The 72089-nt window shown below is 35.0% G+C and overlaps 1 long non-coding RNA gene across 1 annotated transcript; it reads left to right on the top strand.

Moving 5' to 3' along the window:
• The first annotated feature begins 18343 nt into the window (after positions 1–18343).
• Positions 18344–45689, top strand: LOC108640650. The gene is made up of 3 exons (XR_001921334.1): positions 18344–18364; positions 44272–44326; positions 45455–45689. It is a non-coding gene; the product is annotated as an uncharacterized LOC108640650 (long non-coding RNA).
• Positions 45690–72089: the final 26400 nt, after the last annotated feature.

Consider the following 72089-nt stretch of genomic DNA (forward strand, 5'->3'; position numbering starts at 1 on the left):
ATTTTAAAGTCCAGATGGAAAACATACCTTTTTGATAATTTTTTATACAAACCAGTCCAGAAAAAGTTTTTCTGATACACTTAAGATATACTCTTACAAATGTGACATTTTAAACTCAGTTTTCAGGGCTAGAAAGGCCACATACAGGCCTCAAGTATTTGAATAGCCTTTGTAGTGGAACTGAATTGCCAGAATAAGGTCAAGAAGCACAAACGTCAAGTTTTCTGTTTCTTCAAAATCACATTTGATAACAGACATTATAGGCCAAGGAAATTATCACAAATTTTTCTTTAAAAGAGAAAGTAAAGTACTTCATTGCAAACCTGAAGAAAAAAATAAGGCAATAAGAACAATTCCAGATTATATTCAGTTCTGAAACTTTCTTGCCTAAGTATTAAGTGGATCTATTCCCTTAACTTGATTTTGTACCAGATATTATAATGATATGTGGATTTCTTCTCCTTCTTGTCCTTTAGAATTAACTCCTCCTTTTAATGTCAAGTCAGTTGATCAGTATGATAAAATTAAATGCTCAGGGATTACTTAGCAGCAACCAGGTGCTGTTACTGATCCTCTTCTGGATCCGCTTCTTCGGAAATCTTTAACTGGGCAAGCACTGTACATATACCTTCAAAGTATAAAACAATTGTTTCTTGTCTCAGACAGACAAAGGGCAGCTGGGGTTTAGCTGTCAGGATAGGAACCTGCACATTCACCAGCCCCGAGGTAGCACCCAGAGAGTCACGGCTGGACAGGCAGGATGGATCAGAAGGGTCAGGATCAGGCTCTGTGCCTTGGCAAGGCACCCTCCACCTTGCAGAGCTGCATTTGCTGACAGCTCTATTCACACTTATGGCTGGTGCAATAACATTGAACCATAGAGTCAGTTAGAGTTGTGTGCATTGGGGATTGAGTAATTTACAAAGGATCCGAGTCAATTACATTTCAATTACATCACATGAAACTGAGGTGGATAGAATTCAGATACTTATCCCTGAATAGAACTTACTCATTACTCTCAAATGTCTGAAATATGTGGAACTGTCTGTTAAATGAGTATACTTTGCTTCTTTACATAAGTAAGTGAGTATACCTAAAAGCATTCTGAATATTTTATTTGCTGATGTTCCTAGAAAAAGATCATTGTTGTGTTCTGTTAATGGCAGATATAGTTGTGGATAAGATTTCACAGTTTCAGAGAGGATAATGGGAATAACTTTGTCACTGACAAATGTAAAAAGTTTAAATTGGTTTTTGGAGTGTAGTCTAACTTCTTTGTATTTTCATGTTATTCATAACCTATTTATGAGATAAAGTTTGTATTCCAGTGATGCCAAACTTCTATATGTATGAAATCTAGTAGGAATAACATTTAAATTGAAATCAATTTCAAAAAAGGGAAATAAGAACAGATATTTTATAATTCACTTAAATTCAGTTTCATACTTTTCTTCACATATTTAATCATTGAAACAAACCATTGAATTTATAAAAATGCAATATGTCTCATGGTCAGATTGTTTTTCTATGATTTTCTAAAATTTTGGGACTTAAGACACTTTTACGGGAAGAAGTAAGCTCATATAATGAGACAAGCTTTGTTATTTTCAAACTTGTTATTTCCATGTCTACTGGTATGCCTAATAAAAAATCAGGAATATTAACTAGCTAAAAAACCTAATTTTACTTATTATATGAATAGCAACTCCTGGCTGTTTTCTCATGCCTGTGATAACCACTACTAGAAGATGTGTGGCAAATCTTAAAGCCACTTTGAAAAAGGGCAAGAAAGACAATTCAGGGAGTTACAATCCAGCCTACTTCACTTCAGTCCCTAGGAAACACATGGTACAAGTCCTCTTCCTAAATATTTCTGGGCTTGTGAAAAAGAAGAAAGTGATTGGGAGTGACCAACCTTGATTTATCAAGGGTAAGAGCAGCAGATGTTTTCTACCTTGGCAACAGCAGAACTTTTGTCACAGTCTTGCACAGCATCCTTGTATTTGAGTTTAGTCATTACAATCGAGATGACACTAGGTGGAAAAGGAGTACATGTACCTCTAAATATAATGAAACTAGCTAGATTGTCAGGCTCAAGAAACAGTGGTTAATTTTTTATACTTCACACTAAATATTGTTACAAGTGCAGTTCCTCTCTCCTGCAGAGTAGAAAAGGCCTATCCTGTATGTGTATCCTGTTTATCTGTGACCTGGAGGAGACAGAACATGCTGTCAACAAGTTTGCAGATGATGTCAGACTGGGCAGGAAAAAGGTGCACTTGACGTGCTGGACGGCAAGAAGGCATTTCAGAGGCTCTTAAACTTGGTTCAGAAATAGTCCAGCAGAAACTTTAAGTAATTCAATAGGTGCAAAGTACTACACAAGGAGCAGACTAACTGCTCTGCATGAACATGGTCTAGGGACTGGCTGAAGCATGGACAACAGCTTAAGGGAAGCTATTAAGTGATATCTGGAATGCTGTGACCAGCTCTGTGCTGCTCAGTGTCAGAAAGATGCTGATAAACTTGAAAGAATTTAGGAAAGGGTCACCAAGATGATCAGAGGAGGAAGCACACAAGCTGTGTGATGACAGACTGAGGGAACTGGGATTATTAGTATGGAGACAAGAAAGATTTGTGAGGAACACTTCATATCTAAATTCCAGCACCAAGAGGAGGTTGCCACATGAACGCATAGCCAGACTTTTTACTGAAGTTGTACAGCATGCAAACAAGACAGAACTGTTCACACACTAAAAATTGAAACGGGAATTTCCAACTGGATATAGAGAAAAAAGAAAAAAGCAAACAAACTGATGAGACAACTAAGGGGTAATTAAACACTGAAATAAGACATTCAACAAGGTTGTGGAATCTTCTTCTTGGAAGGTTTTCAATGTCCAGCTAGACAAAAGCCTGAGTAACCTGTTCTGAATTCAATTGAAAGAGTGCTTTCAAAATCTGACTAGACATCATGGGGTTCCTTCCAACCTGAATAATCTTACAGTTCTGTGGAAATATTGCAATCCAGTGAACAATAATAAATTGAAAACTTAGCATGTAAAGGAAACATATTCCATCTCTATAGCTCATTTAAGTTTATTATCTGTTTTGAAATGTGCAGTCATTTTTGTTCCTATAGACATCAAAACCTCTCAGCAAAATCTTTAACAGTTCTCCCATTATTACATTATCTTCCTCTTTGTTGTCCTTAACATCTTCATTGTTCCCACTAAATCTATTTGAAACACAATGGCTAGGTTCATTTTTGCCATTTTTCAAACTATTAAGCATGCAACCATGAATTCTGCCACTGATCCTCTTCCTTTTTATAATGTTCATGTTAGTTTCAGACACTTTTAGAATTAAATACATCTTTTAACTAAAACTTCAAAATGGTCAGATAATAGGAGAAATTAAATTACAATCTATGCCTTCTTCTATTAGTGTGAAAAAAAAACACCAAACCAAAACCACGACAAACAACCATGTATACCTGGTAAGAACAATCTTCCAATCTCAACATCGGTAAAGGTAAGAGGGAAAGAGAAGAAGACGGAGAGAGAGTTAGAGAGCTTTGCCCTTGCAGAAGAATTACCTAACACCTTTGTAAATGAGATAACTGAGACTAAAAGTTGAAAGGTCTTTGTGGCCCTATAAAATTACAAACAGCATTTACCAGATGGCTTTACAACACATTTTAATAAAAATGTATATAAATTACTCTGGCAACTCTTAAGTAGCATATAAAAGGTCTCTGTACAAGATACTTCCTCCTCATTAGACTTTAATCTGTCCCAGATTTAACTAATAAGTACTGGAGAAACTAAATCCACAAAAATGTTCCTTAAAAAGGTGAATAGTTATGCTTCATGATGACCTTTATAAATAGTGAAAACAAGTTAAGAAATTGATTTCTGATCAGTGCGCTATACTTTTAAAAAATAATTTCCACTTATTTGGGGCTGAAGGATTGAAGAAGGTCTTTATCTCTCATAGGATCAAAATCTTATCCCAACCATCTCCTGAGGTCAAAGCCAGCTATTTTCTGATAAGTGGAATATATATCTATATTTTTTGTACTTTCTGTTACCAAATATTAACAAATTTCTACTACCGAGAACTGCAACGTATATGAAATAGATATTAGAACAGAGACTGCACACTATCAAAAAAAGATATATTCCTATTGATCTAATTTTTCTCCATCAATATTTCTAGTCTGTTCTGAATGAGGTGAGCACATACATGATCAAGAATGTATGCCAAACAATAATTCCTTTAAGGTAGTTAAAAATTAAAATAATTTTAACTTAGGAAAAAAAATCACAAACACCCTCCCCCCCAAATTAACAACAACATTAAAACAATGCCTCATGTGTCACCAAACAAACCCCAACTTTTGCCTTAGATAAATTTTGATCGTTAGGGTTTTTTTTTTGTTTTTAATGTTCAGTATACTTCGGAAACGCTTATTCTGTTTAAATATGATGAACCTAGTATTATTTCCTTCTCAGTAATATCAAGGTGGTTTACCTAATATAAACCACCCTCTAAAGTGTTAGTTGGGTCCCTGATATTTGGTGTGCTAACCTTCCCAAATAGAATACTTCAAAATACCACTTTGTAATTACATCTTATGTTTATTTTTGTCTTTCCCTTTAAGTTTGTTTGATTAATTGTCCTCTCCCTTCCCTTTCCCTTCCCTCCACTCACCTCTCTTTTTTCTTTTCCCTCCCCCCCTCCTCTTCTTTCCCCTCAGAAACTAACAAAAAAGATGTTCTTTCAACCAGTTGTTAAGCCAAAAGACATTTTTAGTATTTCTTTCATGCTCCCGTTTTCAGCTTCTGTGTTAGTTTTGTAACACCAACAAATGCAAAATTGTTAAACTTGCAGCTTTCTCATTTGTAATGAGTAGAACAATAACAGATAAAAATAGCCACTTCATGACATGTACACTGTGGTCATAACTCAAAGAGCCCTAAATTACATGAATATTCTGAAGGATTTTAGTAAGCTCAGTCAGCACTCTGTACTAATGTTTGTGAAGGAGCAAGATTCAGGATGAGAACGATTTCAGGAGTGGAAAAAATGTACAGTGATTGAAAGGACTTTATGATACGGACTTTACAGTTCTTATATGTTTATAAATATACACATTGTATATTTCCCCAGGATTTGTATCTCCCGGCCATGCCCAGGCATGCTCACTTCCCTGCTTCCCTGCTTCCCTCTCTGATTGGCCGGAGAAGCTGCAGAGAGGAGAGAGCCACCATACGCCCTTTCCTTCCCCAGCTCCTCCCACGTTCCTCCCTCTTTTGCCTGTGTCCCTATCCCGATTTGTTCCCCCGTTTGTCTGTGTCATGCTCCATCCCATGTTCTAGCCCTTTCCCCGCCTGAACTGATAAAAAATCCTGTGCACGCCTCAATAAAGTATTCCATCTGCACCCCTACCTCGTCTCCAGACTTGTCTGTGCTGTGTCACCGCCCCATCCCCCTCGGACCGTGGCAAATATTCTTGTGTTAAGGATCAAAACAAATTAATCTGGTTTAAAAGTTAAACACAAATATTTACATTATTGTGTGGATTCCTCCATTAAGACATCATAAAAATACTTGGCCTTTCACCTGAGATTTTCTGTGCTTCCCAATCAGTCTTCCTCTAAATGTATAGCTTATACAAAAACCTTAAACAGTCTGTTATTCTGCCCTTTTGCATCTTGTTGGTAATTACCCATATAAATAACCACTCAAAACTAGCAATATTGTTTCTGATCTTACTCATACGATGAACAAGTTCTATTTTGAGGGTACCAACACAGAACTTATAACTAAGATACACATGTTTGAAGAAGCTACAACTGATTAAGTGCTCTGAGCATTGAAAAAATGCAAGAAAATAACATTTTTGCTATGCTAATACGTTTTGGAATGGATTTGAATCTTTATACAGCAGACTATTTTCAGAAAAATATGGAAGACATTTGGGACAGGAAGAGCTGACATTCACAATTTCTTGGTAATAAATAAGGAACTGTCAAAGGCAATAACTCAGAAAAGGTTTCAGGATAGAGTGAAAAAAAAATCTCTACTAGTAGAGTATAATCCTGAAAAAAATTATAGTGCAATTCTTATGTGTGTGTATACATAATACACACATGCACATACATCCATAATACACAACAATACATAATCTGATACAGAATGTCAGGCTGAATGCTATGGTCTACTTTAGGATAAGCTATTGCACTTGGCTGATACTTCTTGCTGAGCCGGATAAGAAAGGTGGATATTAGGTTGGAATATTGCAGTTATGAGACCGATACTGCTGAGAATGCGTCTTACACATAATGAATTTGCTCCTCCACAGAGAGGCCAAAGCAAAATAAAAGAGACAGAGATGGATGGAGAAGGAATTTATTGTTCATGGAAAAGAAACTTGTCCATTAAAGTTCATTTACTTCTACTTCTACTTGAAACTCTTAGTGAAGTTACTTAGGTCTGATCCTGGTCACTAATCTCTAGGAAAAAAATTATTCTTTTCTATCACAGATGTGATGCTGTACAACCAAAGCTTAACTTGGGGTTTACCTTACCTTACCAACACAGCAAAGACTTGTCAGAAAGGAAAAATAGGAGACTATTCATCAAATTCTGTAATGGTAATGGTTCCATGGAATAACTCACAGCACCATTTTAAAGCAGTAAAATTTAAAAAATGTAAATGTATAAAAATGTAAATGTATAACATTATGTCAGACTCAGAGAAATAATAAGAATTTTGGCATTATGCTTCAGGTCTGAAATCCCATCCTTTTCTTTGGTGTGTGGTAACACTGGCTGGAGAAAAAATAGTCCAGAGACAAATAGTCCAGTGGAGGACAAAATTGGTGCAGTGAAGAGGACAATCACAGGGAGAAAGACTGATTCTGTGTTATGATGATGAACAAGAAAAGCATAAAATTTCTCACAGCACAAATCAAGGTGCAGAATTTATTGTAACGTTAATCATGAATAAGATTTCTGTAATACTTTTACAAAAACTATTTTTAAATTACATTTTTAAAGGGGATATGCACTTTCATTCTTCAGTATGCATGTCAGTTTCTTAATGATCTGGACTTGGAAGACCATCTTATTTCCTAGCTTCTGATCACAGGCATGTTTATCATTGTTTAATTGCTATTTTTTGTGATCCCGCAAAAACAACAAGCAATGATTTTTGACAGACTATTCACCTAATTCGACTTACCGTATGATCTATTACAACTACAACTGCTTCCTCATCTTTTTCTTAGATATTGAGAAATGATCAAATACAACTATTAAAATATTTAAAGGCAAACAGAAGTTCTTTATCTTTCCATTTTTTCTCATATATGAGCATATATAGGACCATGAAATAAAAATATTCGCATTTCTGAACACTTTTGATTTGCACTTTCTGTAATATTTTCATAAGTTACAGTCAATAATTTTTGTTTCAATCAAACTTTATACAGAACTCAGAACAGAAGAAAGTCCCTTTTGTATACAGAAGATATTATAAGGGACTCATTAGTTTCTAAACACAATATTTCAAATGCATAAGCTATTTCAGCAAGTCAACTTCTAGTATTATGTATTTAATTAAATTTTAGGAAAAATAGTGAGTGATTACATGGTGTCTGGAGTTCTTCAGGTAGCACTTGCCACAGAAAAAACAATGCCATATTGCATTGTTTCTTTTGATGAATGCATTCAGTAGTAAATTCATCTATCATGAAGTCAGAGTGGTTTCCAGTGAGCACATGTTCTGATTTTGTGTTTCATGACTTAAAATAGTTTTGTTTTGCAACACAACAGTAGTTTTCTTCATTTTAAGCTATGAACATATAAAATACTTCCGTCAGAGCTGAGATGCCTTTAGAAATATTACATTCGTAAATTATTCTATAACATTTATAAACTTAATCATATCTCCTTTGGCAGTCCCCAGAAAAGTGTCACCAAATTCCCAGACTTTCAATAGTCTGTTGACTATAGTTTCAATGGCTAAAATATATAACCATCTGTATTGATCAATACTGTTTGTTTAATTAACCAATTAAACTAAAATTAATGTTAAAATAAAAATGCTATTAAAAATCAAATAGATGCCTTAATGAAATTTAAATGCTGGAAGAAATAAATAATAATTTTAGTGGAACAACAAAACCTAATATCTGCCCTAAAAATGTAATGTGTTAGGCATTATTCATATATGCCCCCAGATCCACTGTGTCTTTTCTAAATTGATTTGTGGTTTGTTTTTTTTATTTATGGAACGCTACCAATATCTTAGGCTCTTAAGAAGATATTGATAAACACATGACAAAGCTATTGGTTAAAAGGTGTTTGGTTTGGTTTGTTTTTTATATAAATTATTTAGCTAATGGTTGTGAGTCACCTTGCCCATCACTAAAACAATAAAATATCTGTTTATAAATATTATAAATCAATTGTATGTGCAAAAAATTCTTCCTCTTACTTTGAAAATTGGCTACATCCAGCTCAGTTTATCTTCCATAATGTTTACTTAACTTTAGAATTTACAATCTGCAGCATGTATCAGTGAAATTTTATGTGTTTTGTTGTTTTTTGTTTTGTTTTATTTTTTTTTAAAGAAGACTAAAACCTGAAGTAATCTGCAAGTAGATCAGAGAGAGGACTTTGTGTACATAAGTAGGATGATAAAAGTCATGTAAGTACCAGTAAAAAACATAGAAGTAGCAGACCAGTGAGTAAAAGGGCATGTGAGAAAAGGCATCAAGGGAGTAAAGTTAAACAGATTTGTCTTGAACCAGAGAACAATAAAAAGTAGGAGAGAAATAAAAGGAAAAGATCCCCACAGAAACCTAACACAAATACTTGGAGCTGTGAAACTGGCAGGAGGAGGGAAAATAGCAAGAAAGCATGTCTAAAAAGAATTGTTTGTAATGGATGTACTTGAATGTGTAGATGGCAACAAGTAAAGTGTAATTAATAGCAATTTTTTTGGCAATTCTAGTGTGTTATGAACTTTCAAGTAAGTGAAATACATTATTAAAAAAAAATTTAAAAACCCCACAGTAAAGACACTGGAAGTTGTCTTCTAGGCAAAGACACATTGGTTTATGACTTTTTTCTTTAGAATGTGGTTCATATGTGTGTAGTCTCAGAGAAATCTCAAATTTCTATTGTAAGTATGATTTTTTTTTGGGGGGGGGAAGAGTGGAGAACAGCAAGACTGGAGCATATCCCTGGTAATTACTTAGGATACATTAATTCAAATTCTCTTAAAACTTTATCAAAAATGACTGAAGCATCAACCTACATTTCTAGTACATATGCAAGGGATGAACAGCAATTATCATGTGCTCTTGAAGAGATGTTAGTTTACCAAACTCTTTAAATGTACATTTAGTCACATTTTAGTCAGTAAGAATACTTAAATAGCTATATAATTCAAATTACTGAGACTTAAAATTACACATGTGCTTAAGTGCATAGGTTAATTGAGGCTGTAGGACTAAATTAATTCCCTAGGAACCCCTATTCAGGGAACTAATGTGGTAAAATATTACTAATTACTTTGAACTTCTGTAACCTGGTGGACTCTTGAGGTACATTGTAATCTTCATTAGATAGATGAGAAATGTCTTTTATCTGAGTAAATATCAACTACTTGATTGATCAAGATCACATCATAAATTTGTAACTGTAACCTCATAAAATCACATCATCCCCATTCCAGATGTTAAAATTTGCAGCTACTTCTTATATGTTCTCATGTGGAATTAAAAGGAATGTCTTGTGGCTTTCGCGCTTTTAGATGAGAATACAACAATCATCACAAAGTGATATACTGTAAGACACAATTTATTTACCCTCATGTTTATTTTTGTTGAACATGAGTTTTATGGATGAAGTTGTTTTGAAAATTCTGGCTGCGCAACAGCCCCAGCATAGAGGATGGTTTCTTCATGCATGTGTCTATCTTACATGATCTAGAGTAACAGGGCTTTACAACACACTGTGGTGTGTTGACCTCAACCAGCAGTTAAACACCCACCCAGCCTCTCTCTCACATCCCTCTCCCATAGGATAAGGAAAAATATGGAAGGCAATGATAGAGGTAATTGCCGCGGTCCGAGGAGGGAATGGGGCTGTGGCACAGCAAGGGTCTGGGACACAATGTGGGGTGCAGGTAAAATCCTTTATTCCAACGCGCATGCGGTTTCTTATCAGGTCGGGAGGGGAAAGGGCCAGAAGATGGGGCAGAGCATGAGACTGAGACAGACAAGCAGGGGGACAAACCAAGATAGGGACACAGGCAAAAGGGGGAGGAGCGCAGGAGGGACCGGGGGAGGAAAGGGCGAATAGGGGCTGTCTCCTCTCTGCAGCTTCTCAGCCAATCAGCAGAGAAACAAGGGAGAAGGGAAATGATCAAGTCAGGACATGCCCAGGAGATACAAATTCTGGGGAAACATACAATGTGTATATACATAACTGTAAAGTCTGCATCACAAAGTCCGTTCAATTGCTGTACATATTTTTCCATTTCTGGAATTGTTCCCATTTTAATTCTTGGTCCTCGACAGGTAATGATAGTTTAATAAGGAAAGCAAAGCCTGTATGGACAAGTCAAGAAAAAGAAATATTTATTCATTACTTCCTATCAGCAGAGCAGATATTTAGCAATTTCCAAGAAAGTAGGGCCTCAGTACATCTAAAAATCACTTGGGAAGACAAACATCTTAACTACAAACATTCCTCTCTTTACACCTTTCCCTAGGTTTGTATAGCTGAGTATAATGACATATGGTATGGCTTTGTGTGACTTGGGTCAATTCAGGTCAGCTCTCTTGGCTATATTGCCTTCCAACCTCTCAACAAATTACTCCTGTCTTGGGGGAGAGGAAATAGAGGAAGCTTTGCTATTCTGCAAGAGTGATAAAGCCCTGGTGTGTTATCAACACTTTTTCTAAATACACAGCACAATATGAGCTGCTCTAGAGAACGTGACATTCACCCCACCATACCCATTACAGACACAATGACCCTGATTGATATGGTCTCACATGTTTATAAATGTATAGATCACAGAATCACAGAATAGTTGGGGTTGGAAGGGACTTCTGGAGATCATTGAGTTCAAGCTCCTTCCTGAGAAGAGGAGCAGGATCACCTCCCTTGACCTGCTGGAAATACTGTTCCTGGTGCATCCCAGGATACCTTCGTCTTTCTTGGCCACAAGGGCACACAGCTGGTCCATGGACAGCTTGTTGTTCACCAGGAGCCCCAGATCCTTTTCTGCAGAGCTGGTTTCCAGCAGGTCAGTCCCCAACCTTTACTGGTGCATGGGGTTATTCTTCCCCAGGTATGGGAACCTGCACTTGCCTTTGTTGAAATTCCTCTCTGCCCAACTCTTTAGTCAGTCCAGGTCTCGCTGAATGGCAACACAGCCTTGTGGTGTATCAGCCATCCCTCCCAGTTTTGTATCAGCAAATTTGCTGGTTTCTGTTTATACATCCTTACTTGTAAAAAGAAAATGAGACCTTCTTTCAGATGTTGGTTTGTTAGGGTTTTTTAATGTTAATTGCAATTTTAGGAGAAATAGCAGATGTCCCTGACAAAATAATGGCATACAAAGCTATTATTTAAAATTTTCATTTAAATCAAACATACTTTTTTCAAGAAACATAGAAAGGGAAGAATTTTATTAAGCTCTTATGAAGCTCGCCTCTGAATGATTATAGAACTTATTGTGACAACTGAAAAATGGGGTCAGTGTTTTCCCCTCTCTTTCTTTTTTTTTAGAAAATCAAATGCTAAATCCACATGCTGTGTTTCAAAATTTTGTGATGTCTTGAACATATATAGTTATTAATGATAGTGTTTCCATTTCTCTGTAGACTACTCCTAGTCATTATTTCTGTCAAATCTTAGTCTAATAAATATTTTGTTATTAATAAAAATATATTAATCATAGATGTGATTATCAGCTTTTTAAATTTTTTTCAAGTAAGCTATTTTAAGTAAAACATAAATCACAGTTCATTGCAACAAAATCTATTTTCTGAAGTGTATTTGTTTTGATAAAATTTACTTAAAGTTTTGTTTTTTTCTTAATCGAATAGGATATGGTTTGTACTTTGTTGAGGTTGGAGGCTGGTGAAGAGGCAGACAGAAACAAAGAAAGAGCTTAATGATCCAGAAAATGTATATGGAGTATGTATGAGTTGAGCTTTGATGTCTTGAATCAAATAGGGTAGGCTATAAGTGATGCATTTATATTCCTGATTTATTTGGGAAGGAGAAGAGGAGACTCTGGGGAAACCGCATTGCAGTTTACAATTTCCTCCTGAGGGGGAGAGGAGGGGCAGGAACTGAGCTCTTCTCTGTGGTGAACAGTGACAGGATCCGAGGTAATGGCCTGAAGTTGTGTCAGGGGAGGTTTAGGTTGGATATTAGGAAAAGGTTCTTCACCCAGAGGGTGGCTGGGCACTGGAACAGGCCCCCGAGGGAAGTGGTCACAGCACCAAGCCTGACAGTTCAAGAAGTGTTTGGATGATACTCTCAGGTACATGGTGTGACTTTTGAGTATGGTTCTGTGCAGGGTTAAGGGCTGGACTCGATGATTCTTGAGGGTCCGTTCCAACTCAGCATATTCTGTGATTCTGTGAGAAAATCCAACCAAACAAAATCAGTGGTGAGTCTGAACCCAGAACAAAAAAGCTGAAATAATGTTTCCTTTTTTTCAGCCAATGCAAGTAATTAATTAAAAGAGTTTGGATAAAACTAGTAAATATAGGGGATGCAGCATCATAATTTTAATTAAAAAAATAAAAAAATGGACAGCAATGGTTTTGAGTTAATTGCAATAGATCTCATTGCTGGAGTAATTTGACTAATGAGTGTCATGGATCATTCTTTCTCTTGCTAGTCACCTAGTTGAGCTGGTGAGATCAGAGGTGATAGACCTGTTTATTTTTGTACTTGTGAATATTCTATCATTATGATCTACCCTACTCTTTTATATCAGTGAATGGTCAACCTCTTTCTGTTTGTTCAGAGTTTAATGCATGTATCGGTTGTATACAAAACTTAGAAACTTCTGTGCTTTAGATTAGCAAGACCAAACAAAGCAGGTTGGAATTGAATATGAGAAACCTTCTCTCCACACAGAGCTATACATACTATATGACCAGCAAGGAAGCAGTAGTTGAGACCTGAAACAAACATGATAAAAATTATTTCATTATTGTAATTAAGGCAAAGCTTCTTTGCATGAAATAAAAAAATGTGAAATAGGGATGCAGAAAGTCATATACTGACACTTTGCAGTATAAAACATACTAATTGACATCAGAGAATCCTAGAATATGCTGAGTTGGAAGGGACCCACAAGGATCATCAAGCTCAACTCCTGGCCCTGTGCAGGACACCCCAAGAATCACACCATGCGCCTGAGAGCATTGTCCAAATGCTTCTTGAACTCAGACAGGCTTGGTGCTGTGACCGCTTCCCTGAGGAGCCTGTGCCAGTGTCCAACCACCCTCTGGATGAAAAACTTTTTCCTGATATCCAACCTAAACCTCCCTGACTCAGCTTCCTGCCATTTCCTTGAGTCCTGTCACTGGTTTCAAGAGTAAAGAGATCAGTACCTACCCCTCCATTTCCACTCATGAGGATGTTGAAGATAGCAATGAATCTCCCCTCAGTCTCCTCTTCTCTAAGCTGAAAAATCCAAGTGACAGTAATAAATTTAGGAGCAAAATGCAATGCAAGACACAGTGAAACATTTTAAATGTTGATACTGATTTACCAGCTCTATAAGCGTGACTCATGAACAGCAGAATTGTTCACCATCAGCATTATTTTCACCTAGTTGTAGTACTTATATTAAATTAAGAAATATAGGTTTTGCATGTCCCATTTTATTATAAAATTCAATGTGACCTTTACAATTAGCAGCATAATCAGTCTATTTGAACATAGCAAGGATGAAGCAATATGCAACCTTATAATGTGAGAGCTTATGGGATGAAAACTTAGTCAAGTTAAGGAGTTTATATCACTTTGTGCAGAGACTAGTCTAAGTTCTGACATAAAGTAATTTGATACAGTGGTTTATAACTATTACAAACTTTATGTTATTAAGATAGAAATTATTGAAAGTGAAATTTATTGAGGATTGCAATGAAATATTGATAACTATGCTAATGGATGATTTAAAATTCTTCTGAAAAAAACCAGATGTCTGAGAAATGTGTTAATTTTTCCAACACAATTATTTTTTATAAGTATCTGTTTATTTGTTTTCCAGGAGAGAGACTGGGATTGTAATTGAGAAATAATGCTAGCAAGAATACTATGAGAAAGGCTCTTTCTTCCTATTCATAAAGGATGTTACTGTTGTTGAATGATTTTGCTCTAGTAATTCAATAAGTTTTAATAACTTAAGTGTGATTGTCTAGTAAAAAACCCCCACAACAATGTAATATTAAGAAATGTTAATCTAATGTTACTCTAATCTGAATATCAACAATGTTACTGATGTTTTAACAAATCATAAAATGGTATAGACATTATCTCAACGGCATCAAAACTAAAGAACATTAAACTAGCCTTAAACAATTTAAGTCGTTCATATTAGTGAGTCTTGTTTTGTCACCTTTTCATGAAAACATTATGCATGTTGTTAAATTTTAAATGTACTGGACTCTGGTATTACTTGTAAAGTTTACATTAAACCTTCAGATACTATTGGGAAAAGCATAAAATCTCACATGCTAATAGAATGTTATGTAGTAGGCAAAAACTAGATTCCAATTATTTGCCTATACTGAAATATATAGAGAGAAGAGTAGAAAGTAATTGCAAAAACTTTTGAAAATTGAAGGAGACACTGCTTCCCTCCTGATTAGAAACAGCCAAAATAATTTAAGTCAGACAGCAATAGCTATAAGTTAATTGAAGAACCCATGCTAAATATGGTCTAACTATTGACAAAAATTTCTCAAACTGTAGGGAACAAAAATAAAATAGAAATTAATGAACAAGGAAAGAAGAGACCATGGGCTATTCATGGACAAACAAAATTATAGATCTAAATTAACAAATAATTTAGAGTTCTTTTCTTACTCTTGATATTCCTGAACTCAGAAATTTCGTGAACTTCTCAGTTGATTCTGTGATAAATTTGCGTAAGTGACAAATTTGAGTAAGTGTAGAAAATTGATTGGCTTATCACAGTTCGTTTAGGAGAAGTAGTTTTTCAGTTATTTTTATTTATAAATATATGCTTTAAACAAGTTAATAAATCCTGTATATCTACAGGATGTGGGGAAATTAAAAGAAAGTTCAGTTTTCTTAATTGGCTTGGGAAAAACAATACCCCTGGGGGGGGAACACAACAAAAACAAACAAACAAACAAAAATTCAAATAACCAAACCAACCAAACAAAAAAACTCACAAAGCCACCAACAACAAAATCAAACCACAAACAAAGAAACCCCCCATACAGTCAAGCTGAAAAAACTTAGTCCAAGGAAGCTGCATTATCAAGATGCCTACAGGGCACATATGCTAGTTTTAAGCAGATAGTACTCAAATGTGTCTAGCATAATGTATGATAAAATTTTCTGACTCAGACTCTTATATTCAACTCAAAAGAATTTCTTATTGGACATTACCTTGACAAATGAAAATTGTTTCACTTCTCTATTAAAAGCTATGTGTGACTGACTACAACTGGACTACATTCATATATGCAAAGAGAATAACAAAATACTGTGCTGGTATTCCAAAAGGAAAAGTTTTACAGAAGTGGAGGTAAATAGGATCAGAGACAAAATGTAAATAGAATGTCAGTGCCAGACAGGAATTAATTAAACTACTTCTCCACCATAATGTTTACACACATATTAGCCAGCAGAACACATGGTCTGTATCTCCCTCATTACTAACCGTCCAAACAGCACATATCCACACTCAGATTCATGAAATATCTTAAGTGTTGGGGGTTGAGCCCAAACTAGCTACCTGACTCTTCAAGACAGAAAAAGTCTTCTTAGATAGGATTTCTCTGACCAATATCTGCACCATGTTCATCAATGTCATAGCTCGAAGAGCTGCTCAGTGTAGGTTATAACAATAATCCCCTAAAAGAAATAGGCCTTTACAATGTCTTTCATCTCATCTTAAAAATATACATTAGCTGGTGAGGGGTCTATGTTTAGCTCAGAGAAAAGGAGGCTCAGGGGAGACCTTATGGCTCTCTCAAACTACCTGAAAAGGAGCTTGTAGTGAGGTGGGTGTCACTCTCTTTTCCCAAATTGCAAATTATAGAGTAAGGGGAAGCAGCCTCAGCTTGCGCCAGGAGAGGTTTAGATTGGATATTAGGAAAAAATTCTTCATGAAAAGTATTGTCCAGAATTGGAAAGGGCTGCCCAGGAAAATGGTTGAGTCACCATCCGTGGAGGTATTTAAAAGTCATGTAGATGTGGCACTTGGGTACACGGTTTAGTGGTGGACTTGGTAGTATTAGGTTAGCAGTAGAATGCAATGATTTTAAAGATCTTTTCCAACCTAAATGATTTTATGATTCTGCGATCTGAAATAGTTAACAGAAACATGCAATAGTTATTTATCCTCTGACTGTGAAGGTAGTTGCAGGTAATTAATTTACATGTAGATAGTTATGTTTGACATTCCTAAAATTAAGCAGAATGAATTCTACTCTTCAGGGCAGTAATTCATCTCATCCAAAATAGTTGCCTGAGAAAGGTGAAATAACTCTCTGAAGACACCTCTTTCTCTCCAGGTCCCTAGAATAAGGTAATGAGTTGAGAGATAGCATATTTTTTTGAGAGATGGCTTCTATGTGTCAATGTCTGTACAACCGTATAGTTTTATATATTTACCTTGTGGCTGCACATGAGGCTACTGGCACAGCTTCACAGTACTTATAAACCATTGCAGAAGTAGATAGTCTGAAAGTAAGTTTAAATAGTAAGAAGATTCAGGTAAAGAAAAAAGAACTAAGAATTTTGAATAATACTGTGAGGAATAAAGCTATGTTTTGCTGAAGCCAGAATGACTGGGTGGGGAGGGGCTAACCATTGTTTCTTCCTTATAGCTGCTTATTGTTTAAATGTGGTTCAGACTGTTCCTTGCAGAGTTGTTAAGAACCAATAGGAAAGGCTATGCTAAAGAATTGCCAAAAAAGGCAGAAGATGAAGGTGGGGAGACCTGGGGCAAAGTAGGTAGTCAGGAAGGAATGTGAGTCCTGGAGTACCCAGCCAACGGGAAAGGTGACAGGGACCACCCCCAGCCAGGGCAGGAGATAAAAGGTTGTCCATTTTGGTGTGTGGGTGTGCCTCCCTGGAGAGAGACACCTGAGTCAGCTGACTTGCTTAATAAAGTAGTTTTGCTTTGATAACTCTGTCCCCTCTCAAATTTATAAAGAAGTGAGTATGTCTCACAATAAAAGAAGGAATAAGTAAGACTACTTCCTGTCTATTGGTTGATCAGAATTACAGTGGTCTAAAACTGGAAGAAGAAATCTCTGAAGGTTAGAAAGGGTTTAGAGGAAGCGGATTCTTTAGAAATTAATTCACAATGTTCTGGAGAGGGATTATAGCTAAAGAGTATTCAGTTCCATGATCGTAAGTCTCAGCTATGGTTTTCTAGTTACTGGAGTGGTTTTCTATGAGTCACTGGAAATACAGAAATTAATCTGAACTTCATTGCATGTGTGAGCAGAGGTGACCTTATGAATTTTCTCTGAAGTACTTTCCTGTACTTCCTGATTTTTTTAACTGACATTACAGCCTCATCTCAGAAAGCACTGAGGAAGCTAAAACCAAAATATTTTAAGTAGGCAACATGTTAGAAATTTGATATGACAACAAGCCAGGAGGACTGTGCGGCTCTGTTAGACACCAGATCAGTTATTATTGGGTCAGAACCACCTTGTGGGGGTATGTATGTGTGTGTGTGTGTGTGGGAAGGGCTAGGCCTTCAGACACATCATCTGCCGGCCCATGGCAGGAAGGCACATGTAAGGCCTGCAGCCAACATGGCCACATCCATGCAGAGCAGATGGCAGGGAAAGCCATGTGGCTGGGCTGTCAATAAGGTCCACCTGGTGGCCTGCCCACACCGCACCCCCTGGAGCCTCTGATTGGCTGTGGCACTCCTCATTTTGGCTAGGGGGACAGGGAGTGGCAGTGAGTCAAAGGTCTCGCCTAGAGGGAGTGGCCACAATAGCCAAAATCTATAAATAGACATGCACAAGACATGCATCTTCCCTTGGTAGCTGCCCTCTTGATTTCTCAATGTGTGACCCCCAGAGTGGTAAATATATCTCTCTTTCTCTCTTTATTCTTTCTTCTCTTGATCTCTCTTTCCTTCCTCTTGTAGGCAAGTTAAACATTATTGTCTGTATTTCACTTAAGTTGTGTGGAGTTTGTGTTTGCTGGGTGTAACAAAGGTTTCCTGCTCACTAGCAATGCTTGTTAGTCCTGGTAGTCTGTTGTAATGCTTTTGGGAAGTTGCATGTTATTTCTGTAAAACCTTTTTTGCCAAAATGCCTATTTTTTCACCTAATTAAAAGAAATCTCTTAAAGAGATTTCATCTCCGAATGTGAACTCAAGGTATCAAAGACTTTGTAAGGGGTCATGTGGGCAAAATCTCTTGAAGTCTAAAATTAAAGTGTAAATGGGTAAAAGTGTGGAGCTTCTGGACTGGAATGTAACAGGCCCATATAAGCTGCTTCAGAAAGTAATATTGGCAGAACTTTGGATAAAACATTTGTGATAGTCAAACCCTAAACTATTAACAAGGCACAAGACATGATCACTAAGAAAACAAATTATGAGAGAATTTTGACTTGAATATGGCTATGTTACGACAGAACTTAAAATAGCTCTTGAAAAGCTATGCAGTGGCAGCATTGTCAGCGTGGAAAGTGGTCTGAAAGTAAGGTAAGTTTCACTTGTTTAAGCTACATATGTGTTCATCTGAGGTTACACTCAGAGGCAGTAGAAAGCAATGGACATTCTCACAGCATGAGTCATCTATTCTATTTTAAATGTTTACTTTAGGATGAGATGAATCAGCACATTAATAATGAATACTTGTTCAAATTAATCTTTGACAGAGTGTCTGTGGAAAGAAGAGTATAGAAACATTCTCTTAAGAGTTCATAAGATACTTAAAAAAACCCCAAATAATAATTTTCCACTGTAGTAGGTGTCTGGGATATCTCCACAATAAAATAACAACTGCAAAAGCAATCCTGGTGCTGATATTTTTCTATTTGTATAAGAAACTCATATAACAATGGCATTAATATTGCAGAAAAAGCAAAAATAGATTCATTACTCTCCTTGTAGAAAAAGTCATCAGATTCTGATTATTATGAAATACCTCCCACAGTAACTTTGGGGCTTGCTAAGCAGCCACTACTAAAACTAGGTATTTTAAAATTTGTCTTGCATTCAATAATTTTAAAAGACCTGGCTGGAGATCTCCCTAGACAATTGCCATTGATTTTTCAATAAGTCTTGGAACTCTAGGGATGCTCCAGAGGAGTAGAAGAAATTTAATGGGTCAATACTTCAAAAAGACAAACAGGATGAACTAAATAATTATTTGTCCATAAACTAGGTTTTATCCCAAGAATACACTGGAACATTTCATCAGGACTCAGAGACTGAAGGATTCAAAACAGGCAACATAGAAAATGTAAATCTATAATGATTCATTGAATATTCATTTAATTTCCTCACAGAAAGGGCTCATAATATTTTTATGATTATTTATTTTTTATATATATTTTGATGTAAATTTTTTCCTGTGTATTTAATAGGTTTGGACTTGGGATTTTTTTTATTTTGTTTTGAATTAGTTTTTGATAGGGCATAAAAAAACCTTTACCTTTCCAAAAGTGTCACCTCATTCAACGAGTTTTACAGTCACTTTCCTACAATGGGCTCCCATTTTCACAAAAAGCTTTAGTGGTATCTTTGTAATCACCTTATATTCATAATTCATCTTCATACTATACTTGAATGACTAGATCTACACAAAAGTGGAGGTGTGCATAATACAAATAGTAGGCACAGGAAAGCTATGAATTACCTTTTATATCAACTTATACATAAACCTTTTTATGTCAATTATTGCTCAACCTTTCAAGGTCATCCAAATCTTTCTATATGCTATTTTAATCTTCTGTATTAATAGCATCTCACATCACCATGTAATTAGAGTATATCATTAAGGAGGTCTTTCTTTGACCCAATCACTAATATCAGTCACCTTAAAATGATCAAAGACAAATTTTCAAGGAACTCTATAAACTAATTCCATTGTCTCATAGTCCTCTTCTAGAAGAATTTTCTTGTCATCTCTTATTTAATGACCTACACAATTTACAGTTCTATGGCTCATTTTCTTCAGCTTCAATAGTAATTTCCTGTGTGGTGCTAAACTAAAATGTTTTACTAAAATCTGTATAGATTAGATATATCACAATTCTCCAGACTAAAAAAAAAACAACTATCTGATTACTCTGGTAGAAACAACCTTTGAAAAACTGTTTAAATTCATTTCTCATGTCCCTATGTCTTTATTGCTTTTCTCTTTAAAATTGGCATTGTATGATATCTAGGTCTAGTTAAGAATTTTTACTCTTCTTCACATAAGTGCTACTTTTCCAGCGAACTGTTATCCACCAAAAACTGATATTTGTAATTAAAAACCTTTATCACCGGGTTGATGTCATCACGCAAAAGTTCATTTGATGTTCTGAGCGGGAAATGTGACTCATTAAACTGTTAGGTTAAAGTTCTGATTCCCCTAAGGGGTTTTTATTGTCTGGGGGAGGGGGGGGTTGTGTTTTTATTTTGTTTTGTTTAAATTTATTCTCATTACCTGCTTTGCTTTTGCTACGTTTTTACTGCAGCAAAAATATAACTTTTGTTTGTTCAGTTGGGGTTTTGTTGTTGCTTTGGGGGGAATTTTGTTGTTTTTTTTGTTTGTTTGTTTGTTTGGGGTTTTGAGTTTGTGTTTTTGTTTTTTGTGGTTTTTTTGTAATGAATTTTAATACTTCATTTAAATTTACTTTGTGAAATTTAGCTTGCTTTATGTTTTTTACAAATCACTAAGACAAGTTTTTTTGACAATCAGCAATTTTTCCACTGCTTGTGGAATTTCTGACTACCCTCAATTTACTCGTTATTTTTTTTAGTATGAGGTTTGCAGGTCTTTTCTACAAGCTACTTCAGTACAAGTGCTTATATACACCCTTTGCAAACAACACAAAATTTTTGACAAGAGTGAGTGATATAAATTTTGAACCTGCTATGCTTTCAGGTTCTGACTAAATTGCTTCAGTAAATGGTTTCGTTAGCTTTTCAGAGTATTCCTGTTTGATAGAAGCAACAAACAATAAATATGATTTTCTTTTTAATTTAACTTTACAGGAAAGAATGTCAAGTATAACAGGGCTTTCTGAAACATAAAGGTGCAATAAAGTTCCCATATTGGCATTACTTCCAGCGGTACTATTTCTGTAACTACTTAAAAGATACTTTGTTCAGAAAATTTGACAGAGCCTCCGCTTCACGTAACATTACAGGAAAAGCCAGAAGATACTTCCCAATTCTCAGTAACAAGATCTGTATTTAAAAAAAAAAAAAAAGTTTAAAATTGCAACAATATCAAGCTATGAAGACAGAAGAATCACCAGCGTCCCCGGTTCCTACATTTAAAAGCAACTTCCAGGTGAAATTCCTGGATTGTGCCATAAAAAGAAGATGAAAAACAAACAAAAATATTCTTTACCAGTAAGATTAAGGGAATACTACTCCTGAAGCCCCAAATTTGACAACTAATTTAATTCCATGAGTAAGGTTCACCACTCATATCCCCTTTCCTGACTTAATGACATGAAAGATGCACTTAATGTGAAATATACTGCAAAGAAATAGAGACAATATTTATCAGTCATGTTACCATTACCATTACTGATTCCTATTTTCAAATCAATTTCTTTGTTGAAGAAATTAAAACAGTACAAAATCAAAATGCATATTATGCTCTTAATGGGGAATCACCATCAAACAGTTCTGTTTTCAGAAACTTTCATGAACCAAATCCCCTTTTTAATCCTAAAGCATGTTAGCAATGACATGGAAAAAAAATACTTTTGCCTGAACTACTGGAATTCTTGGTAAACTGAATTATACAAAGGAGCTTGTCTTTTCTTAAAGATAAACATAAACATATAACCTAAAATAGGGTATATTTAAAAATATGGGCCTCTAATTCTTTAATTACTACTTTGCCATGAAAAACTTGGTGATCATGGTGATTAATTTGCTAGAGATAACACCCTGATTCAATGTTGTGGTCAAAATGGCTAAGCAAAGCTTAGATGAATCAATAAAAAAAAAAAATAGAAACATGGATTTTATATTACCTCTGTAGTTAATGTTGGTAATACTGCTTAATTTACAGCAATTCACCCTTAGTTACATTCCACTTTTCACATTACTGTAATGCAGTATTCATTTTCAGTGTTCACTGAAATAAAAAGAGCAGCTGAAATACTTTAATTATTAGAAGGGGTTCAATGTGGAATCATGACAAGAATTTTAATGTTGTGATGAACAATACATTTAATTTGTTAAGAGAAGGCTAGGAAGTGATTTGAATGCTGTATCAAATGCCTATGTGGTGAGAAGAACTGTTAGATTTCCGGGTAACAATGGAAATGTTTATGAATACAAGGATGATAATGTAGGTTTTAGATATAAAACATACTGAATATGTGTAACTGCTACGTGCGTCCTTTGACTCCATAGTACATGTACAGTTTATAACATTTCATTAAGTAAGTTTGGATCTTGACACCTGTAAAGTAATGCCAATATAATTTAATTTAATATGGTAATTGATTATCAGAATAATTTTCGCAGCCTAATAGAATTTTCCTATCTCTAATGAATTTTAAAACAAAAATCGTTAGGATATGTTGAGGTTGTGTTTAGAAACAACAGTCCAAAGTCCTCATCCAGAGTTACATTTGCTTCAGTAAGCAACTTTGATTGATAAGGAAGGAGATGGGCAAAATGGTCCTTCAGAACAGAATTATGTCAAGCACAGCTGATTGTTTACTTATGCATAAGTATGCAATCATAAGAAGCCATACAATCCTGATACCGTTCAGGAAAACTTGTAGATGAATTTCTGTGGATGAAACATAATCGTGGCATGGATCTGTTTGCAATACTACTGGGCTTTGGCAACACACTGATCTTGTATTATTGATGGTATTTGAATCTGATTACCAACTGGTGTTTACAACCTGTCAATGGTTCTTTTTATTCATGAGCATTTAGGAGCAGGGTTTTTTTGCTTTTATTGTTTGGCTGGTTGGGTTTTTTTTGTGCACAGTGCATGGGTGTGTGTTAAAAGTACTACCAAGAGAGATTAACTGCGGAAGAATATTTTATTTGGCTTGTAAAACACTGATCCACTGATAGATGTTATATTTCCCACAGCATCTACTTTTCAATTTAGGCTGCAGTCTCACTCTGGACAGAAAACGCTTATGATCCACTCTGATTGAAAGCACGAGCAGACAACCTAAAATTTTACATATGTGGTGAACTTCACTCTTATGTTGTCTTACCAGAAATCACCTAGCCCTGTTAAAGGAGACCACTGTGCTGTCGTCTATTTTTCACTTAATGTACAGATGGAGAAATTTCCTGTGTTGCCAGTTCTTACAAAGAGACACATAGGGTCCAATTCACTAACAGCCTGAGGATTCTTATGCTTTATAGTTAGAATTTGACACTACTGGAAGTAATCTTAAATGGGAATAGAAAAAAACAATACATTATCTAAATACACAATCAGACAGGTATATGAGTCAGGTGAAATGGATCAGTTCAGTTTTCATACTCTGGTTTAACTGCATCCTCATCTTTCACAGTGTACCGATATTCCTCACAAACCATTGATTTCCAAATAGATTAGTGATATATTACATACACTGGGGAAAATGATGTTGCTACTTCAGTTGGAGTTATATTCTACAAGAATGTAACTGTCTCAACTATCGATGAGGCAATTTCATTGTTAAAGATGGCAAAAAATGACTTTAAGCTTTCTGGTAGTAAATATTACTATTGTTATTGCTACTGTTATTATTTTAAGGGGAGATTTTATTTTTCTTTTCATACTGAGTTCTTGGATAGTTCAGTGGGCAATGTTCTTTTTTTTTTAGGAAGCAAGTAAACCAAATTGTCAGTAAACTACCTTGCTTTTGAGAGTTACTTTCTATATACTCAGCAGACCAAAGTAATCCTAAGATAGTCATTCTCATAAGCAAAGAGTCCGTTCTATATTGACCGAAGTATAGAAATACAGAACCTGATTAGTCATATCAGTTAGTTCAAATCTGTGATCTGGATTTCCCACAGGTATCTAATCCCATTGGAAATACCTTAGTTTACTTGTATGCGTATACATGGGGATGGCAGATATGGCACAGGATTTGCAAGCTCTGCAGTCTCTTGGAGTGGCAGCTGAAGGCCAGGTGGGATTTTCCACAGTGCCTCAACTACATTAGAAATCTTATTTTCAGGTGAATGCTGCACCAGAGTTCAGGCATGCAAATAGCCTCTCGGGTAAAGCAATTCTTTGTTGATGGTAGCTTGACTCACTGTAGTAACCTCTTTAAATCGAATGCATAATTTAGTTATTCTTAGAAAAATCTGAATAATAATATGATTAATCTCAATAGTTTTAGTTAATTTGTTAAAAAAAGTTGTGGAACTTGCTCATGAAATACAATAAAATAATTTAAAATAAAGCTGATTTGCTGAACAAACAACTACAGGAGCAGAAGCATTACAGAAGTAATTTATCTGAACTAATGTAGAAAACAAAATGCGTTGAGAATTTCTTCCTTAGGGGAAACAAAAAAAAATAGAAATTATAACAAAAAGAAGATGCATTTGGTTTTCTAAACATTTTATAGGATTGCAGCGGGTGTTCAAAGTAAAAGATATTGGAAAAGGCAAATTGTATATTTTGAAAGTATTAATGAATTATTTTGTTAAAATGCTAGAATATTTATATGTTTAGAATATACATATATCTAAAATAAAGTGGAAATATTTTTGAAATCAACATGAAACCACTCCACCTAAATTACTCAACTCCAAATTCAAAGTAATTTTTTTAAACTACCTCTAATATTGTTTCTATAACAAATAAATAATGCATAGGTTGCGAGAGTTGAGTTATTATACTTTTCAGTTTCTAGTGATCTTGATATTTGAAAATATTTTCTCTGTCTTAGGGGATCTTCATGCATTTGAGAGCTTTTAATGTTTAAAGAATTTTGTTTGCAAAACGCTGCACTAATATCTGTTTGGATGATTCACAAATCAGCCTCTTTTCATGATTTGGAATTGGAATTGCATAACAGAAATTCAGGACACTGAGGGAATAGACATTTGCGAAATGTTTTGAGGATATATCAAAGAAATTTACGAGTCTGCCTATGTCCTTTAAATTATTTTTTAAAACCTTTTAAAGACCTTTAAAAATTTTCTTTAAAAATGCAGAAAATGTACACAGGATTACTTTAGCACCTTGTATAAGCTCTGTCATGTCCCTTTACTTGAAGATTAGTCTGTAAAAAGACATCATTGGAAATCCTTAAGGTGCTGAATAGGATTTAATGGATTATAACTCACAGATTCAGGCACATCCTCAGACATACTGTCAGTAATGCTATCGATTCTTTAATTTATATAGCTTGATTCAAAATAATTCATTTAAAAAACCCCAAACAATTGTTGCCTATGTTGTAAAACAAAGAAACAAAAATTCAAAAGGCTGTTGTTGGCTCAAAGCATTTACAGGGTAAGAAATACCATATAGGTAAAGGCAGAGCAATAAGTGGGAACAGTGTGATCATCTGGCTCAATTTAGGCTGCTAAATTTAACAAATGCAGGTGTGAAGTGTGGTCTATACTATGAAAATGACACCTGTAACCTGCAGACACTAATTCCTCCCTCCTCCTAGTTAATTTTATAGTAATAAGTTTTGCATATGTGCACACCTTTTAGGAATAGCAGCTGATTTTGTAAGATTTGCAGCCAGATACTTTAGTGTCTTGTCTTTCAAAGGAACTATTAATGGAGTGAGGATAGTAACGTGTGCCCATCAATAATTAGCTTCAGTTGTTAGGGAGTATTTTTAATCATCTGGCAAATCTAGGGCATCTGCAAGATCTAGAAGTCCTGGATGATTCTTAGGCTGTACTGGTACTGTTACTTACAATTTGCATATTCATAGTAAAGCAGCATTTACTGCTTTGTGCAAGCTACCCGTTATGGGAAAAGGCTTCTAGATGGCTGTGTTTGGAAAAGCAGCCAGACTGGGGGGTAGGGTGTGTGAAGTCTACTGATGCTGGTTAAACATGACAAGAGATTATACATCAGGAAGTGGATTGTGTGTCTTTCAGAATGTCAGATTGTAAATATTTACTTTCATCCTTATATTGTGCTTATCAGAAAGGTAATTAGTTATATAAGCGGACATAGAACTGAATTAATTTATTATTACTTGTTCCCATATTCTTCAATCTTTGTTTCTCTCCACTTTCCTTAATGATGGAAATAGGTTTGTACCTTGAAAACAAGCATTGTTAGATGATAGAGGAAAACCTGCAACTCCTTGAATTTAACCAATTCACATATTCACATCAGCAGCTTCACAAGTCAGAGGCTGTTTACATTCTTTTACAGGGTTAAGAATAAAATTAAGCTCACATTTTAAATTAATTTAAGACAATACTGATCATTTTACTCATAAAACATGTTTCACATGCAACTATCAACCTGTTTGGAGACTCCGTGGATGGCCACTTATCAATTTTAATCATTGAAATATTAAGAAAACTTAGGGTAACGTGCTGAAGATGTTTGGGGAGAGGACATAAGGACTGTATCTTCTGTTTTGTATCAATTTTCACTAAAGGTGGGAGTAAAGGATGAAAAGAGAGAAAAAAAAGATGGTATATGCATGTCTCTTAATAAACACAGGAATTCAAAATTCCTCATCTCCTAAGGAAAAAACAGGCCAGTTCCACAGTATTCTTCTATTGCAAATTGAGAATTAGCAACAATAGCAGAATTTTCCAGGAGCACATGAAGTTCTTCTGTACATAATTAGTAATATTACAGTTTTGTCATGACTCAGTTACTTCCATGTTGAGTTTTTTGGAATGAAGCATCAGAGTCGGGAAATACAAGCAGTTCAGGCTAATATTCCTCCCACTGCAGTATTGCTGTTTAAAATACAGCAGTATTTCAAAGTCAGCATGAAAACAGTAACTTGAAATTCAGCTGAATCTCATCTGAATCTGAAAACCAATCATCTCTTAGCTAACAAGTTCTTGACCTGTGAAAAAGTCACTGCAAATAAATTCTCATACTGTTTCTGTCTGAAAACAACACTTCCTAAGAATAGACATTACATTTCCAAATAAAGGGATCCAGAAATGTTAGCCACAGCTATTACATCCATAATATTATTCTGTTTAATTTTTAGGCTATTTAAGAATATACATCCCCAGCCCTTAGAGGTGGACCCACAGCTGGGCCCATTTTCTGCATGAAAGATAACCTGCAAGACTACACTTTGACCACATCTCAGAAATACTCATGTGTAAGCATTAATGTAGCCATGGGGGTAAAAATTTCTATATGTTGTAGTATATTAAATGGAAACACCTATTTTGAGTAGCAATTAGGCTTGAAATCAAATGTAGGACAGAGTAGCAAAGAAATCTCTCTTGCTTTAAAAAGTTAAACACTACAGTGTTAGAATTAAGGTATTAAAGTCCAATCAAGTCATATATGAAATACGAAACAAGGAAAAACCAAAAGTAAGTAAAAGGGACCTATAAATTACAAGACTGGATAACCCATGAGGTCAGAAAAAAGAAAGAGCAGAGGAGCAGAAATATTGTAAATTAATTATTTTAAAAGGTCTTTCATTTAAATCTAATTACCCATAACACACTTAAAAAATAAAATATTATATCTTTAAATCACTTTTCCCAGAGCCCTTCCTAAAACAAATCAATCTGTTACATTTGATCACATCTAATTTTATCACCTAGTGGACTGTGTCACCAGATTTCTTTTTTATGGACATCATGGTCTGATGTCTATTTTCCTCTCACTTTCATTATGACTCAGACATGTTTGGGTTCTTCAACCATGTCCACTGAAGTATCTGAGTTATGATTGTAACTATCTATTCTATAGTTGCTGCGTAATTGAAACGCCTCTCTAAATTCAGCTTTGTACTTCAACATAAATTAAAATGCCAAACGATGGGTAGTAATGGTTTTCCTGTATTTAACTAATTTAACTATTTAACTATTTCCTGTATTTACCACTGAAATTAATGAATGGCAAATTTTTCACTATTTTTGTTAGATGAGGCTGCTTTATTTTTTGTTTTGATCTTTTTAACTTATAGAAAAGGAAACAAACAAAAGAAAACACAAAAAACTTCTTGATAAAATTTTAACTTATTTGATTTAAATTTATTTTTCTTCCTCTTTAATAAAAAAAACAAAGGTTGTGACAAAATCTAGTGCAACAATAACATTGCTTAGTGCAGTATTTAGAATAGAAAGATATCAAAACAAATAGAAGAAAACAGAACTTGTTACTTAAAACTGCTGATATGGTAAGCAGTAATCAGTGTAAAGCACGTACATACATTCTCTAATCTTTCTTGTCTTGTTTTCTGATAAAAAAGGGCTAGACAGTATCACTGGGCTTCATCTTGTACTTTAAATTATATTAAAAGAAGATCTACAGAACAAAAACTCATTTACTTTTACCAAGATGGAGACTTCAGGGTAAAACTCCACAGCAGTTAATTCACTGGCTTTACTGGATGCTTGTTGTTAGAAAATGTACTTTAGGATTTAAACGTAGGGCTTCTCTTCTGCCTATTGACTTCCCTGATAACTTTTCACAGAAGGAGAGAGTTGTGGGACATAGGAAATCAAAATGAGTTTTGAAAACTAGGAGAGATTGACTTATCTGTTGCTGTTTTAAGAGGCCTTTTCACTATTTCATAAAATCCACAGAAATCAAAGGACTTTAAATCTGTTACAACTCTACACCATGTCATCATTTTATAAATATTTACATATTTCTTGCCTTTTCTGCATTACACTAGACTCAGATGCAAGATGGTTTTTTCCCACTCATATATATTTGCAGCTGACATTCTAAAGAATAAAAATAAGGAGCTGAAACTAAAGAAAGACATTTATATGATGTATATCACACTAATAATTTTTCAAGAGATGGAAGAATAGTTGATTATTTTTTGTTTGTTTTCATGAGTGATCCACATTTGTTTTACATATCAGAAAATAGTGTCTAAGTTGGCATCCCTGACAATAATGTTCTCAGCTGGTTGGCATGCACAATAGAAAATTAACCACTCTGCCTGAGCAGTGTCTGAACAGCCTTTCTCATCAAAGCAGTCAAAGCTAGATATTTGATAAGAAGGTGACATTTCCTCAGTAGCCTAGATGGTGTGGAACTATGGGAAGGAGTATAAAAGAGTTAATATAGAGACATTTTCTCCCATCTGCATCTCTTGGGATGGAATTATATCATGCATATGGAATTATATGACGCATATGAGTTCTGAAAAGTCCTGTTCCAGGAGAAATACAATATATTCCATTCATTTTCACATTTTAGGATGGAATTATGGCAATCATTGGACATAAAGACATGTACGGAGATGAAAGCCACAGCTGAAAATTTTAAGTCAAAAAGAACAAATCATCTTTTAACTACTAAAGAACTGCTAAGTCATCATAAAACCAATTTCTGCTTTCTTTCAAATGAATATCTCGTATTACTAGACCTAAGAATCAGGCCCAATGAGGCTTTACATGAGCAAATTCAGACTACTCAGTACTTGAGACAGTACTGAATAATTTGCTGAGACTACAATGCATAATACATCTAAATAAATTAGAAGGATGGACATAATTTTTGAAACCATTGTCTGTTTTCAAATGAGCCATTGATAGAAAAAGGCCTATATGTTACTACAGTAGCTGAGAATAATTCAATCAGTTTTCACAATAATGTCAGTTCCCTGATTCTTCAGTTTTAGAAAAAGAACCATTCCTCTTAAATCATCTGTCAATACATACTCATGCAAAATATTGATCCTTCTGGTTGAAGAGCAGCCCGCAGGCTTAAAGCAATTTCACTAAGTGCATGGCTAAGGATAGCAAAAGCTGCTGAAAAGTATTTGCAACTTGCACTAAAGAGCAGAAATTTAAAGTAGCTGCAGCTCTAAATACACAAATTAGGATTTGAAAAAGTGGAACAAATACAGTTTAGTTAATAAGTGTGTCCATCTATACAGTACTGATATCTATACATCACTGATAACGTGCAACAGGCCTTATTCTAGCTTTTCACAGTTTTGAGACTTTATGGACATTTCTTTTAACTTTTTCTCGCCAGAATAGCACTTGCTTGATGAGTAGGTATCTATTACCAAACTTATTTAAATTTGCCCTTGCACATGGCTCTCTGCACCCTATTTGTTCAATATACAATAAGGCTGTTCCACAACGGAAGAGAAGCCAACAGCCAAAGGGATCACAGCACAGTAACTGTACCAGCCAAACAGGGACAGTGACCATAACACGTTCTCTCGATCATCTGGTGACAACTGAACAAAGCAAGGTAACAAGTCAAGTCTGGGATCCTTTCAGGAATCCCAACAACAATGTCCAGATGAGCAGAAAACACTTGGCGAAAATTAATTTAAATGGAACTCTGGGGATGTGGGCAGATGGAGTGAAGGTCCTAGGTTCCAGTTGGGGGGAATTAAAGCTTCTTGATGCATTTTTAGTCCATGTTTTTATAATAATAGATATATGAATATATAGACATATTATTGCTATTTAGATATTTATATGCTGAGAGAGTTATTATCATTGTAAGTGAAAGAACAATAACCACTCATATTTTGATTAAGTGTAAAGAATTTCCATTAAAAGGACAATGAATTCCTGACTTCCTATATAAGGTGTGTTCCTCTTTTTGCCCATAACAAAATTTTGAGTACAATAAAAACAGGGCCATGTTTTAGCACAAGCTCCTTCCTTAACACCATTTTCCTCCCCTTTTCTTCCATAATTTTTTGCAGCAGTTGCCATAGTCTCAGGCCCAAGCACATGTAAGTGTGTGCCTATATTTTTCTTCTAAATTCTTTTACATGTTTGCATTGTACGTTTTAAAAACAAGGCTGGAATAGCAATAAGAATTTACTTCAACAGTGAAATACCGGAACTGATCTGGAATGGAGAGAAGGGGACAGGAATTCACCTCAAAGTGCTAAACCTTGAGCTACAAACAACAGTAGCCTCAGCTGGCTGGGAGAATGACATAGGACCTGAAACAATTGATGTGGAAAATGTTAGAAGAAGTAAACATGAGCTATATGAGTTAGAATTCTGGAGAGAAAAAATAAATCCGCATGAAAAAGGTAGACAGACAAGAATTAGAAGCCTAGAGAGAGGAAACTGGCATAGGATAAGAAACAAAAAATTAAAGGAATCTTCAACTTTAGAGAGATCGATCTTGGACAATTATAGTTCAGAAGAGGAAAAAACACTCCAAAGTGGACGAAAGGGCAGGGGAGAATGGGAAACAACAAGTTTGTTACCAGCAGTAAAAGCTGCCAATCTGTATTAGGAAAGAAACACTGAAATTCACTCTTCAACTCTCAGGAGAAAGTTGTGAAAAGTTGGCAAGATTTTCCCAGTTAGTCTTCCTTCTCCAGCTAGATGGTTGATATTTGCTTCTATTCCTGTGGCTTCTAGTAGCCCCTGTAGTACAGATCTTTGCAGTGCATCTCACTATCTTGATGATCCATGAATATAAAGAAGATGAGAAGTCCATAGCTTTGTTTCTAGTTTTAAACTTGAAATCTTTGTAAGAGGGGAATTATGAATGTTTTAAAGTCAAGCACTTAAAGGTCTCCAAGGCATTAATTCAATACATATATAAACACTATCAATATGCAGTTTAATAATGCAATTATTATTTTTTGCCATGTAGCAGTACGCTATTCTATAGGATTAAAATGCATTAGGTATCAATGAGGGTTATAGATGAAGCTCCTCCTCATATAATTTTGCCTACAAGCTCAAAAGCACATGTGTGGACCCTTCAAAACTACTATAATTTAATTTGCACAATTTGTTCTTATTTAGAAACCAGTGTTGAGACTGACTGATCATTTAATAGCACACTAATCTAGCCATTTTTTAGCTCTGTGGAGTTTCTCTGTTCTACATGCTGAAACACAGAATGTACCGATTCTCTTTCCATTACTGAAATTATTATTTTAAATAAATATATAAAATTGTTTTATAAGCCAATGGATTAGGACTGCTTTCCTAACTTCCATTGAACCCTTAAATTAAATTCAGATGTTATTTCATTAGTTGATTCAGTATTGTTTCTGGCGACTGATTACAAATAGCAATGGTTTCCCTATACAAATAATAATTGTCAGCTTATATCAGATCTAATAGAATTAGGTGTGCAATTACTGTACACTAAGTCTTGTTATGAGCTTGTGATTAAAAGCATGCAGTCTGAGCTCACTTGTGGTGTAAATGAATAAATTTGTACACTCGCTGATGTCAAGTTCTCTCATTTGCTTACAATAACATGTATAGATCTAAGAAATGGATGCAATCAAGACTTGTTTCTCTTTTCAATTTTGTTAAACCAATCCTTGTTTTTTTTAATATTGATGTTGTTTTATTTAAGTTTATAAGAGGTGATGAAGGAATAGTATCTTCTGAGTTGATGTGACAGATTAGTTGGCATTTTCCTGATTCCTAATCTGTCTTTCTGAAAACTTTATTATATGTATTATTGTCTAGGGAAATAAATATAATGTATTTAGTCTGAGTTTTAGGGAAAAAATTTCCCAAACAGTTGATTAGTAAACCTTGATTAAGTGCCAGATTTTTCTAGGGTTGGACAGTCTATTCTAGTAGAATTCCAGTGGTTTCATATTTATTAAAAATTGAATTTGGAATGTTATTAACTTTTATCCCATTTTTTTCTGTTTCCCTTTAGCCTACGTGGTAAAGCAATATTTTATAATATATATTTCTAGAATATTCCACAATACCCTGGCAAAAATGAGAAGGGAGAATTTTTCATTTCTAATTCCATCTGCCTGCCTATATGTATTTTTATAGAGATGTATAAATTATGTATATACTTTTCGCAAACAGACATGTATTTTTCTAGATGTATGTACATATTCATATAACTAATCATTCATACATACAGGCAAAAATCAGATTATATAGAAATATATTGTATGAAGGGCAACAGCATTTATACCTGTGTTCTTTCATATACATCTGTGCTTGGAGTCTGAAATATAACCTCTCTACTTATACAGTTACAGGTTTCTGAATAGGTATAGGCCTATCCTGTAGAGGGTTTTTCAAAGAGAAGTAAATCTCCATGCAAATACCTGAAACATGCAAAACTATGTTTTTTTCTACGTACACTGGTCTTTCTCTAAAAAGGTTACTGCCTTGAATGAAGACTCTGCAGAGGGTTGTTCAGCCTGGAGAAAAGGAGGACAAAGGAAGACCTTATTGACCTCCACAACTACCTGAAAAAAGGTGGTGGTGAGGTGGGGCTCAGCCTCTTCTCCCAGGCAAGTAGTGACAGGACAAGGGAAAATGTTAAATTTCCATATCTGCAGGTGGAAATAGATAGTGTACAGCACTAATTATCCTCATAAACTTGTGTCAAAACTTTCTCTGTGCGTGCAGGTGGTATAAACTCTTTTTCCTCCTCTAATAATAGTTTCCTTGACTGTGATTTTAAGAAACTCCTTCTATTAAACTATTCAGTTGACCCAACTTGACATAATATGTCACGGTGGAATGTATCAGCCTGAAGAACATAAAATGCATTTTGAAAGCTGTTGCTTACAGTCCTGGATTGTATGCCTGTTGTGGCTGTCATTCCCTATAAGTTTGCTAGTTGAAGACATTTTTCCAATGCTTTTATACCCAGATTTTGCACTGTATTGTACATCCCCTACCAGCACTGACTGCAGTCTCCTGTTCTACTTATGAAAATTACTTTTATTACTAAAATACATAAAACTTTTCACTATATGCTCACTGGCAGTCTTACCTGGCAGGAGGTCACTTTCAGTCAAGCGTTTAATGCCTGATCTTTCTATTTTTGTTACTTTATTGCCAGCTTTTTTATTATTATTATTATTTTTTACTAGTAACTATGACATATTGTACATGTATAGTGTTGCTTTCTGCATCAATGTTTACCAATATAGGATTGTATCAGAAATTACGTAAGTAATTTTTTAATTTGTAAGGAAAATAAGATGTAGTCTGTCTACATTTTGGACTGAGCATAGAAAAAAATATTTCCCTGTCTTTGCAATCTATATTGCTGATAGCATGATTCAACAAAAAATTATCACTTTGAATCTATTTTCATAGAAAAACAATTTGCTACTGCATCCAATATTTTTATCTTTAAAAAATCTGGATCAGAATTCAATTGAAGACAGTTTTTAGGTGAATCAGCTTGTAATGAAAAAAAAAATTACATAATGTATGAAATATTTTGCAAAAATCAACATTAGAATAAAAAGACATATTTGGTTGTGGATACTTTTCTGTGTAAAATAATTGAACACAAACTACTGTTAGTATCAGAGTGGGTTCTCACAGACATTAACAAGAGTATAAGATACATCATTGCATGTAAGATGCTTCACGGGATGTGCTCAGTATCTTGTCATATTAGAATGAGAAATCAGATGGTTTCACTCAAGTCAAAAATCTTATTAGATGATTTTCTGAAGGGAGAAGTAAAAATACAAATTAAAATAATAGAACCACTCTGAAGAGACGATATAGAAAAGGCAAGAGACCTTTTGGCTTTTGAAACATAATCAGGAACATAAAATGACCTTCTTGATGCAGTCCAGGATGCAGTTGGCTTTCTGGGCTGAAAGTACACATTGGTAGGTCATACCAAGCTTCTTATCCGTCAACACCTCTAAGTCCTCCTTCTCCAGGCTGCTCTCAATCCATTCTCCATCCAGCCTATATTTGTGCTTGGGATTGCTGAGACCCAGGTACAGGACCTTGCACTTGACCTCGTTGAACTTCATGGAATTTTCAAAGTAAAGTATCAAATACTTGCTCAATACTGTCAAGATCCCTCTGCATGGTGTAGAGAGGGGAATAATTAAGTGTTAATAGTGATACCTACGAAGCGTTGATAGTGAAATCTGTCTTCTGCCTCCATTCTTGAAGGGACAGCTCTCAAGTAGACTGTTAACTTTCATTACCAGATTAACATATGTGGAACCAAAAATATCACTAGCATATCAGAAATATCAGTAGCAGAGACCCTTTTAATTGCTTAAAGTGTTTTTGACTGATATGACAAAATAATAAGACTGAGTTAAATAATTGAAAATGTAAACATGATTTCTTGTTGAATACATATTTTATATTGCTATGGTGAGGTCTGAACAGTATAAAGAGGTGACACAAAATTTTACATGCAAAAGATAGTTGTCTAAAATAGCAATACAGTACTTTTTGTGGTTTTGAAAGAAGATTCAAGCAAGTGAAATAGAAATAAGAAAGCTACAGAAAAAGTTTTGAAAGCATTTCTTTCTTACGCATTAAGTTGAATAAGTAGCAAATGGGGTCAAAAGGGCCAAATAATTGAAAATCAAGTAACTGCTGTAAGATAAACAAGGTTAAAGTTGGAAAGCACATAGGGTACCATTATTATAATATCATTAAGTCTGAAATGCTGATGGAGTTCTGTAAAGAGGTCAGCAAACACAAAGATATTGCACTGTAAGAAATGCTGACTTGAAGGAAATGTGAAACAAGTTGAATAAAAGTGGCCAAAATTCAATAATTCATGAAAAATCAAGAGTGGAAAAGAGAGAATCTATTCTTGGTAGGTCACATTAGGAAAAAAAAAAGAAAGAAAAAAGCCATGTAAGCATAAATAAATGCATAAAGTTAAAAGAGCAGCAAAACCAATTTGGTCAAACCAAAAGTTTTAAGCTCCTGTGTGACTGAGGACTGCATAAGGAAGAAATCCCAGAACATTTAAAGGAGTTTTAGAAGCTTTAGTGATACTGAAAAAAAAAAGAATTAGACAAAGAAGAAATTACAACATAAACTTCAGGATGTATTTAGAAGAAATCTCAATTATTCTTTTAATAGATAAGAAGAAATCGTATTTTTTTCCAAATCACCATAAATATGGAATAATATTGCTGAAGTCAATACTCTTATTCCAGTTTTACACCAAGTAATAGAAGAAAAAAGCTGGTCCTGTCCATTGTGTACAACTGATTACCGTTTTAATTAGGGCCAGAGGGATATGAGAAATCACTTTTGGTGAAGCTCTCACTGATCAACTAATTTCTATAATTGTCAATGCTGATTTTTCTGCCTAATGGAAAAGAGATAAAAAAAGAAAACAAAATATTTTGTCATGGAATTGTTCATTGATATTTATGTCTTTTTCTCTGAGCTTCCATTAGTAGTATCCAGTTTTAATCTCATGGTCTATTATGTACTAGATGCATAGATTTTTTTGCTATCCTTATATATTTCTAGCACCCATAGGCTGAGATTTAGGGCCTCTATGTTGTAGAGCTTAGGATGCACTAAAATATATAATCACAAGAGAAAAATAAACAAGGCTGAGTTTCAAACATAAATATTTAAAAACTTAAGTGACAAGTATGTGGCTAACTCAGCCCCTCATCCTTCAGTGTTACTAATATACCATCAATAAGGACCTGATATGAAAATTGTGGGAATTTGAGGTAAGTCTGTAAAACACGGGAGAAAAAAATCATTTATTTTTCAATACTGTCACAGGAGCTCATGGCAACTGAAAGGAATAAAAATGGCCATTGGTTTCTTAAATTACGTTTTCATCTTACACTTCTTACGCTTGTAATTTTGCTGCTCCCTCACATCATAGAGAAGGAACGTATCTATTCAGCCTGATTGACCCTAAACCTTTCACTGACAATCTATATCAATATCCACTAGAAAGTTCTTATAGAAACAAAAGATGTGATGACTATTGCTTGTTTCTTAATCCAAGGAATTTCAAAAGAGAAAATGAAAAGGAAATACTACGGAAATCTTGTAGTGGATCCTAAAGCATTTAAATAAAGGTTTTTCTTCCAGCTACAAAAAAAAAAAAAAAAAGCAAAAAAGAACAGTTGTTGCACCAAGAACTAAGAAAATCTACTGCTAGTTATAGACAGTACGGTTTTGTTTTCTACATTCATATTTCCAATAGCAGGAGAAAAAAGTTTATGGGTCATGTCCTTTATCAGTATGATTGATCCTTGCTGTGTTGTCAAGTATGTAGGTAGCATTAATGTTTATTTAGATGAACCCTCTCTTATTTGTAATTCCAGATGGTATCAGCTTGCCTGATGAATTTGGCTGTAATAAAAATGTTAGAGTCACTCAAGAGACTACAGATATATCACATCGCAGATGGAGTGACACTTGTAAGAGAGAAATAGCAGTATTTCTATTGATATAAAATAGTGATCTAACAAAGTTTGGAAAATAGGAAATGCATCAGTGTTTTAACAAGATTTGATGGCAAGGTACACTTGATTATCTAAGGCAGGGTCAGACAAAATTGTCAGGGAGATCTTCCTGCTGAACCATGAGGTTCAGAAAGGACGCTCTTGCGTTCTAAACTCCTTCTCTGGATCCAGACTTAGTCCCGTACTTTGTCAATGGTTTATGTCTAAAGGATTATATGTGCAGAAGTAACCCTTTATAGCACTTAGCTAAGATTTCCAAGTTTAGTGTGCTATTAATCACTTACTAAGAATCTGTTGCAGCAAGGAATCTCTCAACCTCAAGGAGTAACCTTGAAACGTGTTGCTACTCAAGATGAGATCTTGGTGTGCACACTCATGCCATGCAAGAGAGCTCAGTAGGCCCCGGGCTGTCTACTTACTATTTGTGAAGTAAATTAATTGACTTATAGTGGTATTTGCATACTGACTACAGAAGTTAGTTTCCTCCAGACTTAGCCAGCACTATATTTAGGTGGGAACATTGCTCAAAATCCCCTTGACTATTGTCTTGTGATCTGTCTCCCCCAGATCCTCTTTTGAGTCTGATGCAGCCTTCACAACCAGACACATCCATTACAGCTGCCACTGGTGATTTTCCCTTGAGCAGGGTTACAGAAAATAAAGGTCAGATTGGTGGGGGGGATGCAGGGGGAAGGACAAGGACAACAGTCCCCATCACAAGTCAGTTGGTCTTTATAAGCAATAAACCCTCTGAAAAAGGAGGGAACACATTCATGGTTATGGCACATATCTTCCTAAGTAGCAGTTATGTGTGCTGAGGCCCAATTTCCCAGGATACCTGCCGGCCTATAGGAAGCAATGTTCGAATTTCTCTTTTTACTGAACATGGCTATATATAAGGTGCAATAACTCCTTTGGGTCAACTGTCCTGGCTATGCCCCCGCACAGCTTCTTGCCTACCTGCAGCCTCCTCCCAGATGGGGTAGAAGAATGAGAAATAGAAAAGATTTTGGTGCTGTTCAAGCAATGTTCATCAATGAACAAAACATTGGTGTGCTATCAATGCTATTTTGATCATAAATCTAAAGCACAGTGTCATATGGACTGCTATAATAAAATGTTAATCCCACTCCAGACAGATCCAGAACAAGTGTTTGTTCCTTTCTATGCTGGTGAAAAGAGACTAAGTAGATCACTCCCAGTGTAATGGTTTCCCCTGTATCACAAGCAGCATTCATTTTGTTAAGCCTTTTTCTGAGATTTAATACATAAGGCAGCTTCCTTTCCTAACAAAGAATACTGTCAATTCAGTGCTGAGGCTTTCATGTGCTGATCTCTGAGGTTCCTTATTATTCTCAGGGGGAAAAAACCCAAGCCAAACAATCTGCACTAAAGCTGTCATTTGGCATTGGAAGGTGTGAGAACTTTTTTTTTTTTAATTTTTTTTTCAGTCTGCTTCATGTCTTTATGAAGCTCCACATAAAATGACTCCATTTTGCATTTCACTTTTAATAGTCACCATTTATTCAAAATATTTAAAGAGAAAAGGTTAATATGAAAAATAAGAAATTATTATAGTGTATAAAGGATGAACTTTTTAGTGGCTTAGCAATATTACTAGCATTACAAACTAGCAATATTAGTAGTATTATTGCTAAAACATTTATGACAGGAAAATGCAAAAAATATCTAAACAATTTTTAGAATTTTTTTCATCTAATTGTTCTCAATGATATGGAAATTAAAAGTAGTCTCATTCTGAAACAAATATCTATCAAGTAACTTTTTCTAAATCAGAAACTAATAAACTGGGTTTATGGAGAACTGAACTAAGCTGCTGAATTCGCAATGTATTTCTCTCTTTCTGGGCTGTACTACTGGATGTTGTCTGACACTCTTCATGTTTGAACAAGATGCAGTCTTGTGCTGCTACAAACAGGTTTACAAACATATACATTTGGAACGTTTTTAACTGTGACTTAATGTAGTCAGTATGACATAATTTCTATTTTACTCATGAAACAAAGACAGTGGCAAGTAATTGAATGGCCAGGTTACAAAGAAACACAAAGCTTTGGACTGTCATTTCATTATACTCTGGATGATCCGCTCCCACTCTGTATATGTCAGATGATAAGTGATGAAAATCTGGACAACAACTTGCTCACTCGTTTCCTGATATATATCAAATTCCAGAATTCAGTTCAGAAACTCCAGTGCCCAGAGTTCACTATACCCAGAGATCACAGCTACAAATATGAAAAACTGAAGATATTTTGAATATTGATTGTGTGTCAGTCCAGGAAATATAATGGATAGTTGCATCAGCGGTCTACCTGTCTTCCCAATCTATAGTGCTGCTAATATAGTGCCATAATACAGAACAGTGACATCTGACACAAGCATTTTAACTGTTCAAAGGCTAAATTGCCAACAAATGTACCTGTTGAAGAAATGTGTATCACAGCATTGTGCATCTCTCATTTCTTTGAATTTAACATTCATAAATCTCTAGAAAGTACTGAGAGACCGGAAGCACCAGAGATAATGACAAAAGATCATTTGAGTAATAAACCTGAGTAAAGTAACATTTTCAGTGCTATGTTTACTCTTAGAGAAATTTAAGAACTCCAAGTTGGTTAAAAGGAGAAGCATTTTAGGATAATCACCTATTTGCTATCTGATTGTCTTCTTTAAATTTTGCTTATTTCACAACCTTTTTATTTTAACTCTGAATTTCTTTCATGAGGGTGCTAACTACTTTGTTCTTAGCTAGCAGGTTCTCTAAGAAAATACAAAGCCAGTGAAATTCTAAGATCTAACATCTGGAAATCACATGAATTGCTACTTTAGATTTTTAAAGGGAATACCAGGAGCTAGTAAATATATTATTTTTAGTCTTAATCTTCTTTAATATGTCTATTTTCTTTTTGTTTTTCCTTTAAAAAATACTCTGTCACCCAGGAAATTCAAGCACTAAAATGCCTTGGCCAGCTATAATATGATTTTCAACATGTTTTGTACCTGTTGCTCTCAACTTATGTAAAGAACATCAGTTAACAGAGAAGCCTATGCTACTTGTCTCGTTCTTTTAAGGGTAGCCATATTCTGACCCTTAGCAAGAAAATTATGATTATAAGCATATGGTGAAACAATTTAATGTCATACTTATTTCAAAGTCTTTCTCATTATAGCTATTAGTAGCTCCTGCTGGATGATCAAGCAATAAATCATTTGACCATGTAGAATTCATAGTCCTGTAATGGATCTTTTTCACGTGTTTTCAGATAAAACTGTGTAATACTTTCTAACTAAAGGTAAATGAGTAGATAAATTACTAATATCTTTGAGGGAGCATAGCTGGAGAAAATTACACTCAGGTAATACAACTTACAATCTTTTCACATCTTTCCACTTTTTTTTGTATTGCCTGTAAGGATAAAAGAAAAAGAAACACATCTTTTGGAGTAAAAATTTTAGGAGAATAAGTTAGATTATTTTCTTTTTCCATCCACCTGGCATCAGGAAAAAAAAGCCTATTATTTTATATTAATCTTTTATAAAGATGACAATACAGTGCATGAAACAGGTATACTTCAGAGGACAATAAGATCCAAATTTTGGTTTTTTGCTTATTTCATTAGATGAATATTTTTAACAAAATATTGCCCTTCAGTGTCCAGCACAATAAATGGATAGCACTTTCCAACTTCAGTGCATATTTAGATATTATATATGCAGAGTGTTATATGAATATTAAATACTGCAAAAAATTTTTGGTTTGGCACAATATCTTCTTTTATTCTATTGATATACTTGTAACCTGAGACCAGGAAGAATAAGTCTTCAAAATATTATCAGTGGAGATGATAGTGTACTCTGTGAAGTAATTAATTTCTTTACCCATACAAGTTGTGAATGAACTGTGGAAACACTAAAAATATGGAAGGGGTTGAAAGGAGTTCCCACTGAAGTATATGGACATAAATGCACATAGCCTGAGAAACAGACAAAATAAACAATCATCCAACTTCTTGACAACTTCAGGGCTTTTGAGGGAATATGGGCAGGAAAGACTAGTAGGAAAGTTCCCTTTATGTGAAAGAGCAGCTCGAAAAGAGTGAGTTGCCATGTAGGGTCTATGAGAAGCTGGGTGAGAGCTTGTGAACCAGCATCAGAAAAGGTGCCAGGGAAGGATCTCAGGAAAGCTGAGCCATAAAAGCCATGATTGTGAGGTGCAGCTCCTGGCTACTGCTAAACATCAAACTTGATATACATGAATCTGAGCATAACAATGGGAAGATACACTTTTTGCCCTCCATCTACCAAACAAAAACAGCCTATCCATCCAAGCCAACACTGAAATAGATGGGTCTCTAGCTTCTTACTACCCCCCCATAGTAGTTCCTAGATCAAGTCCCAGTTTCCTGAGGACTGGTCGCAGGGCTTTACAGACCTGACCTCAACAGCCTGGTGCTACAGAACAAGTGAGAACCTACCCACTTCCTTGCTCTGTTTTTGTGCTTTAGTTCCAGTGTAAGAAAATTGTTCTCAGTTGAAGTCCTCACTGAAGTTAGGAAGAAGACCCTTCTGTGGTATTCTGTATATATCTATTTTCCACTTCCTTCTTCTGAGGCCACACATTATATTCATTACATGTCTCCCCTTCTGCAAACAGTTCAGGTTTAATGTTGTCCAATTCTGACTCTGAAAAAAATGCTTTAACTGAGAAAAAAGCAGAAACAGACCCAGAACTCAATCTTGATTGTCCCAGTGGTTTCTGGTTTGCCAAAAATTAAACCTCTTTTTTTCCCCCAGAAGATGAAAAATTTCAGAGAAGTTCACGTAAAACTAACATAATATGAGGAATATGGGATCATAGAGATATGATGTAGTACTAGTACTCACTAAGATTTTGTTGTTGTATCCATAAGTTCCTATTAAAATTCCCTGACAGAAAAGTCATCTATTTAAAATGTAACTTTTTATAGCATTTTTTGAAACAGACCTTACATATGGTGTAAATAAAGGTTCTCATTTAAGCTGAAGTTCCAGATATACATTTGTAAAATTGACTATTCTTTCTAAGTCACTAAGAATATTTGAAAATATAGATAGGCTGTAATTTTACTTAAGTAGAAAGTGTATGCAAGAAGCATATTTCTGTTGCAGGCTTGAGCTTTCCAGAATACACAAAAACAGAAAAGAAAATGGGAAGACAATTTAAGTGTTTACAGATGCTTAATTTAAGCTATTAGTTATCAAATAATCTCATGGTGTATCTGCTTTTATTTTTCAATTTCCACAAGCTTATCCTTGCTAATATACTATTGTACACCAGTTCATGTGAGATTATTTTGGTCTCAAAACAGATAAATTAATTCATGGACTTGATGATCTTAAAGATCTTTTCCCACCTAAAGGATTCTATGATTGAGAACCCTAAATCTATAGATACGTATTAAAATCACAGTGATATACTAAATTAAAAATACTATCAGTTATGTACTACAGAACATAGATTTTAAAATACAGTTTACACTCAGCATTTTATTTGATTTGAAATTAAATTTTAACACTCTTGGCTCAAGAAAGCCAAGGGTTGTACTTTTTCATATATTTGTATTTAATCTTCAGATATTGTTATCATTTATCTCTCCAAGGTTGTAAATCTATCTGATCTATTGCTCATTCATTAAATACCTGCCATTACTTCAATCAGGAATCAAGTAACCACTTAAAAGATTTTTTCATCTTATCAAAATGTGCTGGATCATTACATTTTTGATAAGTACCTCAAAATATCCTTAAATATTTACAGAGTTTTATTGAAATACATTTTAGTGCATGATTCTTAGAGGATTTTTTGTGGGTTTTGTTTTGTTTTTTCACAAAAACTGCTATAATATATTAATGAGAAAACCTGTCAATTTAAACTTAAGTGGATATTGGCATAAAAAGCTGCATCAGAATCAGACAAATCTTATGTACTGAATATCTGGTTTAACACGCTACATTCTTCTATTTTATTCGTAGATACATTGTACTTACCAATTAATTTAGGTAAATAGAGTCTAAAAAAATATTATAGATCCAAAAAAATAATTCCACCAAACTTGATATCATTAGGTATTCTTATGCAATTTCATAATTCAGAGTGCTTATCATTAGCTAAGTTTGAACACAGGTGTATAAAAAATATTTCTAGTGCCTGTTGCACAGTATTCTGTAAGTTTTAAAAAACTTTGGTAAGTTTTTTAAATTTAAGGACCAAAAGGGAGGTAGAAAAAAACACCTGAAAGACAGTGCAGTCATTGACCACAGCCAACACAACTTCATGAGAGGAAAGTCCGTCTTATCAAACCTGAATTCCTTTTATGACCAGGTAACCCACCTATCTGATCAAGGGGAACCAGTTGGTATCATCTTATCGGATTTTAGTAAAGTTTTGTATACTGTCTCTCGCAGGATCCTCCTGGACAAAATGTTCAGCACACAGCTGGATAAATACATCCTGTGGTAGGTGAGTAATTGGCTCAGGGGTTGAGCACAGAGGGTAATAGCAAATGGGGTGACATCAGGGTGGTGACCTGTCACTAGTGGGGTTCCACAGGGCTCCATCTGAGGCACTGTGCTCTTCAACATCTTCATAAATTACTTGGATGCAGGACTGGAAGGGATACTAAGCAAGTTTGCAGAGGACACAAAACTGGGAGGAGCTGTTGACTCCCTCAAAGGCAGGGAGGCCCTGCAGAGAGACCTCAACAACTTAAAGGACTGGGCAATCACCAACCAGATGAAGTTCAACATGGGAAAGTGTCAGAGTTTGCACGTTGGAAGGGGCAATCCTGGATGTTTGTACAGACTGGGGAATGAGATACCAGAAAGCAGTGCCAGGGAAAGGGACCTGAGGTTCTTAGTCAACAGCAAGCTGACTATGAGTCAGCAGTGCCCTGGCAACCAGGAGGGTCAACCATGTCCTGGGAAGTATCAGGCAAATCATCGTCAGCCAGTCGAGGGGGCTGCTTGTCCCGCTCTGCTCTGCCCTGGTGCAGCCTCACCTTGAATATTGGGTGCAGTTTGGGGCACCACAATATAAGAAAGATATTAAGCTGTTAGAGAATGTCCAAAGGAGGGCAACAAGATGGTGAAGGGCCCTGACAGAAAGTCATACCAAGAGTGGCTGAGGTCACTTGGTTTGTTCAGCCTGGAGAAGAGGAGAATTGAGACCTCATTGCAGTCTACAACTTCGTGAGGAGGTGAAGAGGAGGAGCAGGAACTGATGTCTTCTCTGTGCTAAACGGTGATAGAACCTGAGGGAATGGCCTGAAGTTGTGTCAGGAGAGGTTTAGATAAGATATTAGAAAACAGTTCTTCACCCAGAGGGTGGTTGGGCACTGGAACAGGCTCCCCAGGGAACTGATCACAGCACCATCCTATTTTGAGTTCAAGAAGTGTTTGGACAACACTCTCAGACACATGGTGTGACTCTTGGGGATGGTCCTGGTGTAGGGCCAGGATTTGGACTCAATGATCCTTGTGGGTCCTTTCCACCTCAGCATATTGTCTGATTCTGTAATCTATGCATTTCCCAGAGGAAAAAAAAAAAAACAAAAAGAATAATATATACTTTTTTCCATTTATTTATCAGAATGTTTTGAAGAATATGGAAGATCTGAGCCCAAGATGATGAAAGTAGTTTCCAGAAAGAAGTATGGAACAGTACTGTACCTTAAGAATTCACCAATCTTTATCATAAGACTAAAAAAAATGATATAACATTTTCATTATAGCAGAAATTTTATTTTTGCAACTGTGAGGAGTAAATGTCATTGATTTGTTATTGGACTGAGTCCACATTGAGGAAAATAGTTCCTTTTGGCTTTTTTTTTGGAGATTAGTTGTAATTTAAGATTATTTATTTTCCATGAAATCTTACATCTGATTACAGAAATGTTCATTGTTCTTACCTGAATTTCATAATCAGTAGGTTCCAAACTATTCAGATTTATCTTATTTTTTGCTAAGGACTTTCATTGATGACCTGAACTACGTTTAATGTCTTAGGTGGATTTTTCAAGTCGGATCCAAATGCTTTCTTAATGTTAAAATCCTGTTTATTACATGGGTGTCAATCACAGCAAACAACCTTAAAACAGTCCATAAGGACTAACTTCTACTGAATATGACTTGTGCTTTCATTCTTACATGAACAGATGTCACTGTCATGTAGCAATAACTGAGAAAAATCAATCCTGCATGTGCTGTCCCACAGCAACTTACAAAGGAGATATTTCTTAGCTATGTCCATGTAAAATTTCTGAAGAGTTGGAAATCACCCATGGGTTCATCAGTCACAGCAAATAGAAACCCAGTTTCAGCTGGGGTCAATAACTCTTGGCAATGAATTTCTGAAAGCATTTTGTTCATATTATATTTGTATACTCCTGTCTAAACATAAACTTTTCATGCAATGTCTAAATAGCAATCTGTCAAAGAAAATACATGTATTTCACTTCAAATGTGAGAAGTACTATGTCCACTGACTCGGAAAGCCATATATAAACTGAAATAGCTAGTTATAGATTCAGCTCTTGTCTTGGTATTGTCCATGTGTTTGAATTATTCCAATGCATAAGGCATTTGAAGACCTCTTGAAAAATTCATAGTGATCATATGCTACTCGCTTGTTAGGAGAACAATGACTTATGACATATTCACCATTATTTGCAGTCATTTGCCTTTTCATTCCAACATTAAGTCAAAGTGTTACCCTTAATATAGAAACTCATTAAAAGTTCTGGATGTCTCCTGTAATTTCAAAACAGCTGTAATAAGCTAAAAGTCACAAAAATCATCATAATCCTTCAACTATTTCCTGTATTCCTGCTTCTTGTTCCAAGTCATTATTCGTTTGCAGTTAAATCACTTTTCCATGTTTGGAATTTTTACAAAGAGATATAACAAATGCTTTCAGAGTTCATTGTGTTCTGTCATTAAAAAAATACGGAATTCAGGTATTAGATAACTCAGTAACCTCATATTAACAGCATATACTTTAAAACAGATAAGAAAGAAATAGATACTATATATAGCCATAACAAAAGAAAATGTGTACTGAAATCATGATTTATATGTAGATCTCAAAAGGGACACAAAAATATGGAAATAAAAGAAGCAAACTCAAAAGCTATAATTTTTCTTTAATTTTTCAACTTTCAAAAGTCTAGGATCTAGATCACAAGGTTTACTTTGTTTGTTTGGGGTTTTTTTGTAAATTGCTACGATTTATTTTCAGACCATGTGTATGTTTAATTATTTTAATTATATGTTTCTTTTTCAAAATCATGTAATAATAATATTGTTCACTGTCCTCTTGTTAGATGGTAGATTTTATTGTCTTTCAGACTTCAGATTTCCAGCAACAATTCAGCTTTGACTTTTACCTTGCAGAGTCACAAATAGCAAGACAATCAGGATATTAATTTGCTATATACTCCTTTCAGAACTAGGAAACAGAAGTAGATTATGTGTCACCCTTGTGAAGTAGTATTGTATTAGGTAAAATAAAAACTATTCAGTCCTTAGAGGCTCATCCTGGAAAGTGGTCAGGGAAAATCTTTCCATCAGAGGTTACCTGGTCAATTCCTTTGTAATTACATCAGGGATGCCCCTGTTGCACTTTTCTCTTGCTGGAATACATTATGTATTAAAAGTTGTTATTGCAAGGACCAACAGTTTCTTTTATTTTAGCGCCCTCTTTATTTTTTTTCAATTGTTAATTTCATCTCTCGCAATTAAGTGGAATCTGTCATAGAGCATCTTATACATCTCTTTGTATTCTTGATCTCACTCTGTCTTCCTGATTCACCTGATTCACACTCACCTGTCATTCCTGACATGACAGCAAGAAAATAAAATATTAGAAGTGGTCAATAAATTCCCAAGGAACTGGAGGTCATTTTAGTTGTGACACAAGAGTGTGAAGTGAAAAATATATGATGTTATGTTCTTTAAATAAGCATAACAATGCAAATAAATGAGAACATTAAGAGTTGCAGAACAGCATAAACTGCATTTTTACTCAAAGGTCTTATGAGGAACTGGACAAATAGTTAATGTATTTCTACATCTATATGAAAACTTTAGAATGAGATACAGAAGTAAGGAGTTCACTAAGAGATATTTCATTGTACACAGTGAAAAAGACAATTCTAGAAATGTATTGCACATAATTAAGGATGCTCCCACTTTGAAGACTTTTTTGTAGTACACCTATTAAACTGAACAATCATGATAACATGAAAGTGTAGACATGCATAAAGAAAAATGGCTTATTCTGACATTACTGTGTAGTTTAACCATGTGCCTCTGAGTCTTCAGGTTGCTATGATCTATCATTACCTCAGATCTCACAAGAATCCTTTGCAGTCTCAAATTCTAAGCTTTTATTCATTAAAAGAGGAGCTTAACCAAAAAAACACACTTCACAATTTAATTATTTGACCATATATGTAATGAGAAATTTATGTAAAGACATTTTATCAATAAAATGCAGAAACAGGCTCTCTATAGGGGTTTCTGGAAGTAACAGTTTTTGAAATCCTTTTTATTGCAATGACAAAAAGGGCAAAATTGGTTAGTCAGAATAGCTAAGGAGTCGAATGAACTATACATCTTTAATGAAATCTGTCTGGAATAATGTCATGTAGTGAAGCACTTATAAAAACCCAGTAAAACATTTTTAAATATTACAGACATCCATAGAACAATACATGATAAACACATGATAGTTATAGTGTCAACTCAGACAGAACAATAATAAGTCTGTAAAGAAATCATATGGGGTACCTACTTTTATCACAAAGCATCGTGTTAATTGACTTAAGGGCTGAAGTTCTTCCAGCGATAAAATTACAGAACTAAAAAAGCCTAGGAAACCCTTCAGAGAATCAGAGAATTGCTGAGAATGGAAAAGATCTCTGAAGATGTGTAGTCCAACCACCTTTTCAAAGCAGGACTGTCCAAAGAAGGTTTTTCAGGGCTGTGGCTGGTTGTGTTTTGAGTAGGATGGACACACCACGAACTCTCTGGACAACCTGTTTCAGAGTCTCACACAGTAAAAAAGATTTTTCTTATGCTCAGGTGGAATTTTCTGTGTTTTTGTTCATGTTCATTACATCTGGTCATTGGCTACCTCTGAGAAGGGTCTGACTTCAGTCCACCATGTATGTTATATGCACTGATAATATCTTCACTGAGCCTACTCTTTTCCAGGCTGAACAGTGTCAGCTCTCACCCTACTCTCACACATAGATACTTCACTCCTTTAAACATCTTCGTGGTTCTTCTTTGTGCTCACTCAAGTATGTCCCTGTCTCTCTGGGAAGCCCATCCCTGACCCAAGAACTCCGGACGTGTCTCACCAATTTTGATAGAGAAGAAAGGTCACCTCTCTCCACCTGCTGGCAGTGCTCCTCTAAATGTCCCCAAGTATGCTGTTGACCTTTGGTACAAGGGCATATTGCTGTGGTAACCTCAACTTGGTTACCACCACCTTTTTCTGCAAAGTTGCTTTCCAAGTAGAAGAAGAATATTTTCTTCACACATAAACCAAGGTGGCACATTCCACATGTATCACTAGCATTCTGACTAATTCTATCATTTGTCATATTCAAATATTTATTCGTTCCTTTTTAAATGAATAAAACTCCATTTCAACATGTTGCATGTGTAATCAGCTCTTATTTTATTGAGCTTTCTTCATGTAATCAGCGATTTCAAAAACATTTTTATCACTATTCAAGATTTTTTCCATGTGAAAAGAGCATATAATAAGCTAACCTCAGCTAGGAAATTAACCATGAATATCTAGAAAATAAATATAATTTTTCCCAATATTTGAAAAAATAGGGTATCCAGTCAATCTAGTTATGGATCAACTGTCCAACATTATAAGATATGCTGAAAATGTCAAAAGATAAAGCTATAATCTTAAAAATGTCTTAGATAACCTGATTAAGTACTGAGAACTTGTATATTTGCTTTCAGTTCCTTATCTTTACTTTTTAAGATTTTCTCGATAAAGGCTTTTTTTTTCTATATAATGTCCAGTATTTAACTAAACACCCTATCTGGTCAGATCTTCATAGTAGGTGTTGGCTAAGTTCAGTTGCTGCATGACAGTATTGCAATAGCACATTCAGCTTGAGCTTTTGGATGTAAAGCAATATTTCAGTCTTAGCAATTTTCCCTTTTTAGATCAATATTTTATATATTTAAAACTTACACTGATTGTGATGTGTATTCGCACATGAGTACAAATTATACAAAATGGTAATTCTCAATTAGTTTTTCTTGCTTTGCTGAGGGTGTAAATGGGTATTAAGGGGAACTGTTACTGCTCAAAGGCAATTCTAATAGAACACACCAATCAAAATGGTTGACTCACAATGGATATCAGTGAAAAGTGCTATCCCTCAGGAGTCTATATGGGGACCAGTGCTATTTAATATCTTCGTTAAAGACATAGATGAAGGGATGGAGTGTACCCTCAGCAAATTTGCAGATGTTACCAAACTGAGTGTGATTGACACACCTGAAGGATGGGATGCCATCCAGAGGTACTTGGACAAGCTAGAGAAGTGGACCCATGGGAATCTCATGCAGTTTAACAAGATCACACATTAAACTGCAGCAAGGTGCTGCACCTGGGTCAGGGCAACTCCAGTATCAGTACAGGCTGGGGGATGGACAGACTGAGAGCCGCCCTGCCGAGAAGGACTTGGGGGTGCTGGTGGATGAGAAGCTGTACTTGAGCCGGCAATGTGCGCTTGCAGCAAGAAAGCCAATTGTGTCCTGGGCTGGATCAAAAGAAGCGTGGCCAGCAGGATGAGGGAAATGGTTCTCCCCTTCTACTCTGTTCTGAGACCGCACGTGGAGTGCTGCATCCAGTTCTGCAACCCCCAAAACAGGAAGGACCTGGACCTGTTGGAGAGAGTGCAGAGAAGGTCTACCAAGTTGATTAGAGGGAGAGAGCGCTTCTCCTATGAGGAAAGGCTAAGAGAATTGGGATAGCTTAGCCTAGGAAAGATAAGACTTAGGGATGACCTAATTGCAGCCTTCCAGTACCTGAGGGGAGCCTACAAGAAAAGTGGGAAGAGACTAACAAGAGCCTGTAGGGATGGGACAAGGGGGAATGGATCCAAACTGAAAGCAAGTTGAAATTAAATTATAGGAAAAAATTATTTACTGTGAGGGTATTGAGACCCTAGAGCAGAGAAGCTGTGGATGCCCCATCCCTGGAAATGTTCAAGGCCAGGTTGGATGGAGCTCTGAGCGACCTGGTCTAGTGAAAGGCTTCCTTGTCCATAGCAGGGGAGTCAGAACTAGGTGATCTTTAAGGTGCCTTCCAACCCAAACCATTTTATGATTTTATGATCCTATGAATTATTGAGAAGTCATGAATATCTATTGACACTTGTTACATCTTTAGTGACGTTCATTCTATATGCATTTTATATGCAAGAATATAATCGGCAGCTCTCATTATTTTTAATAATTTCCACACTAATTCTTTATGATTCCAAGCTGAAAGAAACTGGAACTCTATTGATTGCAAAGTTGTGCATGTCATAGAGACTAAAGATACACTCACCCCAAAAAGAAAATTGGATTTACTCTCCTATATTTCACTCGGAAGAATGAAAAACATTATTTGGCATAAGAAAGTCAATGCAAATCTTAAAGTAAGAAAGGAATAAAGGAAAATATTTAATTTGGTCTTTCAAGTAAGTCAACACTGGTGAACAATAAAGTTAAGGTATCTATATGCTACTACTAAATTACTCTTTTTTTTAATCTTCGAAATCTTGATTTTTACTGCTATATATTTCCTATCCTTCTATTGGTGATGCAGATAGACAATTATTCTGAAAAGAGTTTGTCCTAAGTGTCTGGAATTTTTTACTAGGGAACAAATATCAAATGGCACAATTGCATGTGGCATAGATGCATTAATGTGGTGTAAAGGGTTTGTAGGGGGGCTTTTTCCATTCAGATGAATATGGGACACACAGCATGGAATCCTCAAATTTGAAGAATTTTGTTTGGAAAACTGGGTAGAACATTTTAACCATAATATATTTAAAGCAGTGATAATCATTTTTGGTCATTCACTCTTTCTGTGTTGTCTTCTTCAACTGTTGGACTTAGCTTTTCAGAGTGAGACAGGTAAAATGGTGATTATTCATTAATATCCTCCAAATAAAAACATGACATTTTCACAGCCAAAATATTTTCAAAATAAAGTAAGTCTTCCTCCAAGTAAGACTTCCACTAGCAACTGCCAAAATTGTGTTACAGGAGTAAGACAGAACCAACAAGAAAAGTCTCCTACCTCTTGATAATTACAGTCTAATTCAGACTGCATCTCTCCAGCTAATTAAACTAAGATATTCAAGCTGTTGCTGGCAGTGATGAACAGAGAATACGCTTCATAACTCTGGTGTAAAAGGTGTAAGCAGATTACAAGTTTCAGTCTGTACTGCCTATAAAGAAGGCAAGCTTTAGATCAGGAGCAGATCAGAAAACAGTGTTTTGCCAATAACCTTTGTAGGCACCCACCTGCATTCAGAGTTTGCCTGTTATTTACTCAGAGTTCTGCAACCCTGACCTGTGGGTTGAGGGGTGTAGTGGCTTGACCCTGGCTGGATGCCAGACATGCACCAAGGCAGCTCTATCACTCCCCTTCTCAGCTGGGTGGGGGAGAGAAAATATAACAAAGGTTCATGAATTGAGATAACGTCCATGAGAGATCACTCATCAAATACCATTAGGGGCAAAACAGACTTGAATTTGGGATATTAGTTGAATTTATTACTATAAAAATCAGAGTAGGATAATGAGAGATAAAATAAATCTTAGAAACACCTTGCCCCCATTCCTCCCTCTTTCCCGAACTCTACCTCCTCCCTCCCATTGGCACAGGGAGATGAAGAGTGAGAGTTTTGGTTGTTCATCACAGGGTGTTTCTGCCGCTGCTCAGAGATAGGAGTCCTTTCCCTACTCCATGAGAGACAGTTCCCCATGAACTTCTCCAACATGAGTCTTTCCCACGGGCAATAGTGGGAAACTTGCTCTGGGAACTGGGAGCAACTGTTGCAATATGGGTCACTCTTCTGCAGGATGCAGTCCTTCAGGCACAGCCTGATTCAACGTGGGTCCCCCACAGAATCACAGGTCCTACCAGGAAACCTACTCCAGCGTGAACTCCTCTCTCCATGGGTCAGCAGGTCCCTGCCAGGACCTTTGTGTCAGTTTGGACATAGCTCCACACCAAGTCCCCAAATCCTCACCAAAAGCCCCCCCTCCCCTTATTTAAAGGAAAGGGAAAAAGGGAAAAAAAACCCAAAACCATCAAAGGACCTGAAATAAACTGATCTAAAGCAGTATATATACATATTTAAACTTATATACAATTAAAAAAACTATTTACATATAAGAAAGAAAAAAAGAATTCAACACTCCAAAACCAAAACAGAAAAAACCCAATATACGTAGATATACGCAACTAATAGAGAGTTAGCAAACAAAATTAATCTTAATACTTCCCTTGAGAAAGCAGAATCGCGCCACTGTTGCCGCTGCCGCCTCCTCCCAGGGCCTGTACTTTGACACCAGGAGCTCAGCGGGGCTACCTCTTCTCTCCAACCCCAACAGAAGAGGTCTGATGTCTCACTTCCTTCCCCTTTGTATTAATATTTTAGCTTACGTAAATAAATAGAATGGAATACTGGGATATGACCACTTCCCTAGTTTCAAGCTGATTGCCAAGGAAGGCCTATATCAAACCACTACAACCCTGCTCTAGCATGGATCTCCCACGAGGTTACAGCCTCCCTCAGGCATCCGCCTGCTCTGGCACGGGGTCCTCCACAGGCTGCATGTGGATTTTGGCATCCCAGTGGTCCTCCATGGGCTGCAGGGGCACAGATGCTCCACCATGGTCTGTACCACGGGCAGCAGGAGAATCTCATCTCTGGTGCCTGGAGCACCTCCTCCCTCTCCTTCTCCACTGACCTTGGTGCCTGAATAGTTGTTCACACGTTCGCACCCTGCTCCTCCCTGGCTGCAGTTTTCATCTGCCCAACAACTTTTTTTTCCTTCCTCAATAGTTTATCACAGAGATGTTACTATCGTTCCTGATTGGCTCGCCAGTAGCAGGTCCATACTGGAGATGGCTGTCACTGGCTCTGCTGGATATGAAGGAAGCTTCTGGCAGCTTCTCACAGAAGGCACCCCTGTAGCCTTCCTGCTACTAAAACCTGGACATGCAACTGCAATACAAAAATGTACTCATTTTATGTTAGACAAAATTTCCCAAACACCATCTCTTGCTTTTTGAATGTGTGTTTGAAGCCCAAAAATAGAATGAGGTTAAGCAGTTCTCACATGCTTTGAAAGAAAAGAAGAGTGAAGCTTTAAAATTTTGAGCTAATTGAATTGTGGATATGATAAGCAGAAGTTTTTCATTTGTTTCTTTTCTTCTAAATCAGTTATCCTTTGTTATTATTTGTCAATTAGAAAGATGAATTGAAACATTACATTTTTCTAAAATCAGATAATTTTTATAGCCGGTTTGTTTTCATTAGTAATCACATATAAGGGTAAAATGTAAGAACAATGCAATAACAGAATTGTCTATTCTAAAAAGTATCTACCTATACTATAAATTATGTATGCAACAGAAAATTGCAATACATGCTAATGAAACGTTTCCGTTAATTGTAAAAATTGTAAATTTTAGTAGACAATAAGAATCCTTCCCATGGACAATAAGAATCTTTCCCATGGGAAAATAATATGGACAAAAGAAATAGTTTCTGTGAGACTGATTTTTGTGATTCTTTTCCTGAAGAGTTTATTTATTATCTTATTTATTTATTTACTATATCTTAGAATCCTTTTTCCTCCAGTCATATTAATGGAACCATGATGTAAACAATGAGTACTTTATGAAAGTCAATCACTTTAAAGTTAAAAGGACATTAACTTCACTTCCTGGTTGCTCCTGCAGTAATCATATTATTGTCTTAATAGTTTTTATATGATTATTCTGAACCAGTTCCAGTAAAAGACATGTCAGTTGGCTCAAATCTGCTCTAATTATCAGCATTTATTATGGTAAGACAGATTTCTACTGATCATAATTTTAAAATTATTTAAGGATTTGGGAAAAATTAAGCAATAAAGATGGTTTGCTATTTTCCAAAGCAGAAGGAAAAAATTACAGAATCTTGTATATATGGAAAAAAAATTGTGGATGTTGTTTCTATGTAAAGCTCTCCTTTTGTGCTGTTTCTGATTTAACTTCCATGCAGTGTTCTCTCGATATCATCTTTGCTGACCTTCTGAAAATGTACACAAATTAGTAAAAGAAGTGATCCTTTGGAAAGTTGCGATGAATATATCCACTCAGCAGAGATTACCTAGTTGTCAGAAATTATTATCGCTGAGTTATACCTCGGTGAATTTTTCAAGCCTTGTATTTCAGATCAAAGAGTGCAACCATCTGACACAAAGAACCACTGAACTGGGTTCTTCTGGAAAGCAGTAATAGCTAGTTGCATAAACACACGTCTAGCGAATATATGCATACTAGAAATTGATCTCCTGATTTTTAAGACAGTTATGCAGAAATTTAAAATATTCTCCATAGTATAAATTTTTAATGTGTATGTCTAGAGCAACTCAATAGAAAACCTGTCCCTGGCTGATAGCTAGTCTTCTCACTCACTTAATTTGGTCTCAAAATATCATCAGGTTATTTTTTTCCGCTTACCTAACAAACTTAACAAACTTTAGGACTTCCCCATTTTTCTCCTTTCAGATGACTCAAACTGCTGATGATTACAACTCACGTTCTGTTCAATCATGAAGGAGTATGATGCTGAACTTTGATAAATTCACTACAGCTTTCACCTCTGGTTGCACACATTTTTTTAAATTTAGCTGAATTTTTAGTTTAAAATTTTCTTTTAAAATGAAGAAACAAAAACATTGAAATTTGAGTTTCTCATGCCTCATTCATTTAAGTTCTGCAAGAAAGTGACTCCCTGTCATATTACAATTTATTCTGAAAAATATTCATGTCAAAAATCCAAAGCAGTTCAACATTTGGTAAACTTTGTTACAGCTTCATTAAGTTAGAAGAGGTAGAAAAGAAATAGAAATTTAGGCAAGCAGTACTCTGACATTTGTTATTAGCTGTTTCAGGAGTCCTAACTGCTTAAAAGCACCTGTTTCCTACACAGCAACCTAAGCACTCCACTGTGAACTGTGACCTGGCTTTAACTGTAAAAGAGAGAAGGAAAGGAGGGAGGAAAGAGAGAGAAAAGAAAAAAAGGGAGTGAGGGAAAGAGGAAAGAAAAGAAGGAGGGAGGGAGGAGAAAGGGAAAAGAAAAAGGAAAGAGGAAAAAGAAGGAAGAAGGAAGAAGAAAGAAAAAGAAATGTTATGGCCTCAGTACCACTTTATGACACTTTCATGACTTAAAATAACTCTTCATCTGATCAACATCATCATCATCATCATGGCTAGGCTTCGCTAACAAAGATTTGCAAAGGACTCTACCCATGTTTGTTACAAGCGCGCTGGTGGCTAAAAAGACCAATGCAAGATAGACAAGTCTGGTTGCAAAAGGCACAGCAGAAAGACTCCTTAGGTGCCTTAGGTACCAAGGCACAGTTCTTTCTGCATTGCCTTTTCTCCTCGAGAGTGATCCTGCGTGTATTCTCAAAGGCATCAGCAGCATTATAGATGGTGTGTCTCCAGGCCTCCCAACTGGAGGCCAGAGTAGACCAGTAATGAAGATCAATGTGGCCAAGGCTGAGATGTTGTTTCAGGGAGTCCTTGTATCTTCTCTTTGGGGCTCCTCTCGTGCGGCAGCTGGTGGCAAGTTCACCATAAAGCAAGATCTTAGGGAGGCAGTGGTCCTTCATCCTTGAGACATGTCCTGCCCAACGCAGCTGAGTTTTCATCAATATGGCCTCAATACTCGTAACTGCTGCCTGTTCTAGAACAGATGTATTAGTCACATAATCTGACCAGTGGATGTTTAGGATTGTATGGAGACAGCGCTGATGGAAGTGGTCTAAGAGTCACAGGTGGTGGCGGTAGATGACCCATGATTCAGACCCATATAAAAGAGTAGACAGCACAATGGCTCTGTAAACACTGATCTTGGTACTTTTCTTCAAGTGTTTATTACACCATACTCTTTTATGGAGTTTTCCAAAAGCACTATATGCCTTTGCTAACCTGTTGTCTATCTCTGTCAATCTTACCATCTGAGGAGATGAGGCTACCTAGGTAATTAAACTGCTGGACTGATTTGAGCTCTGATTCGCCAGTGGTGATATGGGGATGATGGAAGACTTCCTGAGGTACAGGTTGATAGAGAACCTCTGTCTTCTTTAAGCTGACTTTCAGCCCAAAAAGCTCAGCAGCCTTAGCAAAGCAGGATGTTAAATATACAGAGCTACTTCTGTGTGGGCAACGAGGGTGGCAGCGTCAGCATAAAGCAGCTCCCAGATAAGATGATTTAAGGTCTTGGTGTGGGCCTTCAGTCACCTTAGGTTGAATAGGCTTCCATTGGTACGATATCAAATGTAGATGCCATCTTCATCATTGAGGTCTGCCGTGGCCCTTTGGAGCATCATGCTGAAAAAGATTGTGAATAGAGTTGGTGCGAGAATGCAACCTTTTTTCACACCATTAGTTATTAGAAAGGGTCAGAAAGTGCATTGCCATATCTGACTTGGCTGCGCTGATCCTCATGAAGTAAGGTGATCATTTTAAGGAACTCGGGGGGACAACCTAAATGTTCCAAATTCTGCCATAGACCTTTTCTGCTCACAGTATTGAAAGCCTTGGTGAGATCAAGAAAGGTTACATAGAGTCCTTTATTCTGTTCCCTACACTCCTCTTGCAGTTGTCTGAGAACAAACACCATGTCTGTGGTACTCCTGTTGGCTCTGAAACCACACTGGCTTTCAGGTAGAATTCCTTCTGCTATATCAGGTATTAGTCTGTTCAAAAGTATTCTTGCCAGGATTTTGTCAGCAATGGAGAGCAGAGTAATACCATGGTAATTTGAGCAGTCTGATTTAGTACCTTTCTTCTTATACAAAGTGATGATGACTGCATCACGAAGGTCTGATGGTAGTTCGCCTAGTTCCCAACAGCACCACAAACTCGTGAAATTTAGCATGGAGTATTGGACTCCATCCTTCCAGACTTCAGGTGGAATTCCATCAACCCCAGCCGCCTTGCCAGTTTTCACCTTTAGGTCAATTAAAAAAAAATTAACACCTTTGTGGTCTTTCATCTTTACCTACTGACCAAAATACTTTCATTATGACTCAAGGACTGCTTGTTGCATGGTATTAAGCCTCAGACAAAGCACACGTGGAACATTTCAAGCATGTACTCATCAAGTGTTGCAAAATAACTGTTAAGAGTGGTGTTGGCAAAAATCTTATATGAAATTCTTTTATTGATAGCTATTTTTAAAATTATCAGGACATGAAAACAGAAGAAAACCTATTACTAAACAGAAGAAAACTTGACAAACTCACTCCTGCTCCTAAATATCACAAAAAGGGAGGTGTTTGGGTGTGTGGTGTTTGTTTTTCGTTTTTTTGGGAGGAGGAGGCATGAAGGGTTAATAGTTAAAATTGAAAGTTTGAAATATTGTAGTTATATTTGCTTCACATTTTTAATGGAGATTTTCTCAGTAGGTCACAATCTTACATGCAGGCAGATTTACAAGGTATAAAGTATTGGAATTTATTTAATTTTTTTGCTTAGCTAAGCTTGTGTTTACGCAAGTTTATGAATCAATGGTAAAACCTTTATTTGTAGCACTAAGGCTTTGGGTTTGAAGTGTCCTAGGATATGGATTCTTTTTGTTTGTTTATTTTACCTAAAACAGAGCAAACTGTAAGTGTTAAGTAACCACTAATAGACACTGAAAAGTATTTTTTGGAAGAGAACATTAGAGAAATGTATGTCAGAAAATAAAAATAAATCAGTGTCTTTTCATTAATCCACTTTTCTAGTGTGTGTCTAGAGTACCCAGCACAGAAGATAGAGATAAATTACCTAAGGACTTTTGATTAAGGAGTTTTGATAAGGACATTAGAAAGCTGTAAATCCCCTAAGCTCATCTTATTTGCTTGCATAGCCGAGGAACTCTGATGAATGTGGTTTTGTAAATATGTGTCTCTGAATTACACCAGGGATCTCTTACTTAGTTCCGGATATTTAATCTGTCTGAATTTTCATTTCAGCCCTGGAGGTCTTCCTAATCTAATGCTAAAATCTGTATTATTTTATTGTTTTAATTTTCTGCCTTTTTTTTTTTCTTTTAATATAAAATAACATATTTTGGGGTTAATTTTCCTGAGTTAGAAAAAGATACACATATCTATTTATTTGCAACTTTTTTAAGGAACTTTAAAGGAGGCAAAATATTTCTCTGTATTTTCAGGGTCAATTCTAAATACTTTTAAAATCAAAAATGTTCTTTCTTACAAGAGTAACTTTGTCTGATTAGACCGTTTGTCTTCCAAAGGTCTCTATCTTTTATATTACTTCAGTATGGAATTGCCACTGAGTACTATATTGCTGTATATTGAAAGTTAGGTGACAAAACGCTGTGTGTGTGAGACAGAGTATTTCCTAAAAAATAATATATATTTTTTTTAAAGATAACCTAAAAGTATTTTAGGAGGCAGAAAAACAAACATTAGAAAAAAACACTCAGCTGCAGGACCAAGTAAGATTTTTATCTTTCATGTTTCATTGTTCACTGTAGACTATCAATTGGGTTTAGTCAAAGGTTAAAACAGTTTGTGACTTCAGGCTGCCTATAACCTCATGTAGGCAACGTTAACCAGATATAAAAACTTGGCAAGACCTCAGATTTTTCTGGTAACTGGTAATAAAGACTATCCCAAGATTTCATTCTGCAGTCTATCAATATTTTATTTAGCATGTATACATACTTCAAGTGATACGAATTTGACTCACAGGATAAAAACTTAATGGTTCTTTAAAAGTAGGCAGCTTTTAGAGGTACTGTGTTTTGCCCTTAATATTAAACATATATCTTAACATTTTTTCTACTCTCTTGGTAGTCTAATAACTGCTTAGATTAATCCATGAGACAAAATTGTTTTATTAAATCAAAGAAAAGGGATTTGCATTTACAAAGATGTTGATTAAAAACTGGTGAGCAAAAGTCAAATATACTGTCTGTAGTAATTGATTAGATTCAAATTTAAAAATCTATAAATACCAAACTGTCAGTTAAAGGAATTGAAGGAATAGAAAACATCACTGCTGTATTTACTTCCAGTGGTTTGGTCAATGAGATTGCTTTCTTAAAATTCTTTAATTTTCAACGTACATTTTTTGAGCTCAGATAAATATGTACCAGCGTTTGAAGCAGTCTTTTTTTTGGTGAACAAATTTCAGATGTCATTTCTGAAAACTGCTCTTTGTGGAGAAGATGATGGTAAACTTCCTCATCATTCACTCTTTTTTTTTTTTCCCTGTAGATTTGTTTTACCTTTTTTGAAGATCTGCATGAGTTCAACCACAGGTTCATAAATTAGCAGATTTTAATCTAGATGGAATTCCTAGTCTTCTAGCCTGACCTCTGTATAATAGGCCTTGGTATTTCAAGTCATTTGGCCTTGGTATAGAAGTTATTGATGGAGAAATTAAACAGTGTGTTATACAGATCATAATAGTATCTTTTTTGTTACTGTTTTAAAAGACCTTTAAAAGTCAATATCGCTGTTGTTATAACATGAGTGGGATTTCAGTATTGTTATATTATCATTATCATTATGTTTATTACCTATCTTGTGGGACAAATGAGTCAATTATGGTCTACAATAGTAGGATCAATAGAAGAATGTGACAAAAAAACTACATCTGGCCTAAGGTGAAAATAGACACAATTGTTCTTGTCTGTGCTTTTCACTTAAGGATGATGTTATGGTTCTTGCAAATAAAAACATGAATAAAATTTGTAATGTTCCTACAACCATAGGTAAGGATCCTTTTCAGGATATCCCCATTAAGGAAACCACTTTTCTTTGTTAGCACAGACCATACACTAGGACCAGAAAACTAGCAGCTGTTCAGTGGTGCTGCTCTGGGACTAAGGAAAGGTTAATGAACTATTCACTATTTTAACATTCATGAAGGCCATGTTGTAAGTTACATCAGCTCCAGCTGAAGCTGCACTTAGTGATTTGTTATATCTGGACCTGAATTTTATTAGTGCCATGGTTTTTTTCAGTACAAATTTTCTCTCTTTTCATTAGTTTGTTTCACACTTTTTCTATTCTTTTGTGGCTGCAATATGTGTTATAATTGCTTCTTAAAACTTGTTTCAAGAAATATCAGCTAGAAGAGGTTAAGCACTCAAGAATCTGTTTGATAAATCCCTTTTGTCTTTAGAATACTATCACATTTATTATGTCTCTACAATTGTTTGGTCAAAGATACAGAAAACAGACAGAGTTGTTAAAATATTCAGAAAAAGAACAAGCGCATCTTGTGTCATTAAGTAAATGTTATTAACACAACATTCTTCTATAGGAAAATGTTAGCCAGCAAAAGGGTTTTTTTACATTCTTCTACCATATTTTTATATTCCATTCTTTTCTGAGGTAAAGTTGTTTACATGTTTGTTTGTTTGCATATATTTTTTCAGAATCCATGGTTATTTCAATAAAACTGAGTATTTTATTGCAAACTCTTTGAGCATTAACTTATAAATATAATTTTTTGCTTAAAATCAAACTGGGGTTTTTGGAATATAAATCCTATAAATTGGAAAAAAAAGAGATAATAAATACAGAAGAGTCTGAAATATTCAAATATTTAAAAAACAGGAGTATAGAATACTTAAGGTTATAATTGAAGATACAGTTAAACATATGAATATGATATCTAAAATCAAAATTAAATATTTAATTATAGTTTGCAAGATATATTTTTCTCTAAAGTATATCTGACAAATTTGGAAACAATCATTGAAGAAATGATAAGATGGATTGTTTAACTTTGGTTTTAATTTCTGAGTTAATAAAACTTGATCTTTAGAACAAAATAAATTTTCACTTAGGGTTCTGTATTTTTGAGTGTATGTAAAAGAGAAACAGACACTCAGATAAAATTCAGACATTCACACAATCTATTAATTTATCTACTGAAAACGGGCATCAGAAATGTTAATTACCACAAAGAGCTACTGTTTGATGGTTGTGTTAATAAGAGAGTATTGAGCCATGTTTTTATAATTTTCAGTAGAAAATATTTTATTTTTAGATTTAGATTTAGATGGTGGTCTCAACAGATACAGAAGACCTTTTTCTTCTTTTGTTTAACTTAAAAAAAAATTGAACCCTGTATTTGTATCATATATATATTTATATATGTATATATAATTTTTAGAACTAAAGTAACAGAAATAACTGGATGACAATTTTTTATTAAAATCAAAACTGTAACTTTATTGAAGTGAGCTGATCATGCATGAAAGGACAGTTTGGAACATAAGGAGTGTTATAAACCAAATTGATTTTCACATTGATACTATTATTAAAACTCCCTCTAGAAGTGTAATTTAATTTTAAAATCTTTACATTTGCATGGACTTAAATATTTTTAACAGAATTAGACTTCTCTGAAACAATATAAAGTAAATAAAAAAAAACCAAAACAGCACAAACCTGTTTTAGTCTTCATTGCCTCAAGTAGTAGTCCTTTCTGACACAAATACCCAAGTAATGTTAACATTTCTGGAAGATCTCTTTGGCATCAAGGTGTTAACCTCTAGTTAAATAATTCAAACAAATTATAAGTGAAGGAACACTTGGGATGACAGCACCAGACTTTGTTTTAGTTTTTTAAAATTACTGCCTGGAATAATTTTAAATCTGTGCAAGCATATTTAACATATCTACTTTTACTTATTAATTATGCATTTAAAAGTATACTAATTTTTGTCCTTTTTCTAAAGGTATCTTTTATAAAGGAGCCTGTAAGTAAAATTAAAGATTAATTTGTGTTTACTGATGTTCAGTTTACGTGTTTCGTATTGTCCATTTTCCCAGGTATTTTTCCTGATAGTGGCATGAATTATTGGTTTTATTACATCTGGACTACAGATTTATTTATTCTTCTAGAGTTGCTTTTATAAAGGTAACAAGTCTACATGTACTGATCTTTTTTAAAAAAATAAATTCCCAAATGTCCTATCAAAGATATTCTGTTAAGAAGCAAGTTATGCTACAATGGCATGACATTAGAATTTTGGTTTAATTACTTTGCTTCTGAAAAGACTTAATTTAATTTAGCGATATTGAATAGTTTAGAGGATTAATATTAGCTATACATTCCACATTTCTGAATTTAAATGTGTGTCATATCACAAATTGGAGCTAATGCTTGAATGTAATTTGATGACCCATCTGAAATACAAATTGTAATCTAGTAAAGATACTGATAGAGCTCCCTGTGGCAATTAAATGTTTCAAAATTTTTAAATTAATTTTTTCTTACCACATACATTACATAAGAACTCATATATATTATTGGTGAGGAATTGAGGTATAAGGTATCTAAAAGGAACATTTGAAACCTAGGGATGAAGCTTGCATGCAGAGGTTAAGATGTAAATTTGTTTAAACTGTTAACAACAAGAGATTTAAGAAGAAGTAATCTACAGTGTCTTATCTCAGCATTTCTGCCATTATTTTTTTGTTGGTTCCATAGAAATGCTGTCTTCTTCTAACAATGATCCATCAACAGCAACACTATCCATTTTATATGTTGCTGATACAAGGGCAAATTAGGGAGAAAATAATATTTTTGTCCTGTTTATGTTATCTATTCTTAGCCCCCAAAATGATTAGTCCGAGATCCCACTGGAGGTTTGCAGGAGAAAATCATTTAAATATGGGGGGTTTAATTTTTAGGCATAATATCCTCATAAAATAGCATCCTGTGTTACATGGTTCAGAAATACTGTGATGTCACTATTTAGTGAAACAATACTAATTAATACCTTTCAGAAACACATAGGGCCATGACCAAAATGTTATCCATAAAATCTTGCGTGTTATCTACTAACATCCTTAAAAAACCCACAAAATCTATGCCTTGTGAGACAGTTAAGATATAGCACTTTTAATGGTAACCTTAGCTGCATAATATTTTTAAAATATCAACTTAATTAAATGTATGAATATCAGCTTTGACACAGAATTTTGAAATTTAAAAAAACCAAACAAAAAACCAAACCAAAAAACAAATCCACAAAAAACAACACAACAAAACCTGGACAATATATAATCTTAAAAAGAAATAAGTCTTCCTACTGGAAAGATTTATCTTAAGTTCAGAAGCTTTTTGAAGATGTACAACCAGACCTTTCTCCATTTAAAGGCTATTAATGTGTTATTTGTGAAATCTATTCACTATTGAAAATGTCAGTGCATCATTTCACTACTCAGAAGTAAAAGCTTTTTGTAAGGTTTTCTTATTATACTGAGTATTATTCATTCCAAATAACAGAGGAAGTAGGCATTAAATTGTATTATCTAGTTCAAAGTAATCATTACTGAGGAAATAAAAAGCCATAGGAACATTGAAATTGCAATAATGGATCAGACCAGTAGTTTATCTAGCCAAATATCTTAACTTTGACAGAGAGTAAGATAGAAAAAGATACTCTTTAGCAGATGATTATTGAACAATGCTGCCCACAGGAGAAATTTAATACCTTTTCGTTAAAGTCTGGCATATACTTAAAGTTATTTATTACAAAAAAAAAAAATAAAGGAAATACCAAAGCCTCCTTCCCTGTCCTTATCAAAAGAAATTTAAGTGGATATTTTATAGCTTTTATATATATAGCCTTTATTATTATTTCATATGTATATTATTCTAGCTTGCAGAGATCACTTCCTGGGTTATGGTCACATTTCAAGACACACTTCTCCATATTTTAATGTCAAATTTCTGATTGCCATCTTCTTTTGCAATACCTTACAATCATTGCTAAGCAGATTTCAGGTGCATTTTCAGGTGCTTCATGGTGTTACTTAAGTCAAAAAATACTATTCTTTTGTGCTATTTTTTTAAGGTTCCAATAACAAACAGGAATGTGATTTGAGTCGTTGCTTCCAGGAAAAATAGCGAGTCCTTCTTCTCACTGAATACAGGAAATAATAGCATAAAAGTTTTCTGTGGCACATAGTATAGAGATGAGAAAAACCCAAGGTAACTTGTGGACTCGGGAGCTGGAAAACAATTCCTCTTACAGGAGGAAATGAAATGGCTCATATGTAGCTGTCTGACATGCAGTACAGGGTTGTTACAGGGAGCAACTGGTATATTTGAAGCACAGCTGGGTACCTAGAAATGGGAGGCATCTTGAGATAAGTGCAAAAGCATAGAGGTGTAATGGTAACTTATCACCTGAAAAGGTGAAAAATAGTTTGGGAAATGTTGAAAATATCCTCAGAAAGCAAGAACTGCTATCTGCCACTGGTTATTCTAACTGTAAGAATAGGAAAGTAATCTGGAAAAATAAAAATTGGTGTGAAAGAACAGAAAAAAAATCATAATTTATCGTTAAATAGAAATTAACAGTATCTACTGGCTGTTCAAAGTGATGGTGTCCTATGACCTCTTATGCTTCTGTGACATAAAATTTATTTCTTTTTTTATCTGAAATGGAACCTTTACCTGAGAACTCCCCAGTCTCTATATACTTTTAATTCCAGTTGTATTCTTGGTACAGTGATAAAATCTAGTGCAGCACACAGCAGCATAAGAAGGATTAACATTGTTTTAAACACTATAATAATGTACAAAATATGCAAAATTGAAGACAATTGCATTCACTTAAGGCTTGATGGAGAACAGATTTTAAGCAGAGGTTTGGACATCTATGACCTATCTTAGTTTTATAGTCATGTCAATGTTCAGAAAATAAAATTATGTAAGATACTACCTCAGTGACAGAATTATATTTGAAAAAGAAGCAGACAAAACCTGAAATTGGTCTTCATGACTTTAATCCTATTTCACATTGGACTTCTTAATGTGCTCATGCTGATGCATAGACACTTCAGAAAGTGCTTTTCTTTCATACATCTATAAACAAAATTTTCTATTAGCAGAACTTCAGGATGCAGATAAATTCAGATTAGTTTTTTTTATTTTTTTAATTTTTTTTTTTGAAGGAAGGCATGCCGTGTTTGAAGCATGATATAAAAGAAAATGGCACACTGTCTCTGTACAGATGGTTATATATTATATGAGTAGTGTATAAACTGTCTAAGAAAAAGGACATACTTATGTAATGTATGAGAAATAGTATTTACATCATTCACGATACATCTAATAAATATTTCAACTTGCCAGAACAATCACTGCACTCAAAAATATATTCTGTGAAAATGGCTGAATATTTTACACTTTACTTTTCCTGCCTTTTTTGTTCTTCTCACACACACTTTCCATATCCACTTTTCAATTTTAAAGCATTAATTGTGTTAAATTGGGTCAGAGAATTTACAAGAAGAGTTGAATGTTTGAAATAACAACATAAGATGTAACATGGAAAGGAAGAGACTGCAGTTGTACTTCTTTCATACATTTGACAGTAAAAGTGAAAACAGTGTGTTGAACCACTCAAGGTCTTAGGCATTAGAATAATCATTACAAATCTGCTAGGCAACGCAGAATACACCATCTAAGGAGTCTTTCTGCTGTGCCTTTTGCAATCTGATATGTCTGTCAAGTATTGGCCTCATAACCCACCAGCGCGCCTGTAACAAATGTGGATAGAGCCTTCCCAAATCTTCGTTTGCGAAGCCTAGCCATGATGATCACAAATCTACTGGAAGAAACCCAGCTTTTCAATGTGCTCCAAGAATACAGTGAATACATATGCAATGCATGAGTAAAATTAGATTGCTTAGAATGGGATGCAGAAAAGTCTTACCCCAGCTCGAAAGAGTTAACACTTGTTTCTGAGCTCTTGCAAGAGTTTACTTTCAGTTACGATTCACAATCGAGATTTTTTTCTTTATCCCAATTTTGAGCAAAATGACAAAGAAATAAGGACTAAATTTTTGTGAATAGAAAATCTAGGTATTTCTCTTCTCATTCCTTCTCCTCTAGCTCATTCAGAAGTATTTTTAACCGGAAAGTGTCAAATATTCTGCAAAATGACACAGAGATCAGAGAAAACAACAATGATAAAAATGACAAAATTGTCTTTTCTTAATTTTCAGAATTAGATTATCTCAAACACGGGGTGAAAATCTATGAAGGCATGATTTCTATTCTATGATCTTCTACAGAAAAAACTGGAAAAATCAAGGTAATTTGTACTGTCTTTGAATTTTTTTCAGAAAATTGCAACAAGCAGACTAAGTGTGACAATAATTACCCCTGAATGATCACTAACTCTCCAGAAAATGAGGTTGTGTATGCAAGAGTAAGTGTACATCAGTTTCAATAAAAAATGTGTAGTCAAAATGTACTGTACCAAAAAGCTTTAAATATGCAAAAGTTAGTCGTAGCAAAAGTTACATGGAAGGAGATTCCAGAAGACTAAGCAATAACAAAAAAACTGGGGCATTCTGTTTCTAACCATGTTTTATTTCCTTTTTTTAAATACAAGAGGGTGAAAAAGGAGGAAAAAAAAAGGCAAATAAAAGTCAAGTTCAAAGGTAAACCAGAAAGTGCAACAACTGTAAAATAATATACATGGCCCATAAATGAGGGAAAGTGAAGGGGAAATAAGAGACCTGTTTATTTTGCACCTGGTTATTAATTTTTCTGTTAAAAGTTTTCAGATGGAACTAGTATCTTAGAGGGCTCCTCAAACCAAAATATTTCTATTTGTTTTCCATCTCAACTATTATTTCACAAGTTCTATCACTGAAGTGGTCCAATGTGAAAATAAATATCTGGAATTCAGGGATGAATAATGCTCTATGAATGCAATAGAAGTTTTACATTTTATATCAGCGGGAATATAATCTTGCACCATAGGTATGATAACTACTGTTATAAAACATCTGTAAAAAAATTGATCAATCTAAATAGCATTAAGATTATTTGTAGTATTATTAATCTTTTTATCATACCTGTTGAAGATATTTCCCATGCAACATTTTTATAAACCTCTGACCATTTTTAATCAATACTGCATTTTTTCAGTATTGTTTTTTTCACTACACATTTTCAGTATTGGGTCATTTGTGAACGGTGAGTCACTCATTACAATAAATATTGTTGCTCAAAGCGGCAGACATTTAAAACATGACAACAAAACTTTGCCTCAGCATCTATCATTCCATTCATATTCATTGTAACTTTTATGGAACTATCTAGTGCATCTCACTTTGCTTTGTTATAGATCATGTGGATATTTTTAAAAACCAGTTTCTAATTTTTTATATATTCCACGGTAGTTCAGGAAGGCCTTGTTATTGTTCAGTGGGTTTAGCTTTCTGCTTCTAGAAATGATTGATTCAAGATTTAACAGAGGACCAGTACAAAAAGCATTCAGAATAAAATTTTGTAATCAGAATAATCAAGGTTATGTTTTTTCATAGTCTGACTAGTGAGATAAGCAAAACAACTACTCCTGAGGGCCATGTAAATGTGCAATGAATCATCTAAAAGAATTGCTGTGGAATAAAGGCTATCATGTTCTTTATATAATTAAATTGAAAAGTCCAAGCTTTTCCGCCTTCCTAGCTGCAGTGCTATGCAGAAGAAAGGTCCTCACCCTGCACTCTTTGCAGCGAATTAATTCAAACTGGACAGACTTTTGTCCAGGAAGAACTCTATCCTAACTTTATTACTCTATTTCTATATAGGGACTCTCTGCTGACCCTGAGCTCTCCGGCCAGGCAGATGTTTCTTTATCTCCCCACATACCACACATACCCATGTGATTGCTTCCAGCCACAAAGAAAAATCATGCTTCAAGCAGCTTTCCAGCTTGACCTTGTGATTCTTTTCACACACACACTAATCCTATCTCTGGCTAGCTCAGGACCACAATATTTTTGCTTTAGTGTTTTCTTCTTCTTCTTTTATCATCCAGAGGGCTGTTGTCAGTCCAGCCGCTCCTACAGTGCTTCCAAGCTTCATTGGTTTCATCATCATCCCATAGTCACGAGACCAACCCTTAAGCAGTATTTACTAATTCCCAAACACTCACCATCAAAGAAAAGTTACAGATGTAATTCTAAATACCCTTACACACTTGTTTGCTGCCTGAATAGCTTAAACAAACAGGCAGACTGCCAAATATTTCTCCAGAGTAGTTATTTCCCTTTCAGCTATGTAATTTTAATTTACATGGAAATCATTGATACTTTCAAGTGGTGCTTGTCCATCAAGCTTGTTTATTTCCTCTCTCTCTAATGTGCTCTAATAGAAATCCAAGTCACTGATTGGTTGAACAAATGTTATTGACTCAAAAAAATGTTGATCAGATTGAGTGTCTCAAGTCCTTCTGAACCGGCTGAAGTCCACCCATTGAAGACAGATCCATGACAAGCATAAATATGTTCCATTGAACAGTACTCCACTGATTTCACATTATACTCTACTGAATGACATAGACTGGGTCACGTACAGTTGTAAGATACCAGTGCTTAAAAACAGGCAGAACATATTCAAATTACATCACTGAATGTGTCAAATAGCTAACAGATTTAGACTGCCAGAATCTTACTGTACTTTATCGCCCTTGGCTTTTGTGCTTTTCTTACTTTTCTACTCTTAATTTAGATGCTAGATTCAGGATTAAACTGATGAAATTTCCCTGAACGAATCAGTCAACACTACTTTCATTGTCAACAGGGAGAAATAAGCACCTTGTGGATAATTTATGTCACCATAAAGTGGAGGTTTGTGATAGATCAGAGTAATTTTTCTTTAAAAGTCTCTTTCTCCATCTACAGTAGAGAAGGAACCTATGGTGACAAGCACAGACATCTGCATTGTAGGCATCTAAAGGCAGGTTATTCAGTTTCTGTCTTGAATGCCTTCAGGAAGATGCTGAGCATTTTCAGCTCCAACTGAATCTGTAGTAGCCAAGGAGCTCAAAAAAAATCAGCTTAAAAAACAGCTTAAGACATATTTTTCATTTTCTTTTTAACTTAATCTCAATATGAGAAAAAAAAGAATATGGATTCTGCAAAGGACAACAATGACTCTGTAATATTTTTGTTGGTAGTGCTAATGGTGCTGAAGAGTCAGCATGGTAGCAACTGGGAAAAAAGGCAGAAAAAAGGGTGCACTGTTCTCACAAACAAGGTGTTTACTTATAGCCCTGCTGATTTTCTCTGTTCTGCAAAAGTTACAGGTATGATCACACTTACAAATGTGTGGTACATGCACTTACAACTTATTTAAAATGCATGGTGTAGTTCCAGATATGTAAAACTAGAACTTATCATCTCTCAAATATTTTTTCCCCCTAGTTTTTATTTGAGGATATGGAAGGACAATCTTTGTGAATTTCAAAGTACCAGCAACCATCATTTAATAGCTGGTAGCATTTCTTGTTTCCTTGTATCAATATTTCAGAAGATTTTTTACAATATTCACAAATTTAAAAGTTATTTTATTATTTATATTAATAAAGAACAAGTAGTATGATAAATTAATGTTTAAATAGGAAAAGCATCTTTGAAAAGCTGCAAGATTTCTGTAACCATAGATCTTAGGGAATAAGATCTAAATATTAACTCTGCCATGTTTCTTTCAGATATTGCTAATCTACTGATTACACCAACTGTAATACTTTAGGATGTGTTGCTATAAGGAGAAAAGAATCTAAACACATTTTAGTTATTTAATCCATATTTTTAAAAGAAAAGTTGTCTCATTTAGAAAATCTCTTCTAGCACTGCACTATGGCATAAATTCTTAGATCACCTCTACAATCCATAGTTTTAGTTGATTCTTTTGTGGAAGCTGTAAACCGTGTGCAGCTCAGACTGCTATGGTTGATTAATTATATTAAAATGTTGGAGAGAAACTGTTCTAAGAGGAAACCCATATAAAAAGTTTCACAAATGCCAGAGTCGATCTTCTTTAATATTTAAATGGAAATGTTACATAAAATATGAATAAGATTCACAGACATGAACATCTGCTCGGATGTTTGTTTTCTCCGAGCTGCAATAATCTAATCTTGTCCTGCTGTGCAGGCAGGGTTCATTTTACTGAAAGGTTTGCTTACTTGTGCCACAGGCAGCAAGTAGAGCTGTGAATGTTGGATTATCAGATCTTTTATTTCAAAAGGTAGATATCTTTAATGACACCTTAAAATTTTAAATGGTTAATTTAAAAAAAATATTTAAAATTCTCAAAGAATATACTATTTAACACTTCACGAATTAATTCAGTCTGTCTTAAATGTGTATTACAGTAATCAACCTCATTCAAAAGTTTCATAGGTTTTATGATATTACTATGCAGAATTTTAGTACTCCCAGGAGTGGACTAATTATCCAGTAACCCATAGTTAAAGATAGTTACTTTCACTCCATATTCATATAAATGTTTTTATATGAGTTTAGGAAGGCCATATTAAGGAACACAGACATAAACTCCATGAATTTAAAGCTTAGTCGAAGGTTTGGGTTTTTTTCCTGCCTCTGAAGTTAGTATATATGTACATATATACAAAAGACTTTGAGCTTAGATATTACAGGATAGACAGGTCATCTAAGGATTTCAGATGCAGTCAAAGTCTTTAGCCATTTTAAATCATGTACTTTCCTTTTTGTGGACAATACTTTAAAAATCACAGAAAGGTACTATGTACTTGTTTCTATGGTATCAATTGTCAGATGTTAACAAAATGCTTTGCAATTAATTTATACTGATGACAACAGAAATTGCAAGAATATAAGCAAATTAATTATTCTCTGAGTAAGATATGATTAACTATAGAGTTAGTCAGAGAATGAGAAAATATATGTACTTCATTAACAAAAATACTAGATTTTAGGGCCAAAATTATAATAAACCAGCAGATAATAAAACCAGATCAAACTGTAATAATTTGAAGACATTTATTTTATTGTTGCATTTTTCAACTAGATTGCTTAATCAAAGCTCTAATTTCTTGATATCATTCATGCTTGTTTTG

The sequence above is a fragment of the Manacus vitellinus genome, unplaced genomic scaffold (genome assembly GCF_001715985.3).
Source record: "Manacus vitellinus isolate BGI_N305 unplaced genomic scaffold, ASM171598v3 scaffold_4_pilon, whole genome shotgun sequence".
NCBI lineage: Eukaryota > Metazoa > Chordata > Aves > Passeriformes > Pipridae > Manacus > Manacus vitellinus.